Source organism: Dermacentor variabilis, chromosome 3, assembly GCF_050947875.1.
Source record: "Dermacentor variabilis isolate Ectoservices chromosome 3, ASM5094787v1, whole genome shotgun sequence".
Taxonomy (NCBI): Eukaryota; Metazoa; Arthropoda; class Arachnida; order Ixodida; family Ixodidae; genus Dermacentor; species Dermacentor variabilis.
In genome coordinates, this window is record NC_134570.1 from 208010943 (window position 1) to 208083031 (window position 72089).

Below are 72089 nucleotides of genomic sequence, written 5' to 3' on the forward strand. Positions count from 1 at the left end.
ATGAGTATTTAAAACAGGTATTACGAAAGCGAAAGGGAGTTAAAGTTAGCTGATGTCGTTGTTGGGCCACATACCCAGACGAAAACAAAAAGTAAACTCGCGACTTCAGTTCTCTAGCGTCCTTTAAATAATTTCTGCATGAATTTAGGTCGTGCAGAACAATTTAGCTGAGTGTTTGTCGGCACGCCAACTTTGATTAAAGTATGTGTTAGTGATGTACGTCGGTAATTGTTATATATGTATCGAGCAGCCCACCTTTGAACCCTCTATACTTTGTATATGTTAGTCTTAATGAATGGTCCCCAAATGACAGCCACATCATCTAAGGTAGGCAAAATAGTGCATTTGTAAGCAAGGAGACGGACAGACGGAAGGGGCTACCGCAATGCTTATCTTAAAAAAAAACAACTTATGCAAGCGTTACACGTTATGAAATCAATATGTCTATCCCAGCTGAGATTGTTAGGGACCCAGAGGCCTAGATATTTATTTACTGTTACTTCTGTAAGTGTCACACCATCGGTAATGTAATCAAACAATAAGACATTTTTTGTGAGTGATCCTCATAATTAGTTTCTTTTTTCAAAGTTAATGAACATTTGCCATGATTCACACCTAGGGAAACTTTTTACAACACGCTATTCTGTAGTAGTTAATCTGATACACTTCTTATTTCTATATAAGCGACCAATCATCAACGTAAAGTCTAATTTTCAGAGGAATGTTACACAGAATGTTATTAATATATTGTAATGCCGCATGGGAGGAGTGTGGAAGAGAAAGAAGAAGAGGTGCGACGTTTTTCAATGATCAGCTGTTTCGGACCGTCTCATGGATTCTCTACACTTTTCAGTGTAAATTAATCCATTCTACATCCGTAACAAGTGGTGCAAGAGCTGGGTACTGGACGCCCTGGAGAACCCAGTTCACCAGATCTTCGAAGATGCAGACGCCTGGCTAGATTACCACCAGAGCCAACAAGCATGGCCGACACCCAAGCAGGCCGGTCAGTGAACACCGTCGAAGAAGGCATCGTTCAAGCCAGCCAGAGACCAAGGCACCCTAGCTACTGAACGCCAGAACTACGCATATTATATGGTAAAACAGATGAAGACATGGATGACTGGCTGAGACACTAAGAAAGAGTAAGCCGGCGAACGGGGGGAGTACGTCTGCGCAGCTTTGGTTTCACTATCATGAACGCGTGCTGACCACTTGGGAAACATTTGTTCAGGAATCGAAAGCCTGTTTTGGGGACTCTAATTCCAAATAAAAGAAAGCGGAACACACGGTTGCGCGCGGAGCCCGATTCCCTGGTGAAATGTGCACAACGTATATTGAAGAAATATAGGAGCTATGCGGAATTGTAAACGCGAATATGTCGGATGTAGACAAAGTAGGACATCTGCTAAAAAGCATCGCTGAAGATGTCTTCAATATTTTAATAACGAAAGAAAACCTGAACACTCCTTACGAAGTGAGGTAGCAATGCCACGCGTTTGAAGCTCTGAAGACCCGAAGGATCTTACCGAAGTTCGGACGCTTGGACAACGTCAACACAGTTGCAAGTATGGACATCGCTGCCTGCGGTTACATCGCCTCGATCGCGCGTCGAGTGTTTCAAAAAGAGCTAGCACGACTTCAGGAAGTAGACGCTGGTCATCAATGCGTGTTTGCCGAGTGCATTCCCGAACTACCATACTGGTCACGAGAACATCGCATCGACCGCCGACCGCCTTCTGAAGAACCACACTTAAATAACACGAGCTTTCAGTCTCTCCCGGCAAATCTCAGTCGCCGCCAGTCCTCGCCAGTCCGTCGTGACACTACGGAGTACTACGCAACATGACGGCGTGTTCCTGTCCAATACTCGATGCCACTACAAGCTCCTGTGGAAGCTTACCCGGCGCCACGCGTACCTGCTCCATTTAGTTTCAACGGCGACCTGCACGTCTGCTACGCTTGCCGTTCCCGAGGACATATTAAGCGCTTTTGTCGCTGCCACCAACAGCGAGCGCCATGATTTTTGGCGTACACAGCTCCTGTGCACGAAGACGTGCCCGGGCCATTTGTACTCCATCCTCTGCGGCAACAGTCGTTGTACCAATCGCACGATGAGTGCCCTTGTCTCAGAGCGCAGCCTTACACAGCCGCCGACAAGACTGCGCCGCTCGCATTCCCCACGCCGTCGTCGGTCGCCTTCCTCGCCCCAGCTGGCCGGTGGAGGTGCGATCGCGGGACGATCAGACTCGCCAATTCCTCCATCTGTTGTTACGCTGAAGAACAATGTGTGTCTGTGTCGATAGACGCACACACACCTTGTTTTCATTGTGTGTGTGTGTGTGTGTGTGTGTGTGTGTGTGTGTGTGTGTGTGTGTGTGTGTGTGTGTGTGTGTGTGTGTGTGTGTGTGTGTGTGTGCGTGCGTGCGTGCGTGCGTGTGTGCGTGCGTGCGTGCGTGCGTGCGTGTGTGCGTGCGTGCGTGTGTGTGTGTGTGTGTGTGCGCGTGCGTGCGTGCGTGCGTGCGTGTGTGCGTGCGTGTGTGTGTGTGTGCGTGTGTGTGTGTGTGTGTGTGTGTGTGTGTGTGTGTGTGCGTGCGTGCGTGCGTGTCTGTGTGTGTGTGTGTGTGTGTGTGTGTGTGTGTGTGTGTGTGTGTGTGTGTGTGTGTGTGTGCGTGTGTGTGTGTGTGTGTGTGTGTGTGTGTGTGTGTGTGTGTGTGTGTGTGTGTGTGTGTGTGTGTGTGTGTTTAAGAAATGTTTTAAGAACACTGTTCTTATATGAACTTCGCAGTGGCATGCGGTTCGCTTGAAGTTGCTATAAACACGAAGCGCACAAACACTGTTTTCACAGCCGTGAAATATTGTCTGATCGACAACTCATTCTTTGCTCTTTCCTATTGTGGCTGAACAGGATGAAAAGGTAGTGAAATATTGAGCGTATAGTTTCGCGGTTCACAATGACATAGGTGTGTGTCACTATTTCTGGTATGAGCCTTCGTTTCAAAGATCGCTTAGGACAGAAAGGTATGTTCGCCTGGGACCGCAAGAAAACTTTTCGCTGAGTTGGAGGTGAAACATTGCGCCCCGTTGGCTGTTTGTTCGTTTTTGGTTGCCATCGGAGCACAGAGCTTTAGGGCCTAGTTCACTGTATTGGTCCACGGAAGTCATGATGTTTTTGGCATAGATTTCCTACCTAAATGCAGCGCTACACTTGACTGCGGGACTGGAGAGATTCTACTAAGGAGCACCTTGCTAATCGCGATACTTGATGATTTGCAGACCGATCAAGCCGACGTGTTTTCGTTGCCTTTCATTGTTTTCGTTGTTTTCACATGGCTCCTCATTGCGTTCCAACCAGCCAGCAGTTTTTCAAATCCTTCTTGGCCTTTGGTCAGTGCTAGAACATTCATGTCAATATCGTTTTGAGAACTGTGCAAAGCTTCCACAAATGTGCTCAACTTTCCCTGGCCGAATGTTTGGAAAGCATGTCATCTTCTGTAGCGCCCGGATTTGCCTCAACATCGCCACAGAGCCGCAGGTCCCTTGGCACTAAAATGACCTAACTGAAAACATTTGTCACAGATAGCGGGCAGGGCAGTACCACCAGGAAGTGATTATCGCTTCCGCAGCATTTAGTACGTATTTACTGACTAACCTGAAGAGCGAAACGTAAGAGATTGCTTTGCACGCTGCCATTGAGGCTGCTGCTATTCCCACTGGTCAAGCTCGGTACGGTCTGGCCTTCTAAAGCGGGGAAGTGGGTCACGTGTTCCGACGTGAATGCAGTTTGCATGGCGTCTCGATCGTAGTTGGCGGTGACTGATCTTCCACGAAGCAAATGTCACCGGCACGTGCCGGTGATACCGGATACGCCTCCAGGTTTTTATTGTTGCGTGGTGCAGCCGCATGATGATGGCTCGGCTCCCAGCAGAATTACCACAATCTACAGCACGAAACCAAAGGGATTTCTTAGCGCATTGTTGTGGAGGTTTCTGCCATGCCTACTGGTGCTAACTTAATCTTGCGCATATATCTTTCTTTCTTTACTGTAGAGCGATCCTTGGTGATATCTTTATTCTCCATAACCACATTTGCCTACAATAATCACTAGAGAGAACTCTGGCGCTGCAATCGTTCAGGGATCATGGGAATGATGGTTAGCACATTGATTTGTCTGATCTTCGTGCTTCGGGGTTTCTCTATTATGCGCCGTATCTGCCTTTATTCGCTAAAACTGCAAAGCGAGCTATACTTATTCTAAATGCAGAAGTAAACACAAGACTCTGCAAACCCTCATATTCGCTGCTAATTGCAGTGCTTCCACTTGTTTCTGTGTCCGTCACGCCATGGTTTAAATTTCAGGCTTCTTTTTTTAGAAGTTCTGTGTCCGAATGCTGCCGTCGGACAAAAAAAATGGATTACCTAATTATTTATAAAGCAGTGTTTACTTCAAGATCGTCTGTTTCCAAAGTCATTAAGCCGTTTAAAACCAGAAGGATGAAGCTTAGGCAAATCCATGCACTAGGCATTATTAACGTGCTCGCTGGACCGGCCTGCTTGCAGTTGCCGTAGACACTAGCGCCTCAATTATCTCCACTTAATTATGTGAAGTCCTATGTCCATAACACTGTTTCTTCTGGGATATGATTCGCATTTTTTTTCTTTGTTGCGTTTTTTTGAATTCTAATTAATATTGTTACTCCATTCCTTCTATAGTCTATCATGTTAAGTTCGCGGGTTCAGTCTCATCTTGCTGCGCTAATCACTGCTTAATTTGGTTAACATGTTAAAGTATTTTGACCTCTATGCATGCATTTACTGCACTACCCCCTTACACAATGCCTCACAAGGTCGAAGTAAGGCACTTGTAAATATATAACTAAATTGGTAAGGATAAAACAAACTACTTAATTTTGCAATGTTTATAATTGATGGATAAGATTCAATTGAGCTTGGCCACACATAAATGAAGCATGTTTCATTTTTCAGTGCATAATAGAAGTGAATTATTTCAAAAGTTCGACAGGCAGTGTTGGTAGTGTCTAAATGAGTGTTCCATGAAAGGTTGGTAAGCAAATGTACTCCAATATACTTGCAACGATTAACTGGCTATTTAGGCTAAGAATCTGCAGTATATACGAAAGAAAGTACACAACTTCGCATGTTGAGCCTCATAAGTTTGGTCTTGTTTGCGTTACTTTTCATTTTAAGTGCCGTCCCGGGTTACTGGGCGTCCTAGCTTGAGATGGAGCTGGTACAAAACGCTGCCAATCGTCGGATACGAGCGACGCTGAGGTACTGTCCTCGGAACTCTGGAAAGTCCGTATTCCGGCTCGCGCTGTCTAAGCACATACCACTGCCGTAGCTACTACTACCTTGGCTTTCCCTCGCCAAACTAGTAGTAAGTTCCTCTGCTATATCATAAACTGCTTTCTCAGATTTAAAGCCAAGCCGAGCCCTGTCATCATAAAGTTTGCCCGAAGGCGCGGCTTGGATAGTCGGTGCTGACTTACGCCATTTTGATGCAGGAAAATAGCTACCCCTGTCTTTCCACAAAGCAGAAGTTACCGTACCCTTGCGCGCTACTGAGCTCACGCCGCTCCCGTGAAATTGCATCTCTCTAGCTGGGTTTGCGTTCTGTTGAAACTACCGTTGTTAGTCGGTGATATTGAGTCAAATCTGGGGCCACCGATAACCCAGGCGTCAGGTTTGTTCGTGAAATTGCTAAAGTGGTAAATGACCTGCAACCTGGGCAGTGGTAATAGAAAATTTACTCTTAATTCAATTCAATCATGTGAACACGCTCAATAAAACTGAATCAAGATTGATCAAAGTAGCAGACAGAGTTGCTTCGCTGTCTGCTATGAATCTCGAATAGTAGTCTCAAGGCGTCCATAAACGACTGGATAACACAAGTATGGCAACGGTTGCCTGAATTGGTGGTGCTGAAACTAGCTGACGTGAAACAACTTAACAAGAAGATGTTAAAAACTGACCTGTGTAAAATTATCTAATATTATAGCTGAAGCGGGGTACACTCTTTCTTCAAGCAATAAGTTCAGAGGCACAGCGTGAAGCGTCAGTGTAAACTTCCCCGTCACATGCCTCGCCCATAGGCAGTTCATGCAATTTGGAAAGGCACAACACGAAATCCATGTACGTTTTCAAAAGTTGTTTCAAACAGAAATCTGTGCGCGGTCGTTCTTTTAAGCACGTTGTGCAACTATAACTGTACCAATCGCAAGTCATAGGCAGAAATTTTTGCCGAATGAAACTCTGATTTTTGTGTGTGTGTGTGTGTATATTTCCCACCCACGGTCTGCTCATGACTCGCGCCGTAGTGGGAGACTCCAGAATAATTTTGAACATCTAGGCCTCTTTAACATGCCCCCGAACCTAAGCGTACGGGCGTCTTTGCATCACGGGCGCCATAAAAGTACGGCTGCTGCTGCAGCGAACCAAACCCCCGAATTTGTGCTTAGCAGTGCAACGCCACTGCCACTAAGCCACTGCGACGGCAAGGCTTACAGAGAGATACTATAATTATTCTCGTATGTAGTGCATGGTGTGCGATGTTGTGCTCTGCGTTCTTCCCTTTCATCTTTCTCGATGTTTTCCCTTTTTCTTTCTCCTTTTTACGTGGATAAGCTGGGTGTGCCTTTCAGGAGACAATTTAGAGCTTGCATGCTCCTTTTTGATCTTTTGGTTTCTGTAGTTTTTATAGATGTTTCCAATATAGATGTCATATTTATCACACAGGCTATATTGAGCTCAGTGCAAACGGTCACGTAAACGAAGTGCATTTCATGCGCCTATGGAAACTCACAAACAGCCTGGCTGTCTTTATTACAGAAGCTGAATGTAGTATCCTCTATGCATTCCGCGTCGATAGGACATCGCGCAATGCACAGGCAATGAAATGCTTCGCCAGAGTGCTTCCGACAAAGCACTTCTACAGGCATAAAATCCGGGCATTGCCAGCCAGCGCCATTTCAAGATATCGCTCTCTAGCTGCAGTCGTAAAACTCATAAAAATTGTGTCAACCCATTCCGTTCCGCCTGACACACTTCCCGCCACTTCATGAAGCACCGCACTTTGACTGAAACTTCCTCTATTTTGAAGGCGTCAAGCACCGTCCTAGTAAAAATGTATAGAGAGACTGTGTTTCCACAGGTCGGCAAAGAGCCGAAACCAATACAAGTAGTATGAATGAGCTTATTTTTTGACGAAACATCAATGTAGAGTCTCTTTCTTTTTACACGTACACAAATCAGCGAAAACGTTACAAAGGTAAATACAAGGCCTTCCATTCTACATTTGAAATAGGGTGCGAAATGTTCAGTAGAAGAAAACGAAATGGAGAGGACAGACATTCTTCTATCCTCAGCAAATACCCACGTGCTTACGTTTATTTTCTCATCTGTCGCCGACCCTTGCCGACTATTAGTTCCGTCTGCGCTCGTATCGTAAATTCTCAAGCTGAGCATTTTCACTTTTACTGCCAGACGTACTTTAAAACAGGCAGGTAGTCTCGAGCCATTTGCAGGTCGTTTGTAACAACGCTGATCGATGCTGGTAGAAGTTAACGCAATGCGTGCCTTGCCAGTTGAACTGAATGCTGGGTCCAATTTCGCACTACGAATGGCGCATGCTTTTGTTGCGATGCCGAGCACAGTTTGGGGGGGCCCTCACGGGAGGTAACGAAACAGTTGTGCCGTCTTCTCCTTATAGCTTCAAGTGCGATTCACATATGAAATGAACAACGCTTGCAGCGTTGCTTTAAAACACTTGTATTATATTTCGTAGCTGTGCTGACTATTTAAATGAGGACGAGCTGATAATTCCATGAAAAACGCTAACCCATCGAGTGCGCTCGCTGCGAGTGATGATCAGTAGCTATATAGGAAATTCCTCTTCGTTATGGCAAACCATCGTGAGCTAGGCCAGCATAACGTAATAATTCATTTCGATGTAATCCATTCCTTCGTTATCAGCGATCGTTCACGGCCGGTCAATCGCCGTGATGACAAGAGCATAGCGGCACTCTGACAACGCATGAAGTCATAAAAGGAATAGCATTCAACTGTTCGCTGCCCCAGTTTAATCCCACATTCACATAATAATTAATACTTATGTACAGTTTGGCCAAGCACTAGCCAATGGTATTAGCAAACGTACTGTTGTCGAATGTATCTGGCAAAACAAAGTTCGCATTGAAAACAGCAAGATCTATTTATGTGAGCTGTATTTCTTTCCCTGGTCACAACTGAAAGAACAGAGCTTAAGTTGTACGCTAGAATATTATAGCTGGACATTATGATCTCAGTGGATCTTTTAATGCGCACACGTTCTTTGAAGGGTACCCCGAAAAAGGCGTGCCTGACCCGAGACCCCTTATACCTGGAAAATTATTGCGCACTTGGTCAAGTTAAGATATTTAATTGCTATAGTACTCTAAATTTGCATGCCTCGTTTATTATAATCGATAAAAATGCATTCTTTGGCGAGTACACCGGAGAAACCGTGCCTGTCCCGTAGTGCCTTGTAACTGAGTAACAAGTGCGTAGTTGGTCAAGTTAAGACATCTTATCCTCATATTAGCATAACTGTAGATGATTCGCAGCTTTCAAATCGATTAAGAAGAACTAGCCATATCGCAATCGCCTCGACATAGAGAGTTGAGGCGATAAAAATGCTAACGAAATTCTTAGAATTGTCTACTAATGCATAAGAATTCTTCCACTCGGCGGCTACTTCGCTTTTGCTTGCTTACATTGCTAGCTTATGCATGTCGACCCAACGATTATTTGCAGAGCCAATGAATACATACCCATTAGTGGACAATTCTCCGAATTTCTGTAGCAATTTTTGGTATCGCTACTATCCTCAGTTTTATTATTCCATCTGTTAATATTTTCAAAGGAGCACCTTCGGTGCCAAAGACGCTTTGTGGGGCACGGCGGATTCATTTTGACCAACTGCGGTTCTCGCAACGCATCTACGTGACCATTCCTGCTCTTCGCTACCATTGCATTGTGGCGGTCGGATTCGAAGTCCCTTGATATTGCGCATTATTAGCCTCTCAAAGCTTTTTTGCGTCTGCTCAAGAACTCCGCTGGTGAGCCGCCTGATAGCGCCCCACGCACAAGGGGTACTCCATGGCTTCCATCTTTCACGTTTTTCATGTCGGCTAATCGGTGCTAGATCATGACACATTTTCCAGTGCATTATAAGTTGCGCACTTTCCCAGCATCGAACAGTTCATGCTGCAGAATATTTTTGCTGCTGCTGCACAACGCGTCTTTACCATAAGCTTTATTGCAATAAGAAAAGCGCATTCGAATGCCACAGTGTTTTGTTTCAACATATGATTAACTCAAGGGGCGTTTCATCGTGTTATTTGTTTAATGCTGTGTTGAATGACACTATGTACAAGTGCTACGCTTGATGCACATTTCATAGAAGTCAATCCGTCAACGCAGTCCGGTTTTATAGAACAACCCATTTTTGGCGGCTACAACAAAAGTTCGTTACCTCTCGCAGAGAAACGGCGAAAGCAGGGGATGAAACAAAATTGCGAAGGCATGAGCTGCAGTGAAGACTTGAGAGAAAAAGTTGAACTTCCATGGCACGACCACTTATGCAAGCCGACAGGCGACGACGAACTTAGGCGGGCCCATATGCGTAGTCATCTAAGCGACCACGTAAATAGAAGACATGCAAGTTGTTAACCTAACTCTCGCACATATTTCTCTTTGTTTCATGCATGTCCTTATAAAATTTCTAGCAACATTGTTTAGACCATCTTTAGACTATTGTTACTAGAACCTACCAACAGTAATTTGAAGTCCTACCAAACGCCTTTATATATCCTGACAACGCTCTAGTAACACCCTGAAAACAATTGACCACCAACTCCGAATAGAAACGGAGGCTGTCTTTAACGTACCCACCAATTTCATATGAGCATTTGTCTTTATACACCCTAGCAACATTCTTTGAAAAGAAGAATGTTTATATATCTTCTCTCAACTTCCTAGCAACCACTTATTAGCATTCTTCCAGTTAAAGAATGTTCGTAAACGTTCTGCCAACTTCCTATTAATTCCCTATGAGCAGGCCTTCTTTATACACCATATTAACATTCTTCCAATTGAAGAATGTTTGTAAACGTTCTGCTAAGTTCCTACCAACCACTTTTAAACATTTGTCTTTTTACACCCTTGTAACACCCTGTCAACAATTGGCCACCGTACTTCAATCGAAGCGTGTTCACAGATGGTCTGTAAACATTCTAGTAACCGTCAATAAATAGAAGTCTTAGGCAATCTAGTAATATTGTGGCAATATATTACTTAGGTGTGCTTAAGCACTTGCTACTGCCGTTTTAATAGCCCCCAAGTAACCTCTGTTCTACATACGGGCTAGGAGCGTAGTGTAAACATTTGTCAGTAGGTGGGAACATGTTGGTAAAAGGCAATGTGCAACCTAGAAGGTGCATGTACATGAAAAACAGATGCAAATTTACTACAAAAGAAGCTTATTCACACAATAATATTAACAGAAAATTACGAGCAATGTAATAGAGAAATTATTAAAATGATAAATAAAAAGGGACTTAGTTGATTACGGCATGACAGCTGTCGCATATTGTCTAGCAAGCATCGATGATAATGCATTTTTTACATTCAGAGCTACTGTCTCTGAGAATGTTTGCGGAGTGAACCCTGCACAGAAACAAGATGGTCAGTGTTAATATATTTAGGTTAGCAGACCACATATATAGAACCACTTTTTAACAAGGTTCACATTCAAGTTCACATGAATGTAAAACTTGTAGCCTTCATCGCTGTATACTTGCAGAGGAAATTGCAAGGATGGGGCACATTTTGCAATGAATATCCTTGGCTGCGTTCTATTTACTACGTGTTATTAAAATTAGGAAAGTGTGCAAAGTCTTTCACCAAAAGAGGGAACGGCCTAAAACTATTGTTATACCCCCCAAAGTTGTGGCCTGAGTAATTTCAGTTTCCCAAAATATTCTCTTAACAAATTTTCTGCATAAATTGTTTACTCAGTGAAAAAGTCACTTACATGGTTTATTCATGGGGAAATTTGTAGCGTGCACAAGAACGCAGAGAAGGCGGATACAAGAACGCTTACTCACAACTGTTTATTTTTCGAAAGACACAGAACATAAAAGCGCCAGCTAGCTGCACCGAGCAAGTGCAAAACGAGTCATCAATTTTTATATAAACTGATTGCAAAGTATGAAGCAGTATTCAAGAATATACGTTCTTTGTCAGAAATACCAAACAATGGCTGATTGATCCATTTTTAAGCACGCCTTACTATATGGAACGCTTCTGTAATTTATTTTTATCCGACAACAAAATATCAGTGTGAAAAAATATCGGTTCACAATGACAAAGGTTGCTGTGGTTAGACAAGTGCGAATGATTTTCTTTCACGTTCGCACTTGTCTAACCAGTGCCACCTATGTCATTGTGAACCGCGATACTATACGCTCAATATTTCACTACCTCTTCATCCTGTACAGCCACAGTAGGAAAGAGCGAAGAATCAGTTCACGATCAGACAATATTTACCACACACTAAGTTATCGCTACGGCTGTGAAAAAGTAGTGTTTGTGCGCTTCGTGTTTATAGCAACTTCAAGCGAACCGCATGCCACTGCGAAGTTCGTGTAAGAAAATTGTTCTTAAAACATTTCACATCATTACAGTTTGCGCATTACATTACAGAGAAGTTGCAGAAACGTTCACATCACGGAACGAAGAAAAAGCCGTGGGCTTCGCAAGCACGTTGCTGGTTGACTTGCATCGATGAATCAGCTACAACACAGCATAAGCATAAGCAGCAGGAAAAATAGCTGGATTGTTGCTACAATACGCGACCAAACACCTACATTGCTCCAACCGTAACAAGCCTGCGTCGCAAAGGAAGTGATGGCGATGGCCTCCTTATTTGGCTCGACTCGGGCCAGTGCGAAATTTGTGCGCATGCGCGAGAGAGGCATGTGATACTCTTTCCTTGACCACCGTCAAACTAAAGCCCCTCTTTAAGCAGAAAACCAAAGCAGAACCATGCACCCCCCCCCCCCTTGCGAAGGTTGAATGACACCTGGACATTCATCACCTCTCGGTGTCAGGTGTGGCGGGCCTTTTTTGTACGGATCCCTCTCTGGGAACTGCACTTAGAGGGAGGAACGTACCTTACGGCCGAAGTTGAAAAAAGAACCTGGCAAGACATCCGGCTTAATTTTGTTGTGCAGTTAAAGGCTGTATAATTTTATCTTTCGAAACAATTACTGTTCTGAAAACCAAATTTCTTTCTCCAAATTTAATAAAAATAGAAAAATAAGATTATATCGGGTAAATTATGTGGTTATTCCATTTAGCGCAAGAACATCCATTCGCACTCGTAGCTTTCAAAGACAAACATTTGCTTAATGGCGCCCAGCGCAAGATAATGCTGAACTCTATTGTTAGTAGTATTTTTATAGTTAGATCTCCAAAGTGTGGCGGCTATGACGCTACCGGTTTTCAGACGCCCGAAGCACGGCAAAAGCATGGCCTTTAATATCCTGGCTCTTCGTACACGGAATTCCATAATTACGAATCTCGTAAAGGCGGAACCGCACGGCGCGATTTATGCGTGGATGGTGGGACGCGCGCGTCCTTTTTACGCGTTCCCAGCATGATCCGTCACGAAATCGCGTCACCGCGTGCTGCTGCTCGGAGTAGAAAAAGACCCCTTGCGCGGCGCGTCCGCCAACCAAAGTTCAAGTAAGTCACGTGACATTTGGTCACGTGGCATTTCGGCTTTTTTTTTTTATTTTACCACCTGGCCCTGCTCTCTGCGCATCTTGAGTTCAGGTAAACTCAGGCTTGGATTTTGTGGCGAATGGGCGTGCTTTTCGGGGCCTTGTGGCGGCGACGAAATCATAAGTTTTTGTACATGCTTAGAGCTTGCTTCTGTTTATTTCTTGCCTTTAAATAGTAATTAAGTCGTCTTTTTTTCCTTTTTTCTTTTTGTCTCCCGTATTTCGGGTGCGCGGGTGTGTTTCGTGCACATTTGGTTTTGCAGGATTGGTAGAGCGTCCTGTCGCGCCAGGCGCTTCAACACGTGCAGCCCGTTGGGACGTTGAGTGTTTGTAGTCTTTAAATGGCAGCTTGGAGGTGGCAAGATTAATAGCTATTAGGTGGTTTTACTGTGCGTGTTTTTGGTAGGAAAGTGAGAGCGTGGCCGCGTGGTTGAGCGCGTGCGAGAGCGTGTCATGCCTTCGGTCTCCGCGGCACTGATTGCTTTTGAAACAGTGCTGAGAGTTGCTTTGCGACATTTTGAGGATTTGGATCCTGTGCGTATCGGTTCTTGCTAAAAGGCACGTGCTCTGCTTTGATATAGTGGTATAGTATTGTAGTATTTACGTCAGTATTAGCATTATTATAGTATTATAGTATTTGCAAAGAGTCGTGCAATACAAGGCGAGAAAGCCGGTAAAGCAGGCTGTGCGCGGGGGGTCCCTCAAGGAAGATGAGAATACGGATGAGAATGGAGAGGGCATCGAACCAACCGGCACACAATGTGATGTTGATGCTTGACTGCAGAAAATGGAGGCGTTCCAGGAATAGCTTCTCAAACAGGTGCAAGAGCCCAAGAATGAGCTGGAGAGGGAGCGTGATGCACGGAAGGTAGTTGAAAACAGACTTGAAGCAGCCGAGGAAAAGCTGAACAGGGCCGCCATTGGGAACGAAAATGTGCGTGACAATGGAACGCAGACCAGAACGCGACAGGCGAGGAGTGTCACCAGGGTACGTAGAATTCGAGCAGCGCGATGAAGGGTTAGCTGGAAAGAGCGGCAGCTCCCTCGAGGCCGCCGCGCGGAAAAAGCAGGAGCCCAGGGGACAATGCCCCTTGTCGAGTTCGAATCACGAGGAAAAGAAAAAAGGGAAGCAGGGCGAGGTAGGAGAGAGTGAAAGGGTGATTATCGCCGGTGACTCAAACATGGTTAGTTGCTCAAAAGCAATTGTGGAGAGGGTGAAAGGCGATAAAAGAGTGGCGGTAGGGACATTTCCAGGGCCGACACTGGGTGCTGTCATGGAGCGAGCAAAAGAAAAGCTCGCGGAAAATGCCCACGTGCGCAACCTTGTCATAGTAGCAGGTAGGCTAAATGACGTCCTCAACAGGAAAGGGACAGGAATAACCCAGCGCTTGGCGAAGGGGGTGGACGACTTGCGCGAGCTATCCCCTCAGGTGCAGATCGTGGTGTGCACGGTGCCGGAGGTGCCTGTATGTGACAGTCACGTACAAAGAGCCGTAATGGCTGCTAATGAGGCAATATGGTAAATAAGTCGAGAGAAATGCTTCGAGGTGGTCGAAGTAAACAGGGAAGTGAGAAGGGGTGGTGGTTTTAAACGAGACGGGATCCACTTCAACTACAGGCTGCCACAAGAATTGGGCTGGCGAATTGGTGGTCGCGCTGCTGCTTTTTTAGGAGGCCCGCGGGCGCTCAGGAAGCCAGAGTAGGTAGTATTGAAGAAGGTCCCCTGGGGGGAACTTCAGAAGAGCATCGCCGTCGATAGCAAGACAAGGAGGAAAGCAAGAAAGAGAGCTCGACATGCAATAGGCTACATAAACATGCAAGGCGGCAGAAGAGAGGAAAAGTGGGCAGAGATTGAGGAGCAGTTAAATAGAGAACAAATAGGGGCGTATGGGGTTACAGAAACGCACCTTAGAGACTCAGAAGAGCCGCCAGTTATTGAGATTTATGTTTGGGAAGGGGTGCAACAGAACTAAGTCGGAAAGAAAGGAAGGGGGAGTAGGAATGCTCATCCATCAGGGAGCCAAATGGAAAAGATTAAATTCAAAATGTCAAGAGCATCTTTGGTTATCAGGTACAATGAGTGAGGAAAAATCTTGGCTGTGCGTTACGTATTTGTGGACCGGAAATAATTGCACAGAGGAGAATAAAAAGTTAGTAGAATGCATAAGCGCTGATATTAAGGGTTTCGGGAATGGTGCTGAAATTGTCCTATTAGGTGACGTGAATGCCCACATACAGGAATTAGATGGCTATACCGACAACAATGGGAAGTCAATGCTAGACTTTTGTGAGCAACATAACCTTGTTATCGTGACTACAGGGCCTAAGTGTGAAGCGCAAATCACGTAGAAAGTGGGAAACCGGCAATCGCCCATTGATTAGTGTCTGATGACAGAAGGAATTCATGATAAGTTGAGAGAAACAGTCATTGATGAGTAAGGGTATAGCAGCATAGGGAGTGATCATAAACGCATAATTTTAAAAATGGGATATGTAGTTGGGAAAGAGAGCAAGGAGCGCAAAATGGCCAGTCCAAATCTGAAAGCTGAACAAATAGCAAATATAGTCACTAGAGCCGAGGAAGAAATTGGCAAATGGCCAAGTAAAGAGTGGGAATATGGTGAGCTTTTAAGTGTAATAACGACAGAAATACGCAAGGAGAAACAACATGTTCGTAGGAAAGGAACAAAGAAACCGAAAAGCTGGTGGAACAGGGAGATACGAGAAGCGATCGCAGAACGACAGAAAGCATCTCGAGAGCACAGGCAGGCAAAGAAGGCGCAGTTGCGGCAGGATGACGTAACCAGTAAATGGGATATATACCGGTAGAAAAAGTCTATGGTTCAAATACTGGTGCAAGCAACATTAAAGGACGAAAGTGAACGTTGGTTGTAAGAAATACGTGAGAAAAAGAAGGCCGCACCTAGAATTTTTTGGAACCACATTATATTATTAGGCAGGAAGTCAACAACAACACAACAACATATCCTAGACGAAATGAAAACAGACTGGAAGGAGAAGCGGCAATAAATTACATCCAAAAAATAACAGCAGAATCTTTCCAAGGCAATGACGAGGTTGTATTTGAAGAAAAAAAGAGCATGAAAGAGACCCAAGTGGGAAAGGGGCTCGTGCTGACAAATTTCAACTGGAAGAAAGCCGAAGAGAAAATTCCTAAGCGCGCAGCCCCAGGGCTAGACGAGCTTCCCGTTAGGCTGAATAATGAACTAGGACCAAAAAGTAAGGAAGCTCTGGTGAAAGCAGTGGGAAAGACATTAAAAGATAGACGAATACCATACAGTTGGCGACAAAGTAGAATGAATTGAGCTTATAAAGGTAAGGGGGAGAAATACAGAATTCACTCGTATAGACAGTTGACCATTACATCGGTAATATACAGGTTAGCAATGCCGGCAATTAAATTAAAGCTTCAAACTTGGGCAGAGAACAATGGCATTTTGGGAGAACTTCAGGATGGCTTCTGAATAGGTAGGCGTTTAGATGATAGCTAATTTGTTTTTACTCAGTGTATTGAAATATCAAAAGTAGAAAGCAGACCGTTATATGTGGCCATTTTAGACATTGCAGGAGCCTATGACAACGTAGACCGCAATATTTTGTATGATATTCTGAAATGGAAAGGCTTAGGTGACGATTGTCTACAGCTTTTGAGAGAGATTTACCTAGAAAATACGGTTATTGTAGAATGGGAAGGGATGAGAAGCGAGGAGGATGTTCATATCAACAAGGGACTGAGACAGGGGTGCCCTTTATCCCCGCTGCTATTTATGATGTTCATGGTGAGGATGGAGAGGGCGCTAGAAGGAAGTAATATCGGGTACACACAGGCGGCTACAGTAGTTGAGCAGCAGCTCCCAGGTTTATTTTATGCGGATGACATTGTGTTGCTAGCTAACAAGCAAAGGGATTTGCAACGTCAGGCTAATATCTGTGGACAGGAAGGCAACAATTTAGGTTTTTAATTTAGTGTTACAAAATCAGGTGTTGTGGCATTCAATGAAAACAGTGAACAGACAGAGGAAATACAGGACCAGGAAATACCTCGTGTAACAGAATATAAATGCCTTGGTATATGGATAAACGAGGGCAATAAATATATGGAAACACAGGAAAAACAATAACAGTGAAGGAGAAGAGAAATGCAGCCATAATGATGCACAGAGCACTATGAGGATACAATAGGATACGAGGTCCTCCGAGGTATGTGGAAAGGTGTAATGGTTCCAGAACTTACTTTTGTAAATGCGGTTGTTTGCTTTAAATCAGGCGTACAATCAGGACTCGATGGGAACCAAAGGTCAGAGGGTCGCCTCGCATTGGGCGCTCACGGGAAGACTACAAACGAAACTGTGCAGGGGGATATGGGCTGGACTAGTTTTGAAGTGAGGGAAGCTCGCAGTAAAATTGAGTATGAAGAACGCCTGGGGAATATGGAAGAAAGTAAATGGGCTGGGAGAGTGTTCAGGTATCTGTACAGGAAGAACGTTGATCCACAGTGCAGGAAAAGAACTAGGAAGCTTACCAGCAATTATGCGGCCTGTATGGTGGGCAACACAGCAACAATGTCGGTCAAGCGGAAAGTGAGAGAAGCTGAAATAATCTCATGGGTGGCGGAAATGGAAAGGAAACCCGCCGTGAGTAAGTACTCAAGAGGAAAAAAACGAGATCAGGAAAGAAATAACTTATGATAACTCAAAGAAAAGCTCAATTCTTTTCGACCCGAGATCGGGATGCCTTAGAACACGCACCTATAAAGCGAGATATAAGAAGGAACAAGAAGCATGTGCTTGCTGCGGTGAAGCTAGGGAAACTATGGAGCATGTTTTATTAGAATGTGAAGACGTCTACCCAGCGGGCGATATAGGCACCACTGGCCTCTTTGAAGCCCTTGGGTTCAGCGGGAGCAGTGGAAAAGCAAACATGTCCGCAATCGGCATTAGTAAGAGGCGATTGGATGATTGGTAGACGAAAAGTAGGGAAATGACAAAGAACGGAAACGTCAGATTATTCATCAGACTTGGTCAGTGACCGTAATTATTTCAATAGTTTCAAAGAACGGAGACGTACAAAAGCACAGTTAGCAATAGGGGATAAGAAAATTTGGGTGTGGGAGTTTATAGTTTTTTATTTTTTTATTTTTTATTGTTTAACTTAGGTACGACATTAGGCAGTATAATAGCAAGAGCTTGGTGGCGCAACCCACCGCCCCGTTCCAAAGGGGACGCTCATAACAGCCATCCACATTCATCCATGCATGCTCGACGGAACCTATATGGCGCATCATTTTTTTTTCTCAGCAGAACTAGCGCGTGCGTCAAAGAAAAAACGTGCTACCGTGATTTCGTTCGCGCATCGTGTTGGTTCGCGCATCGTGTTCACCTAAAATGGACAAAGCAACCTTCAACAAGGCCCTAATAAGTGAGGTGAAGAAGCGTCGCGTCCTGTGGGAAGTACACGACCGCAACAACAAAAGCAACATCAAACGTGACCAGGCATGGCGAGCTATAGCAGATGCACTCTGCGTAGACGGTATGTACCAAATCTGTGCGCACGTGGTGTGGTTGCCCTGCTTGTTCTATGTACATTCGCGTCGACAAGCGTGTGAACTTGGCATGTCTACCCGCCGTTTTCGTACTGATCTCGATGGCAGAGAGCGTGCCGCTGCGTTTTCTTTGTATATTTGCGAGAAAAAAAGTTGGATCATTGCAAGCTGTGTTGTGCCTTGACATCTGCTTGGCAGGAATATGCCTGTAAGAAAATACTAGCAGTAGGAAGCTAGCGTGGACTGATGCAGGCATCTCGAGTTTTTTTTTTCTTTTAGAAAATAAATATTATGCAGCATATGTCATTAGTTGTATCACCTTCCTGCGAGCGCACATGTGTAATTGCTCACACTAACTCTTCGCTGCTGCTTTGCAGTGACGCAAGTATTGAAGTATCCACAAGTCATCCGACACGTAACATCCCACAAGTAACGCCGGAAGAAGTAAAGAAAGCCTTGGGAGCTGTGCAAAGGGGGAAGGCAGCTGGGGAGGATCAGGTAAGAGCAGATTTGTTGAAGGATGGTGGGCAGATTGTTCTAGAAAAAACTGGCCACCCTGTATACGCAATGCCTCATGACCTCGAGTGTACCGAGTGTTGGAAGAACGCCAACGTAATCCTAATTCTTATGAAAGGGGACGCCAAAGACTTGAAAAATTATAGACCGATCAGCTTGCGGTCCGTTGCCTACAAAGTATTTACTAAGGTAATCGCAAATAGAATCAGGAACACTGATTCATTCGTTCGTGAGACATTCGTTCCACAACGACTTTCTATTTTTGGGAAAGCCGAAGCCTACAATAAGTTCTTGGCAACGAAAATTTACTATGTATTTGCAAGTGATTCATTGTGCTAGGCTATACATCTAACGCTTTCACTGTATCTTTGCAACCTTCGTATGGTCTTCAACTTTTGAGCCCATGAGGCGAAACAATATTTTCAAGCCCGTTAGTGAAGATGGGCTGGGCTCAGTACATCTTTATGTGTGGCAAATAGTGTCTCGTTTCTTCTTCTTTCGCGACCCTTCGCATCCTATAATTCCGTCATACATGCAAGTCACACTTGTTAATGCGTTACCTGATTTAGTTGTTTCTTCAAATTTTTCTTCGCGTTTATGTTTGTGGCGGTTCATGCAAGAAGTTTACTTGGCGGTTCGTTTCCTGACGGTTCGGTTTTCCACTGAATACTTGTACTCTGTGTCTCGCAAAACGTTGTACAAAGATTTACTGTCCATGCTATTTCCGCCTCCGATTTACCGATCACTATACATTAAATGGCTAGGCCACGATGTAGTAAAGCGAGTTCGCAAATTTTATTTATCCCCCTTGCTGCAAAACATTCTTTTATACACTTCATAGTGAAACCATACCGGTAAAAACATGGCTACAAAATAAGGGTATCTTTGTCTCTTCCGTTAACTGTCGCCTTTGTGATGTCCCAGAGACAACTGAACAGTGTTTTATTAGCTGCACCGACGCCATCCTATTGTGTTATGTCCTTCAACGGACTTTAAAGAAAGACTTTGAGATTAATGATCAAACTGTGCGATGCCTGCTGTCAACCTCTGGTAATAGTGCACCTTTCGATATGTTTTTTCTCATGGGAATGCACAGTTTGTGGAAAACGCCAATGATGGACCGAAACGCCGAAACGGTGGTACCTAAAGGGTACATTTTATCCAAATGACCCTACACCAAAAGCATGTTTATGATGGACTCGATATACAACCGGACTGGTACCCTATCTTGGTGAGGTGCTTATCCTTGCCACCCTTCTAAAGTGAAACCAACGTTTCTACTCACAGTATGAACGCTACCTTTTCTGTGTGTGACTTTCATTGTGCCCTCCGTTCTCTGACTATGCTGAACTGGTGAATGTCGGTTTGAATGCTACTGTAATAAATACCATGAAAGAAAGAAAGGAAAAGGCAGCCGTGGCTTCAGGGGAGCGTGCTCGTCTTGCACCTCGGAGGTCCGGGTTCAATTCCCACCCAGACAGAAATGTACAAAAATGTCTTCTTCTTCAAAGCCACTTATTTACTTTGTTTATGGGAAACCATAAGAAACTTTCATGAGAAACGTGACGTCAATCTTGCGTTTTCTTTTTTTTACTATTTTCGGTGTCGGCCTTGATAGTCAGCGACTCTCAGACGGCAATAAGAAACTTTGCCAACGGCCGAATCTCCCCGGAGGCACTACGAATTCTTCTTGCAGGAGGCCAAAATTACAAAAGAAAGGTATACATCACCTGGACACCCGCTCATACCCTCGCGGAGCACGGCAACAACGAGGCGGCACACGACGCGGCTCGAGGGCTTACGGACCGAGCCGCAGTCGCAAGTGACGCCCCGACACCCTCCAGACGTGACGGTGCAGTAAATGAGTGGGAGTCGGAGGACAGAATGACCACATATAATGACATCACGAAACATTATAGGTTAGGGAGGCGCATGTTCCCGCGACCTCACGCAAAATTGACAAAAAAGCAGTCTGTCGCATGGCGGCAGTTACAAACTAGGACGTATCCCAATCCTGCGCTCTCGCACATCATATATCCGGACGTATATCCTACGGACAAATGCAAAACATGTGAATCCAGAGCCACTCTGGAGCATATATTATGGGAATGCCGAGGGATAAATAACAATAAAGAAAACGAGGCCTCTAGCAGCAGCCTTTGCAGGCCCTGGGAAGCCGCGCTGCTCAACCCCGCCCTCGAAGATCAACTATGGGCCGTCCAGCGAGCCGAGGATGCCGCCAGGCCCCAAGAACTCCTGGCCGTCACCTAGGCGGGGCCTTTAGCCCTCCGCACCAACTCGCAGGGCACACCATAAAGTTCTTTCCTCCTCCTCCTCACGGCGCAGTTTCGACAAGGGCACCGCCAACACAGACACCTAAGGCTTTCGCCTTAATATGGAAAGTGAATCGTGATCGTTGTGGGAAATGTCTAAAAAAAAATTCGTCACGCCATGCGCAGCGAACAACGAGCTCAGCGACAGAGTCAGCCGGAGTCGGCCGACGAAGATGTGCCCAAGCGATTGCGACTACTGCAGCAGAGAAGACAGTTGATAACGTTGAAACTTGGCAACAAAACTACAGATGACCAACAGAAGCGATTGCAGAACGATAGATTGCACAAACGCGCCAAGCGCGTTGCCGAAACGGTTGAACAGCGAGAAGTCCGGCTATAGCCGCGGACGGTTGCATGCCAGCGACCCAAGGCCGAGGAGCGTCTGCCTTTCGCAGATGAACTGCGATGGCTTTCGCACGAAATTCCGTAGTTGGCGCAGCCAAACCGGCTGTAATTTTTTTACTGTACCTAGTCCTCTTAGTTTGCGTAGCTTATAGCTGTCTATAAGCAACAAAGAAAGGAAAAAAAGAAACATGTAGTGGCGGTGTTTCTTGCCAAGCTTTATTGTATGATTGCGCGTGTTTGTCTAACTCTCAAATGTGTTTTCAGTCACCCCAACATTCTGTAGTGCTTTGTTTTTCTGAAAGTGCGGCTCCCATGTAATGAAGCAAGAAAAAGAAAGACTGATTGGCGCAGCATGCTAAAGGGTAGGCAATCTGCGCTTGAGGAATCCACTTAAATATTCCAGCCAGCACTGGAAAAAAATTTGAAAGGAGCTTTTCTTTCATCATACAGTGCCGTGAACCAGGTTAGGCCCACATTTTTAGAGTACACTGCCTTTGAGATCAGCGGACATATCTATAGCACGATCATTAGAATCGACCTATAATTTTTTTATAATTGTACAACCAGCAAGAAAACTGGTCCGACATTTCGAAAAATACCATTCTCAAAAAATATATTGGAAGCAGGAAATGTAAAATGAAAAATTAGATTATTGGTTTTAATGTGCCAAAACCATTTTCTCATTATAAGGCGCGCACTAGTGGAGGACTCCGGAAATTTCGGCTACCTTGGTTTCTTTAATGTGCACCTAAATCTAAGTGCACGGGTATTTTCCTATTTCGCCCCCATCGAAATGCGGCCGCCGCGGCCGTGATTTAATTCCGCGATCTCGTGCTCAGCAGCCCAACACCATAGCCACTGAGCAACCGCGGAGGGTAGCTGGAAATGTAGCCCGTCATTTTGACTGAACTGACTCCCTGCGCATTGTCATGGAGAATGCGCTGAAGCGAACTGTTTTACTGACCTGTTGTTGTTTTTGTTGCCTGAAAACACGACTCGTACCTAACGGTGAGATTGGTCACACTTACTTTATTGAAAAGTGCATCTAAGAAAATACCAAAAGCGGGTCAAGGTGAAGTTTCAAAACGAAGGATTAGGCAACTAAATGCTAACAGAAATTTTGAGAGGGCCCACACACAAAGTTAACCAAAAATGAAAATGAAGTGTGCCATGGTTAATACCCCAGATAGCAGCTAAACTTTTCCGACGCTTCAATGAACTTGTGTATAGCAGTAATCATCGACCCATAGCGTGTGCCTAATTGAAATGCACCAAAGGACAAAATGTTCGGTGTAGCAGGCGCGTCTCGCACCTCTATGGCTTAAAAAAAAATGTTCTTAAATCCGACTAAATGCAAAATTATGTCTGTCTCGCGTCGCTCAAACTCACCAACTCCTTTCCGCTATATTATCAATGAAACCAACGTTGAGCCTGTGACTTCCCACAAATATCTTGGAATCCAGCTAAACAATAACCTTTCGTGGCATGCGCACATCGAACACATCATGAAAAATGCAAACAGATCGATTGGCTTCATTTGCAGGAATTCTTCTAAAGCCCCACCCCACTTGACGTTACTGATCTACTAAACTTATTAGACGGAAGCTAGAGTGTGTGTCATCTGTCTGGGATCCTGGTCAAAAAACATTAGTAGACACCATTGAGTCAGTTCAGAACAGGTCAGCACGTTTGATCCTTTCAAATTATTCCCGCGCAGCTAGCGTTTCTTTAATGAAGTCAAACCATGGCCTTATTAATTTGCAGCTTCGAAGAAAGCTTTCCTGTCTCTGCCTTTTTCAAAACATCCTTTACCAAATAGCTCACATAAACAAGAATTCACTTCAGAACCTTCGTACACGTCGTCGCGTCTTGATCATCGGTTTAAAGTGTTCGTTCCTTTCTTTCGCACAAATGTTTTCTCCGATTCATTTCTGCAAAGAACCAGTGCCGAGTGGAACCGCCTTCCTCCCTCCATCGCGTGCATCGGGAAGGCATCATATTTCAAGATTGCAATAGCTGATTATAGTTTGAGTTCATCAATCTAAATACTAATAATTGTTTGAACACGTTGTGTGTTTAGTGATTATTGCACCCAGCTCCTCTGTAACGCCCTTCTTGGTCCTGAGGGTTTTCTAAATAAATAAATAAATAAATAAATAAATAAATCTCGCGTCTCTGTTTGGGTCTACAGCTCAAGCTCCAGACCGCTAGGCTCACGCTACCTCGGCGCTCCTGAGTCCCGCTTGTAAAAGCCCTGAGCTGAAGCTTCCTCGTTACCACAAAACATGCATTTTAGGTGACTGCGGTCCACATATTGTGGAGGTGTACGCTATTTATAACGTGCACACTTTTTCTCAAGAGAACACCCTTTATGAAAAGCTGTTACGAAGAACGGTGACAGTAATAGCAAGTTTTGCGCAAACAATACTCGCGTCACGCAATATTAGTGTCATTATTACATAACGGAACGACTCACCTTACCATCAGAAGTTTATTGAAAGGTTTGGGGGCATTTATCCGTCTTGTATGTGCCTTTACAAAGTTCAAGCCAAATTGCAAACTTGATATCGCATGTAAATTGCAGCGTCTGCTGTAACTAAGTAAGGGGCGTAGCCAAGCAAGCGGGAATATTTTGTGATATATTGCAGATTAGTAGGCCCTTACAACTTTTGATAACACCAGATTGAGTTTCATAAATTGTACCTACAGTGGCATAGTAAGCTGTCTTAAACGCGCCTATTCCTGCTCGGGTGTAGAATTCAATTGCCCAGCTAGACCTCTTTGAAAACCGCGCACAAGGCTAAAATTTGCTCCGATTGCATCATGCACGGCGCTACAGCAACGCTATGTGCTCACGCAACACTTGCCTGGTCGTGTAATGGTTTCTTTCCTCTAATGAACAATGCCAATTTAACGCTCACAAGTAGTGTGGTCACAAAGTTATAGGCATAACATTATGCATGTTTATGTTACATCGGTTCCAGCAAGCGACTCCCTTTAACTGTTCATAAACACATTTTACGACCAAGAAAATCTAGATAAGTTCATCCTTAAACGTGATTAACTGACTCATGCGAAGCACATTTCATTTGTTAGGAACTTCAGTTACAAGTGAAGGTACGTTAAATGGTTCTCTTTTCGCGAAGTGTAATTTATTTATGAGTAGCGTAATTTTTTTTTCATTTTCTACAAATTATGCGTTTTCACGGGGTATCCTCTTGCCAGTGCTCTTCAGCCTTCGACGTCGCCATATAATGTCTTCTACCTTTCGAGGTTCACACACTGCATTACACTGATCGGATTATTTTACGGACGAGCAAGTTCAGCCTTGCGCGACCTCCACACTTCCAGTCCAATTCTGATACAACGCAGAACGGCAAAGGCAGTTCTACCATAGGGAATGCACTTGCCCTTGTTTGAAATCGAATTGTATTGCCTGGCAGCACCCGGAATGTCAACACGGAGGCAGGCGCTTGTAGAATAAAGAACATGCATGCATTCTTGATAAGCCACTGCAAGGGGCTTGATTCACGATATAGTGGCTGCAAATATCGCTGAAAAAAGAAAGAAAGATACAACAAAAATTCTGAGAATTGTGCACTAATGCGTAAGCATTGTTTGGCTCGGCGGCTACTTCGCGTTTGCTTGTTTATTTAGCTAGCATATGCATGTCTACCCATAGCTACCAATCATCTATTATTACACTATTGTTGCAATATTATGAACAAGTAAAACTCTTGCGTGTGCTAGGTGGTTCATGCTTGAATGAGTAAAGGGAAGGCGCAAAATACCAGGACTGAAGAAGGACAGAGGTCCTGTTGTTTGTGTCTTTCTTCAGTCCTGGTATTCTGCGCCTTCTTACTCATTCATGCGTTATTATACTTGACAAGTATCAATTTATTTTGCAAATATATCGCATCAACTGAGTCAAAACATCACACCAATATTTTTTTGCCTCTCCACAGTTTTTTCAAATGCGTAAGCGTTTCTGTCCTTACCCAATGAGAAAACTGTGCGTCCATCCCTTAAGACGTTAGCTTTCAAGATAGCACCAGCGGCAACGAGTGAATTAACCTTCGCGCTGCCTCTCGCTTCAACGCGCTGAGCTTCTCGGCAAGAAACACGGAGCACACGAAGCTATCAGCACTCGCCCCACTGAGCACCCATCGCAGATCGCTTTCAAGGTTCGGGCCCATGCGTCTCTCTTTAACGCGAGCCCAGCTGCGAGAACGCAGAGCACACGAGGCTGTCAGCAGTCGGCGTTGTTTGTCGCCATCACAGATCGCGTTCAATATACCGCCCACGTGGCCGCGCCTCATGCAGTCGCATCCGGTGTGCGGTTCATCGTGGGTCGTAATGGTTCGACACCCATAGATAAGGCTCCAAAGAGTGATAACGGCTTATAACTATCGGAACGCCATCAGCTCAGCCAGCGCCGCCACGTGTAGTAGTTGGCTTGCGTCATCAATTCACCTTGCGCCGCCGTCGGCGGAAGTTCGTGTCGCCTCAGATCTGTCGTGTGTACTGATCGTATCAAGTTTCATAACATTAATAATGACACCAGACTGCGTAGAAATGGGAAAGCGGTAGAATTTTTACGCATACTTAGACAACTCCCCGAGGAGTTTATAAGTAATATTTGTTTCTTTTACAGCGAAGCTTCATATGGCTAAGATCCTGGGTTTCTTTCGCCAGCGTTGACCGAAAACAATAATCATCAATGATTGATATCCCCGTAAGCAAGCAAGAACTCCATTGACTACTAGCCGCGTAAGGCAGAGGCTACAAGCACTCATCAAAGTGAAGCGAACAGTGCACACATTCTTTAGAGTCACGCATACGACATACTGAAGAGCATAAGTTTCAGTAAAAGCTCAAAACAAACATCTCAACCACACAATTGATAAACTCTTGCGCAAGCTGCGCCAGCGACGCCAGGTTGCGACGTGGGTGTGACGTCCACAGCCTTTAGTACTGTATAAGATAACCAGCCTAGCAACTGATATCAAAGTTATTGAATCACCGCTAAGGGCGGCGGCGTGCTGCCAAAATTAGCCTTATCCCCATTCATACCATTATTCTAGAATATCACTACAACCATTACTCTAAATCCATTACACATTGCATAACTGCTTCAGCAGTTGTAGTAGTGTGGTGCAGGTTCTTTTTCTTTAATTGTTACACACGGTTCCCCGAGTAGGAGCCAACAAGAAGTCAATTTAGGACGAAGCCGTTTCTTCCAAAGCGCACACGACACTTTTAATAAAACAAACGAAAATAGAAACACATAAAGCAGCCAATCAATGAAAAAATAATAACCGGAAACAAAATACAGCGCGAAGTATAGCAGTAGCCAAAACACTCAAATTAAGGGCAGATTATGAGTTCGAGCGCGCACGTAACCGTTGCACGTGGCAGGGCGGAGACGAGGCGACGAAAGAAGTCGCGTTGGTCTCACCACAGCTTCGATGTAGTTGACCGATGAGCAAGCGACCAACGCGTGGCAGTTTCAGCTTGGCGAGGGGACACAGGTGGCTTGGTGGCACAGGCTGATGGAAGCGGCGTCTCGGGCCCGCAGCCCAATCGCTCGCACACTGACTGCGGGGACAAACGTTCGCCGGCCTCGGGTGGAATAGCGACGCTTGGGAACAGGATGGCAGGAGGCCGCGGTCGGCTGAAGCCCTCGTGACTAGGGGCCGAAATCCGACGGCCCGTCTTCAACACCCGGTTCGGTGACTGATCTTGACCTTTGCGTCGCTTCCTCGAACGCTCTCTCTCTTCCGTCAGCGCGCCTCGTTTTTCTGCCCCTCTGGGCGATTTGTATTTTCCTGTTGGCGCTTGGGAACTTCGTGCACTTTTCCAATTGGGTGGTTTTCTTTTTCGTGATAGCGATGATAGTGATCTAAAGAAAGGAAAGACGCTTGATTTCTTTTTGCGCCGCGCGTTCGCGTGCTTGACGCTCCTCGACGTCGTCGTCTTCCATTCAGCACTGAATTCCCCTCCTCGCAAGCAATCTGTTGTTCTTTTGTTGCTTTTCTTCTGCCACGGAACTGTTTGCCGCACTTCACACATCACAAAATCCACATCGGATAAACACATTACTCATCGGACAAAGAGACGCCGATGCCTGTAGAAAGCCAGACGGGCTGGGCAATGGTCCACATAGCCAATGGCCTCGAGGAATGCGAGGCATGTAAGGAGACAGTCGCCCATTCTTCCGGTGTACCACTTGTGTTGGTGACAAGTAACCTCGTCAATTGGGAGGACCACTAACATAACTTGCCTCAAGAGAGGGTGAGTTCGCCTGCCTGCGTCCATGAAGGCTAGATAGGCCAAGATGGAAGGATGAGTGCAGACGTACTCGGTAAACAGACTACGACAAAATCAAAGCAAGAGGCCGGTGACTTGCAATGCCAGTCGCATTGTAAGTCAGAGCTAAGCGAGGACGGGCGCATGCTAAGTCTGTGTAAGTGCATGATGGGAGAGAGTGATATGTCGCAGCGTGATTACATAGAGGAACACACCGGGAGCGGTGGACGGGCAGTCGGGTGCCGAACCCGAGCCACCAGAGCTTAAACCGACGGGGGCCTCCTGCCATCCTATTCCCAGGCATCGCTACTCTTACCGAGCACGGCTGATGAACTTCTGCGTCCCAAGGTCAAGCGCGAGCAGTCGGGCTATGGGCCCGAGTTTGCAACCAGCTGCCTGGCCGAGACGCCACGTGCATCGACCAGTGCCACCAAGCCGCCTGCGTCCACTCCCCAAGCCCGAGATGCGCTCTGGTCGTTGGCTCATCGGTCAACTGCACCAACACTGCGGTGAGACCAACGCCACTTCCGTCGCCGCCTCGTCTCCGCCCCTCCGTGCCCAGCTGTTGCGTGCACGCTCATGTGCCCTTAATTTCAATGAATGAATGTTTGATGTTTTATGGCGCAAGGGCCAAGTATGGCCAAAGAGCGCCATGTTGGTGTTGATGAGTTTGCAGTGAAATCATGAGTTCGATGAAGTTGGTGTGACGTGGCTGTAGAGGGGCCTTAAAAATGGTCGCGCTAAACTGCGCAAAATCTATATAATAAGATTATGGCGATGACTTATGACGTGTACCATGAACAGTAAGATGCATTTAAATAGAATGATACGATGCGTAAAAATATATAAGGTTATAAGATATGCTAGAGCACTGCTGCCTCCTTAGAGCCCTTGAAGAACAAGGGCCTGGAGGCATGTGCTATGCAAAACTGTTACCGCAGTGGCATCCTGTGGAGCGAGGATGCTCTACGAATTTAATGGGCATATAACGTGTAGTACGACATCATTTAAATAGTTGAGGATTGCCTTGGTGTCAAAAAGCGGTTCCTTGCCGAGAAACATAGCCGGGTGTAGAGGGATGTTGTAATGGTAAGCAAGCGGAAAATGTTTCTTTCTCTCCGTTTCGGCTTCCCGACACTCCAGGAGAACGTGGAGGACGGTAAGCCTCTCACCGCATCTACCACAGATTGGAGGTTCACTTCCAGTAAGCAGATAATTATGGGTGCCAAATGTGTGTCCTATTCTGAGGCGACAGAATAGGACATCTGTTCGCCGAGATTTTGTTGGGGAGGGCCAAAAACCTAACTGTGGCTTTATAACGTGCAATTTATTATCTATCTCTGCGTCCCACATGCGTTGCCAGTGGTTTCGCAGTTTCTTTCGTATGTAAGGTTTCAGATCTGTGAAGGGCACCAAAGGAGTATTATTAACGGCAGGGAGTGCAATTGACGTAGCCATCTGGTCTGCCAAAGCGTTACCTTCGATTCCCCTGTGGTCGGGTACCCAGCATATGATGATTTGTTGGTTAGATAGATAAGCTTTGCACATGTCGGAATAGACCTCAGTAAGTGCAGGATTTTTATGTTTGTAGGGTGACATTAAGGCCTTCACCACACTTAGCGAGTCTGTATATATAACGGCTTTTTGGAGTTTTGCTTTCTTTATATGCTTTACAGCCGACCATACAGCGTAGGCCTCTGCCGTAAAGATACTTGTTTCTGGATGTAGTACATCGGATTCCGAAACAGAAGGACCAAAGGCTGCATATGATACTCCGCCATGTGACTTGGAAGCGTCTGTGTAGAACTCTGTGCATGAGTGTTTGTACTGAAGTTCTAGGAAATGCATTCGAATTTCTACCTCTGGAGCATGCTTTGAAACTTTTACAAAGGATACGTCGCATTCTATGACCTGCCAGTCCCAAGGAGGTAATAGCTTGGTTGGGCGCATTAAGCGGTGCTCCAGGAGTGGGACATGCATTTCATCGCTAAGCTCCTTCACACGCACCGAGAAAGGCTGTCTTATGGACGGACGGTTGCGGAAAAGTGTAGCATACGTCATATCGGTAATGGTATTAAAACATGGGTGTTCAGGAATGGAATGCACTTTAAGGAAATAAGTAAAGCTGACGTATGATCTCTGTAAGTGGAGCGGCCACTCATTCGATTCGGCATATAGGCTTTCGATCGGGCTTGTTCTGGAAGCACCAGTGGCTAGGCGGATACCTAGATGATGGACAGGATCCAGCATCCTTAGCGAGCTCGGGGCGGCAGAGTTATACACTACGGCCCCATAATCCAATCGTGACCGTATTAGGCTCTTGTAGAGATTCATTAGACACTTTCTGTCACTACCCCACGTAGTCTTGGATAGAAGTTTCATTAAGTTCATTGTTTTTAGACATTTTTCTTTGAGATATTTGATGTGTGGAATGAAAGTGAGTCTATCGTCAAGTATCATACCTAGGAATTTGTGCTCTTTGTTGATAGGAATTTGTTGTCCACACAGTTCTAAGCAAGGATCCGGGACCAGGCCTCTCTTTCGTTTAAAGAGAACACAAGAACTTTTGCGAGGATTGATTTTAAATCCGTTTTTCTCAGCCCATTTTGATACTTTGTTCAAACCATGCTGTACCTGCCTCTCGCACACTGCGAGGTTACAGGATTTAAAAGCTATTTGAATGTCGTCCACATAGATAGAGTAAAAAATGGCCGGAGGTAATGAAGCACGAAGCGTGCTCATCTTCACTATAAAGTGCGTGCAGCTAAGCACGCCTCCCAGGGGTACACAAGTTTCTTGTGTAAAAGGACGTGACAGTACATTGCCGACTTTTACACGGAATGTGCGATTGGAAAAATAGCTTTCTATGAGGCTTAGCATATTACCGTGAATGCTCATTTCTGCCAAGTCTCTTAAGATCCCGTATCGCCACGTTGTGTCGTATGCCTTCTCCATATCGAGGAATATGGATAGGAAAAACTGTTTGTGTACAAATGCGTCACGGATGTTTGCTTCAATACGTACAAGGTGATCAGTTGTGGAGCGCCCTTCCCTGAAGCCACACTGATAGGGATCAAGTATTTTGTTCTGTTCAAGGAAATGGATGAGGCGTCGATTTATCATTTTTTTCAAATACCTTACACATGCAACTTGTGAGGGCTATCGGGCGGTAGCTTGCCACTGAGGAAGGATCTTTGTCTTGTTTTAAAGCAGGGACCACAATGGCTTCTTTCCATGCGGTCGGAAGGTACCCTGCGTCCCAGATAGTGTTGAAAAGTGTAAGTAGTGTAACTTGCGTGTCATTGTGTAAGTTTTTCAGCATTTCATACATGATTCTGTCAGATCCCGGTGCGGAGCTCTTGCATGCGCTCAAGGCAGCTCTAAACTCTGCAATACTAAAAGGACGGTTGTAGGGTTGATTTTGACGACATTTTCTGTTGAAAGGCTTACGTTCTTCTATTTGTTTGTATTTGAGGAAGGATTGTGAATAATTTGCTGAACTTGACACGTTCTCAAAATACTCCCCAAGTGAGTTTGCCTGGTCTTGCAGTGTATCGCCCTGTGTGTTTACCAGAGGGAGTGAATATGTTTGGCGCCCTCTAATCCTATTCACCCTGTTCCAGGCTTTGGCCTCATCTCTGAACGAGTTAATACTGGATAAAAACTTGCGCCAACTTTCTCTTTTGGCCTGTCGGCGGGTTCGCCTGCCTTGGGACTTTATTTTTTTAAAGTTCATAAGATTCTCTGCTGTGGGAGAAGCGCGTAGCAAACCCCACGCCTTGTTCTGATTCTTACGGGCGATCCTACATTCGCTGTTCCACCACGGTACATGTCGTTTGCATGCCAGACCAACTACTTCGGATATGCATTTTGCTGCGGCATCTATTATGAATGATGTAAGATAATCCACGGCAGCATCAATTTCTAAAGATGGAATGTTGGCCCATGAGATGCTGGTGAGAGTTCGAAATTTCTCCCAGTCGGCTGTGTCTATCTTCCACCTAGGAGTTTGTGGAGGATATTCGTTCTCTTTACATGTTCTTATCAGTATGGGGAAGTGGTCACTATCGTAAGGATTGTTTGTAACTTCCCATTCGAGTTCGGGCAGTATGGACGGAGAAACTATGCTGAGATCAATTGAAGAGAAGGTTTTGTTTGCAAGACAGTAATATGTGGCTTCCTTCTTATTTAGAAGGCACGCACCAGAAGAGAAAAGGAACTGTTCAACAAGACGACCTCGCGCATCTATACGAGAGTCGCCCCACTGGCAACTGTGCGCATTTAAGTCGTCAAGAACAACGTAAGGTTCAGGCAATTCGTCTATAAAGGACTGAAATTCATGTTTGTTTAAGTTATAATGTGGGGGTATGTAAAGTGAACAAATGGTAATGAGTTTGTTTAAGAGAACCGCCCGAACCGCCACTGCTTCAAGAGGCGTTTGTAGCTGTAAATGTTGACACGCAACGCTTTTATGGATGACAATGGCAACACCGCCCGATGATGCGACACCATCATCGCGATCTTTACGAAAGGTTATATACTGTCGGAGAAAGTTTGTGAGTTTTGATTTTAGGTGTGTTACCTGTAAACACAGTACTTTTGGATTGTGTTGGTGGATGAGTTCTTGTACATCAGCAAGGTTTCTCAGAAGACCTCTGACATTCAGATTCAGATTTATTCGTTCCAAAAAAAGAAGTAATTACATGAGAAATATACAGACGAGGGTCCCAAAGTGAAAGAACTGTAGTGGGACCCTCGGTTAATAATAACAACATTGATGGTGATATCAATAGTCAGCAAATTAGCGTATTATAAACAACATATACAGATCAAATACATCATTAGACATGTCATTTACAATCAAACACGAAAAAGCACGTTATAACAGAAAATCGGGAAAAAGCATGGATGAAATACAAGAAATGACATGGGAGATAAATGTCAGAGGTACACCGCTAGATCGTAGTTAAGTTATCGCAGTAAATGATGCTTAAGGTGATTTTTAAAAATTGCAAGAGAAGTACAGGATTTTATGGTTGATGGTAATTCATTCCAAAGAGAAATTGCAGCGAAGGAGGATGTTTTTTTGCCGTAATTGGTATGAACCATGGGTAACAAGAAATTGTTGTTAGCTGCAAATCTGGTCATATTTTTATTCTGCAAAAGGTCAGTTGCAATGAACGGATACATAAGGTTATTATGAAGCAACTTGTGGAGTAAGACGAGTATGTTAAACTGGAACAAATTATTAATAGGCAAAATATTATACGCGCGAAGTAACAAAGAGGCACTGGATTGCATGGAGCTAGAAGTGATAATGCGTATTGACTGATTTTGGATATGTTGAATTGATGATAAGTGACAAGCGTACGTGTTGCCCCATGAAACAATGCCGTAATTAATGTGACTATGAATGAACGCATAATACAACGCTAGCAGAGCCTCACGAGAAAAAAAAGGGCGAGCTTTAATTAATGCACGTATACCAAACGCAGTCTTGTGCTTGAGATGTTGGAAGTGAGAGCGAAATGTAAGGTTAGAGTCAAGATGTATGCCAAGAAAAGTGACATCGGTGCTAACGGGAATTGAATGACTTCCAAGCTTTACTTCAGGAATAGAAGTTAAGGCCCTTTGAGCACTTTTGAATAACATAAATTTAGTTTTTAAAGGATTAAGAACTAAGTAATTGTTGCTACACCATTTTATAATGTTACTTAATGCAATATTTAACTTAGAAGTAAGAGTAGTAACAGATTTGTCAGATGAAGCTATGGTTGTGTCATCTGCGTATAAAATGCAATGAACGCAGTTGGAGGAGTTAAGAGAATCCGGAAGGTCATTAATATATATAAGGAAAAGCAAAGGGCCCAGAACTGATCCCTGTGGTACACCTTGGTTAATACATTTTGTTACCGAGAAAGTATTTGCTGCATGTACTGTGTATGGCCGGTCACGTAAATAATTTTTTAAGAATGTTAGCGCAGGACCGGTTATACCATAAGAGTCAAGTTTATTAAACAGGGCTTGATGGTTAACCGTGTCATAAGCTTTACTGAAGTCTAAAAATACAGATCCGACTAAGTTTCCCGAGTCAATACATTTTTTTATGTAGTCAGTTAGAGATAGAACAGCTAGATTCGTGGAACTTCCTGGGCGGAAACCAAATTGATTGTTCTTTAGCAATTTAAACTTTGTTAAGTAGTTATTAAGACGTTTAACAAATAATTTCTCAATGAGTTTACTAAGGCAGGAAAGAATTGCAATTGGTCGGTAATTATTAACTGTATGTTTGTCGCCTTTTTTAAAAACAGGAATAATCTTGGCATTTTTTAAAAATGAAGGGAATGCACCTTCTTTGAACATAAGGTTGATAATATTACAGAGCGTGTCACAAACTAAATGCGCAACCAGTTTTAAATGCCTGACACAAATATTGTCTAAGCCAGGCCCTGTATTTTTAAGGTTAGCAATCGTGGAGCACACTTCATTTGGTGTAGCTGGTAACAAAAAGAATGATTGTGTCGTACTGCTCAAAGTATTATGAAACTGCGCATGTATGTTGTTATTAGTGTAAACAGAAGAAAAGTAGTCCGAAAACGCGTTCGCAATTTCGTTGGGCTCAGAAAGAGTGAGACCATTGTAATTTATTTTGGTTATAGAGGCATCAACAGACGATTTGTTTAGAAAAGAGTTCAATAACTGCCATTGCTTTTTGGGGTTGTCCTTATTCTGATCAAATTTATTTTCATAGTACTTTTTTTTTGCCTGTTTAAGTAAAACATTCAGTAATTTACAGTACCTACTATAGCGTCTAGCTAGTCTAGTATTAAAGGGCTGACGTTTAGTTTTCTTGTACATGTTTTCCTTCTTTCTTAAACTTTCCAGAAGACCGTCCGTCATCCATGGGTTGCACGGATATTTATACTTTTTCCCACATTTAACAGTGCGTGTGTTAGTTGAAACGGCCAATAAAAATGAACTGCAGAATTTGTTTAGTGCTTCTTCGGGATCAGACATAGAATTAATTGGCGACCAATCAGTTTTACTGATGGCTTCAATAAAGGTATCTGCACTAAATACGGAAGAAACGTAGCTATTATCGTTCTCATGTATTTCATTGTTAAATGTAAGAAAAACAGGAAAATGATCGGTTATGTCAGTATTAATAACCCCGGAGAAAGGCGGTGGTGATATGTTAGATAACACGTGATCAATAAGCGTACTGCTCCCACGAGAGGCTACCCTAGTTGGGCAGTCAATGAGTAATTCAAAACCGAATCCAGCAAAACAATCTGTGTAAGTTGTGTACGAGGTAGCTTCAGTGTCAAGCAAGTTAATATTAGTATCACCTACAATCACCACATCCTTATTTTCAAAAGCTAACTTCGACAATACTGCATCAAGAGAAAGCAAGAAATCGTTAAGCGAAGATGACGGTGAGCGATAAATGCAACCAAGGATCAAGTTCTTATTGTTATTAAAGAATGACCGATCGACTTCTATCCACACAGACTCACAATGATTCACGTTAACAGCCAGATCAAATCTGCGAGCGTAGGTGACAGCTTGTGAAACAAAAATGGCGGCGCCACCATGACTGTTAGATTGACGATGACAATACTCCGGTTGATAAGATTGAAAACCGCTCATGTTGTTGTCGGAATCAGAAAGCCAAGTCTCCGATATGCAGATAAAAGTGAAGACATGGTGAAGTGAGGCAATGAAGTTATTAATTCCATCTATGTTCTTTCGAAGGCTACGAGCATTGAAGTGAATGAGTGATCGTTTTTTTGCGGTAAGACAAGATTTTACGTCAACAGGGTAGAGCAAGGCCATGGAAAAAAAGGGGAAAAAATATTTGCAGTGAATTACGTGAAGATTCGAAGGTCGGACTCAGTGAAAATGCGATAGACCCTGCTATCATCAGTTTTGCGTGCTTTTATCTGGCAGTTTTCTGTCCATAAGTATTTCCACTTATTTTCTTTTTTGAGTGCCAGCGCCTTCGAGAACATCTTCTTGTTATCAATGGTCAAGTGGTCATTTACATAGACAGGCGTGCTAGTGCCACCTGTGAAACCAATGTGGTCAGTGCGAAGCCTAGCTCTTCTTGCCTTCCTGATGAACTCGTTTTTCTTATCGCGTGAGCAGAAGCGAGCAATGATGCTCTTCTCATTTGATTTAGAGGCCACACGGTGAGCCGTGTCGATATCAGCGGGTAAGAGAGGGTACTCGATAGCATCGCCAATTCGCTTCAGGATGACTCCGCAGTCTTCACCCTGCGATGTAGGGATTCCCTTAATTTCCACATTATTCATTCTCGAATATTGCTCTAAATCAGCCACTTTTCTTTCGAGTGCTTCGTTACGCGACAAGAGCGCCTTGTTTGAGGCTACGAGTTCCTCCTGTTTTAGTTTTATCGTGTCTAGTTCCTTGTTCATGAACTGAACACTTTCACAGAGGGAAGCGTGCTCACCTAGTCCTACATTCTGTAGCTTGATGTTAATTCGTGACACTAAGTCATCGATCAGTGTGTCCAACTTCTCGTTCAGCACTGCTTCAAGAGATGCAATTTTTTTCGCCAGTTCCGCTGTGGTAGGCATAGTGAAGTATATGCACTACGAACAGTGAAACAAGAAGTTTGGGCAGCAGTTGCGGCAGAATTAATCTTTAGATAGTGTACAGAAGTAATAAACCAACCTGTTGGCAAGAAGAATTTTCTTAGAAGGAGGACATGCCGCCGCAACTGCTGCCGCCAAATTGAATCAGTGCCGTTGTGTGCGTCCTTATATGGTCCTCGTTGAAGTCACGTGCAGTCCGCGCAGACGCAGCAGGCAGTACAGGGCTCAGACGCTTGAAGCACTCGCAGCGAGTGCAAGCGCACGTGGAAATGAAACCACGGTGGCCACAGACGACGCAGGAACCAAGGACGAGCAGGAACACAGGCCACTGATCAACCTGTTGGCAAGAAGAATTTTCTTAGAAGGAGGACATGCCGCCGCAACTGCTGCCGCCAAATTAGTCCATTGTATGATTTGTGTATCCATATTTAATGTGAATTCAGTGAACAGGCCTGGAGTGTGGCCTGATCCCGGTGACCAGAACCGGTAACGCACTCTCTCACCAGAGCAGGATTGGCCACCCTGGTGCAGTACTTGGCCACAACCTCCTATATGAATACAACAATCAAACCCCGGCCCTCAGTCCCCAGCAGCCGCGAAGCAACTGACCACGGCGGCGGTCACATCTGTGACGCTGCAGAGGGTGCTAAGAATACCTGGCTCCGGACAGGCCGCCATTGGAATCTGAACCTGGCAACGTTTAACGTTAGAACGCTATCTAGCGAGGCGAGTCTAGCAGTGTTATTGGAGGAATTAGAGGGTAGTAAATGGGATATAATAGGACTCAGTGAGGTTAGGAGGACAAAAGAAGCATATACAGTGCTAAAAACCGGGCATGTACTGTGTTACCGGGGCTTAGCAGAGAGACGAGAACTAGGAGTCGGATTCCTGATTAATAAGGAAATAGCTGGTAACATACAGGAATTCTATAGCATTAACGACAGGGTGGCAGGTGTTGTTGTGAAGCTTAATAAGAGGTACAAATTGAAGGTGGTACAAGTCTATGCCCCTACATGCAGTCATGATGACCAGGAAGTCGAAAGGTTTTATGAAGACGTGGAATCGGCGATGGGTAAAGTCGAAACAAAATACACTATACTGATGGGCGACTTCAATGCCAGGGTAGGCAAGAAGCAGGCTGGAGACAAATCAGTGGGGGAATATGGCATAGGCTCTAGGAATAGCAGAGGAGAATTATTAGTAGAGTTTGCAGAACAGAATAATATGCGGATAATGAACACCTTTTTCCGCAAGCGGGTTAGTCGAAAGTGGACGTGGAGGAGCCCGAATGGTGAGACAAGAAATGAAATCGACTTCATACTCTGCGCGAACCCTGGCATCATACAAGACGTAGACGTGCTCGGCAAGGTACGCTGCAGTGACCATAGAATGGTAAGAACTCGAATTAGCCTAGACTTGAGGAGGGACCGGAAGAAACTGGTACACAAGAAGCCAATCAATGAGTTAGCAGTAAGAGGGAAACAAGAGGAATTCCGGATCAACCTACAGAACAGGTACTCGGCTTTAACTCAGGAAGAGGACCTGAGTGTTGCAGCAATGAACGACAATCTCATGGGCATCATTAAGGAGTGCGCAATAGAAGTCGGTAGTAACGCCGTTATACAGGAAACCAGTAAGCTATCGCAGGGGACGAAACATCTGATCAAGAAACGCCAATGTATGAAAGCCTCTAACCCTACAGCTAGAATAGAACTGGCAGAACTTTCTAAGTTAATCAACAAGCGTAAGACAGCGGACATCAGAAACTATAATATGGATAGAATTGAACAGGCTCTCAGGAACGGAGGAAGCCTAAAAACAGTGAAGAAGAAACTAGGAATAGGCAAGAATCAGACGTGTGCGTTAAGAGACAAAGCCGGCAATATCGTTACTAATATGGATGAGATAGTTCAAGTGGCTGAGGAGTTCTATAGAGATTTATACAGTACCAGTGTTACCCACGACGATAGTGGAAGAGAGAATAGCCTAGAGGAATTCGAAATCGCACAGGTAACGCCAGAAGAAGTAAAGAAAGCCTTAGGAGCTATGCAAAGGGGGAAGGCAGCTGGGGGGGATCAGGTAACAGCATATTTGTTGAAAGATGGTGGTCAGATAGCTCTAAAGAAACTGGCCACCCTGTATACGCAATGTCTCATAACCTCGAGCGTACCGGAATCTTGGAAGAACGCTAACATAATCCTAATCCATAAGAAAGGGGACGCCAAAGACTTGAAAAATTATAGACCGATCAGCTTACTGTAGGTTGCCTACAAAGTATTTACTAAGGTAATCGCAAATAGAATCTGGAACACCTTAGACTTCTGTCAACCAAAGGACCAGGCAGGATTCCGTAAAGGCTACTCAACAATAGACCATATTCACACTGTCAATCAAGTGATAGAGAAATGTGCAGAATATAACCAACCGTTATATATAGCTTTCATTGATTACGAGAAAGCGTTTGATTCAGTCGAAACCTCAGCAGTCATGGAGGCATTACGGAATCAGGGTGTAGATGAGCCATATGTAAAAATACTGGAAGATATCTATAGCGGCTCCACAGCCACCGTAGTCCTCCACAAAGAAAGTAACAAAATCCCTATAAAGAAAGGCGTCAGACAGGGAGATACGATATCTCCAATGCTATTCACAGCATGTTTACAGGAGGTATTCAGAGGCCTGGAGTGGGAAGAATTGGGGATAAAAGTTGATGGAGAATACCTTAGCAACTTGCGATTCGCTGATGATATTGCCTTGCTTAGTAACTCAGGAGACCAATTGCAATGCATGCTCACTGACCTGGAGAGGCAAAGCAGAAGGGTGGGTCTGAAAATTAATTTACAGAAAACTAAAGTATTGTTTAACAGTCTCTGAAGAGAACAGCAGTTTACGATAGGTAGCGAAGCACTGGAAGTGGTAAGGGAATACATCTACTTAGGGAAGGTAGTGACCACGGATCCGGATCATGAAACTGAAATAACCAGAAGAATAAGAATGGGCTGGGGTGCGTTTGGCAGGCATTCTCAAATCATGAACAGCAGGTTGCCAGTATCCCTCAAAAGGAAAGTGTATAACAGCTGTGTGTTACCAGTACTCACATATGGGGCAGAAACCTGGAGGCTTACGAAAAGGGTTCTGCTGAAATTGAGGACGACGCAACGAGCTATGGAAAGAAGAATGATGGGTGTAACGTTAAGGGATAAGAAAAGATCAGATTGGGTGAGGCAACAAACGCGGGTAAACGACATCTTAGTTGAAATCAAGAAAAAGAAATGGGCATGGGCAGGACATGTAATGAGGAGGGAAGATAACCGATGGTCATTAAGGGTTACGGACTGGATTCCAAGGGAAGGGAAGCGTAGCAGGGGGCGGCAGAAAGTTAGGTGGGCGGATGAAATTAAGACGTTTGCAGGGACAACATGGCCACAATTAGTACATGACCGGGGTAGTTGGAGAAGTATGGGAGAGGCCTTTGCCCTGCAGTGGGCGTAACTAGGCTGATGATGATGATGATGATACGGAAACAGAAATGATGAATTAGATTACAGAGCTCTTGCGAGGCCCTGTAACTGGGGTTTTGCTCTTTTTGTAGCGTTCGAGGGAACCTCGCCGCTCCATAGGCGCCTGGTGCGCCTTAAGGATAGGTGTAGTGTCCATTGCCTCCTGTGAGGCGCCGGACACGCGCTCTTGAGAGCGAGAAGTTTTCCGAGAGAGTCTCACCTCGGAAGGCGAGACCCCTGCGCCCACGAGCCCGGAGGTCGATGGGGCTCCCTGTGGAATTAGGCTGCGCCGGCTGTTGCCAGCGCTGGGAGGGGCCGGGGAGGTCGAGGCAGCCTCGGCTGCGCCTACCTTCGTTGCCGCTAGCGGTCCTGCGGGATCGCTGCGTGCAGCGCAGGTTGCCGCAGATAACTCTTGTGGGGCCGGCAACCCAAGGGTAGCCGGGCCTGGTTGCTGGTTGGATGGAGTAGGCTTACCTACTTCCACCCTGCGGGCAGGAGCCAAAGGTGCCTGCTCGCTGCACGCGGGCAGGGCACTCGGCGATTTCCGCTGCGAAGCTGCCCCCCGACGCGCCGCATCAGCATAAGGTGTGTTGTAGAATGGAGAGCACCTTTTACGTGCTTCCGTAAATGAAATGTTTTCTTTCACTTTGAGGGTAACTATTTCTTTTTCTTTCTTCCAGTTCGGACAGGAGCGTGAGTAGGCTGGATGGTCACCACTGCAGTTCACACAGCGAGGTGTGCCACTGCAGTTGTCTGAGGGGTGGCCCTGGACTCCACACTTTGCACAAGTTATTTGACCACGGCAGCTCTGCGAGCCATGGCCGAACCTCTGACATTTGAAACATCGTCTAGGGTTGGGGATAAATGGTCGAACATTTAACGTGATGTATCCTGTTTCGATGGTTTCTGGCAGTACGCTGGATGAGAATGTGAGGATAAGATGCTTAGTGGGGATTTCCTTGTTGTCTCGTCTAATTATAATACGTTTTACGTCAGTAACATTTTGTTCTTTCCAGCCTTCCAGGAGTTCAGTTTCTGTCAAGTCTAGGAGGTCTGCCTCTGACACGACTCCCCGTGAGCTATTCATTGTTCAGTGTTGTGTAACAGAAATGAGAGGAAGTTATTGGGCATTTATCTGGCGATCACTCAGGAAATGGTTGTTGTGGAACGACGAGTCGGTTCTGATGTACTTCGCTATAAAAACGCGCGAGATAGTGTCGAGCAGCCTATATTGGCTTTTGTGTGTGTATATATATATCAATTCTAAATATTGTAAGGCAGTTTGTCGTGTGCGTATCATGGACACGCATGCTTATATCGCCTTCCGTTTCCCTACCACGGTTGCGCTTTAAAACCAACAGCGCGCGCATGCGATCCCATAGATGAGATGAATACATATATATAGAAAAGTATCAGCCATAGCTCTCGTAGTATAGCCTTCTGAGCCGTTTCCCTTTTCTTTTTCTTCTCTTTTTTTTTTCTTTGAAAGAAGTCCTATTAGGGTTATTATAATTACACGAAGGTATTTCGCCCTCGCCAGCAGCAGTACTTGAGATAGCTATTCCGGCGGCTAGCTTCCCACGCTATGCGTGCCGCCCCCGCACCTGTTTAAGCTTTTTCCTAGACGCTAGAGCTATACAATATCCGCGCAACCTTGAGCGATCGGAAAGCGCGTTTTCCACCCTGGGCCGGCGGAGAGGGGAGATTTCGTTCCGGCCGCGAAGCTCTCTACATCTCAGTAAGGTGCCTCGCGGTGGTCTCGTGCTGAAGATGCCCTCTCGGTGAGCGCATATTTCCCCCCTCATCTTTTAAGAGATTCAATACATACAAGCATTTGTCTCGCAAACCAGATTTATTTCAAGGGAATTTCCCACGTCTCAATAATTTCTCTCGTCGTATACGAGTGCTGATTGCCGTGTTATAGTTTGTTAACGAAGCTTCCCCTCAAGTGTAAATATTTTAAGGCAGTTTTCCTAGTCTATAAAGCCGCTCGAGTTCACGCTGCTCCTCTGGCGGCCATTTTTCAAAGAAATTATGCCTTCCAACCACTCAGAATGCCGGTGACAACTTCACGTTTGATCAATTCTGGATATTGTAAATAGTAAACAGCTACTTTTGCTTACATGATCGGCCATGACATTGAAATTGCTGATACAACGGAAAGCATTGCACCGGATGCACGTATATAGAACTGTGTATGTTGAGTGAGATAAGAGCTGCACTATAGGCATCGCAGGCAGTTTTAATTGGAGGCAAACTTGGCAAGTGCGCCTCGAATGATAAATTGTTTTGTCTAAACCGAAACAGCGCGAATTGGTAGGCTGCATGAAAGAGAGACATTCTTATTGAATGACAGGAAGTTATTGGGCATATATCTGGCGATCACTCAGGAAATGGTTGTTGTGGAACGACGAGTCGGTTCTGATGTACTTCGCTATAAAAACGCACGAGATAGTGTCGAGCAGCCTATATTGGCTTTTGTGTGTGTCTTGAAGTCGATTTGAAGTCTGTCGACTTCAAATCGACTGCCGCGGACAACATCAGTCCCTTTCCACATAAGTATGAGGCTCGGAGCAAGCTTTGGCGCTTGAAAGTAACCGTTGGCTTGACGAACCAACCGACTGAGCTACCTTTCCGGGCTACATTGAAGGATCACGAGTTCAAATCACATGTTATGTTCCTTTCTTTTTCCTTTTTTTTTCTTTTAATGTATTTTCCTTCCTTTTATCACTGTACGGAAACCCTCCTAAAGAAACAAAGATTATATATCCTCAATTATGTGTGGCCACACATGTGCAGGTCATAAATACCAGGTTCTCTAGCCGAGTGCCATCCATGCGGTATTACCGAGCTCAGATTGGTCCACCTTGACTGATCAAATAGGGCACCACTGTAGGTTAAATGAGGCGTACAACTCCTGCGGGACCCGCCGTGGTTGCTCAGTGGTCATGGTGTTAGACTGCTGAGCACGAGGTCGCGGGATCGGGCCACGGCGGCCGCATTTCGATGGGGGCGAAATGCGAAAACACCCGTGTACTTAGAATTAGGTGCACGTTAAAGAACCCCAGGTGGTCGAAATTTTCGGAGTCCTCCACTACGGCGTGCATAATCAGAAAGTGGTTTTGTCACGCAAAACACCATAATTCAATTTTTAATTTAACTCCTGCGGGGACGGTAGAGTATCCGTCTCCAGTGCAAGAGGACCGTGATTCAAATCCCGGTGCCGCGCAATTCTCCACCGGGAAATACAAAAGAAAAACCGTGTGTTGAGAAAATTGCACAAACAGGCCTGGAGTGCGGCCTGATCCCGGTGACCAGAACCGGTAACGCACTCTCTCACCAGAGCAGGATTGGCCACCCTGGTGCAGTACTTGGCCACAACCTCCTATATGAATACAACAATCAAACCCCGGCCCTCAGTCCCCAGCAGCCGCGAAGCAACTGACCACGGCGGCGGTCAGATCTGTAACGCTGCAGAGGGTGCTAAGAATACCTGGCTCCGGACAGGCCGCCATTGGAATCTGAACCTGGCAACGTTTAACGTTAGAACGCTATCTAGTGAGGCGAGTCTAGCAGTCTTATTGGAGGAATTAGAGGGTAATAAATGGGATATAATAGGGCTCAGTGAGGTTAGGAGGACAAAAGAAGCATATACAGTGCTAAAAAGCGGGCATGTACTGTGTTACCGGGGCTTAGCGGAGAGACGAGAACTAGGAGTCGGATTCCTGATTAATAAGGAAATAGCTGGTAACATACAGGATTTCTATAGCATTAACGAGAGGGTGGCAGGTCTTGTTGTGAAACTTAATAAGAGGTACAAATTGAAGGTGGTACAAGTCTATGCCCCTACATGCAGTCATGATGACCAGGAAGTCGAAAGCTTTTATGAAGACGTGGAATCGGTGATGGGTAAAGTCAAAACAAAATACACTATACTGATGGGCGACTTCAATGCCAGGGTAGGCAAGAAGCAGGCTGGAGACAAGTCAGTTGGGGAATATGGCTTAGGCTCTAGGAATAGCAGAGGAGAATTATTAGTAGAGTTTGCAGAACAGAATAATATGCGGATAATGAACACCTTTTTCCGCAAGCGGGTTAGTCGAAAGTGGACGTGGAGGAGCCCGAATGGTGAGATTAGAAATGAAATCGACTTCATACTCTGCGCGAACCCTGGCATCATACAAGATGTAGACGTACTCGGCAAGGTACGCTGCAGTGACCATAGGATGGTAAGAACTCGAATTAGCCTAGACTTGAGGAGGGAACGGAAGAAACTGGTACACAAGAAGCCAATCAATGAGTTAGCGGTAAGAGGGAAACTAGAGGAATTCCGGATCAAGCTACAGAACAGGTATTCGGCTTTAGCTCAGGAAGAGGACCTTAGTGTTGAAGCAATGAACGACTATCTCATGGGAATCATTAAGGAGTGCGCAATAGAAGTCGGTGGTAACTCCGTTGGACAGGAAACCAGTAAGCTATCGCAGGAGACGAAAGATCTGATCAAGAAACGCCAATGTATGAAAGCCTCTAACCCTACAGCTAGAATAGAACTGGCAGAACTTTCTAAGTTAATCAACAAGCGTAAGACAGCGGACATCAGGAACTATAATATGGATAAAATTGAACAGGCTCTCAGGAACGGAGGAAGCCTAAAAACAGTGATGAAGAAACTAGGAATAGGCAAGAATCAGATGTGTGCGTTAAGAGACAAAGCCGGCAATATCGTTACTAATATGGATGAGATAGTTCAAGTGGCTGAGGAGTTCTATAGAGATTTATACAGTACCAGTGGCACCCACGACGATAGTGGAAGAGAGAATAGCCTAGAGGAATTCGAAATCCCACAGGTAACGCCAGAAGAAGTAGAGAAAGCCTTAGGAGCTATGCAAAGGGGGAAGGCAGCTGGGGAGGATCAGGTAACAGCAGATTTGTTGAAGGATGGTGGTCAGATTGTTCTAGAGAAACTGCCCACCCTGTATACGCAATGCCTCATAACCTCGAGCGTACCGGAATCTTGGAAGAACGCTAACATAATCCTAATCCATAAGAAAGGGGACGCCAAAGACTTGAAAAATTATAGACCGATCAGCTTACTGTCCGTTGCCTACAAAGTATTTACTAAGGTAATCGCAAATAGAATCAGGAACACCTTATACTTCTGTCAACCAAAGGACCAGGCAGGATTCCGTAAAGGCTACTCAACAATAGACCATATTCACACTATCAATCAAGTGATAGAGAAATATGCAGAATATAACCAACCGTTATATATAGCTTTCATTGATTACGACAAAGCGTTTGATTCAGTCGAAACCTCAGCAGTCATGGAGGCATTACGGAATCAGGGTGTAGATGAGCCATATGTAAAGATACTGGAAGATATCTATAGCGGCTCCACAGCCACCGTAGTCCTCCACAAAGAAAGCAACAAAATCCCTATAAAGAAAGGCGTCAGACAGGGAGATACGATATCTCCAATGCTATTCACAGCATGTTTACAGGAGGTATTCAGAGGCCTGGAGTGGGAAGAATTGGGGATAAAAGTTGATGGAGAATACCTTAGCAACTTTTGATTCGCTGATGATATTGCCTTGCTTAGTAACTCAGGAGACCAATTGCAATGCATGCTCACTGACCTGGAGAGGCAAAGCAGAAGGGTGGGTCTGAAAATTAATCTGCAGAAAACTAAAGTAATGTTTAACAGGCTCGGAAGAGAACAGCAGTTTACGATAGGTAGCGAAGCACTGGAAGGGGTAAGTGACTACATCTACTTTGGGCAGGTAGTGACCACGGATCCGGATCATGAGACTGAAATAACCAGAAGAATAAGAATGGGCTGGGGTGCGTTTGGCAGGCATTCTCAAATCATGAACAGCAGGATGCCACTATCCCTCAAAAGGAAAGTGTATAACAGCTGTGTGTTACCAGTACTTACATATGGGGCAGAAACCTGGAGACTTACGAAAAGGGTTCTGCTGAAATTGAGGACGACGCATCGAGCTATGGAAAGAAGAATGATGGGTGTGACATTAAGGGATAAGAAAAGAGCAGATTGGGTGAGGCAACAAACGCGGGGTAAACGACATCTTAGTTGAAATCAAGAAGAAGAAATGGGCATGGGCCGGACATGTAATGAGGAGGGAAGATAACCGATGGTCACTAAGGGTTACGGACTGGATTCCAAGGGAAGGGATGCGTAGCAGGGGGCGGCAGAAAGTTAGGTGGGCGGATGACATTAAGACGTTTGCAGGGACAACATGGCCACGATTAGTACATGACCGGGGTAGTTGGAGAAGTATGGGAGAGGCCTTTGCCCTGCAGTGGGTGTAACTAGGCTGATGATGATGATGATCCTTAACTAGCATTTTATGTATTTAAGGTTATGGCACATGTGTATACCTGTATCATGTCTCATCTTGATAACAATAACCTTCTTCATCCTAGTCAGCATGGGTTTCGGCAGGGCTTTTCATGTACGACGCAATTGGCTGCAGTCACTCATGAGCTAGTCTCAGCAGTCGACAAGAAACAAATTGTTGATTGTATATTTCTGGATTTCAAAAAAGCTTTTGACGTCGTTACGCATAGTCTACTGATCGCTAAACTTCGATTTTACAAATTGGATGAGAAGGTTATCGCATGGATTACCGAGTACCTTCGCTCAAGACAGATGTCTGTGGCTCTCAACGGATGTTCCTCTGAATACGTACCTGTGACTTCTGGGGTACACCAGAAGTCACATTCATGGCACCACTTCGGGCATTACATCATCATTTACAGCATGGTTTCCAAAAAGGATTTTCTTGCGAAACCCAACTACTAGAATTCACGTCAGACTTACACTTTCATATGAACAGTAATAAACAAATTGACTGCATCTTTTTGGATTTCTCGAAAGCATTCGATCGTGTAGCCCATAGTCACCTGATATCAAAGCTCTCAGCGATTAAACTCAACTAAATAACCCTATCATGGATTCGTAATTTTCTTACTAATCGCGAACAGTTCACTGTTGTTGCTAACTTTTCCTGTGGCCTCTCTGACGTCACCTCTGGTGTACCTCAAGGCAGTGTACTTGGGCCTCTTCTCTTTTTAATTTACATTAACGACTTGCCGAACAATATATCATCTTCTGTACGATTATTATTTCACAGATTTGTTCACACAGTTGGCCTAACCTTATCAAACCTGAAAGAAGCATCCTCGACGTCACAACGACTGAACAATCAGTTCAGCTACACCCGAATTTATGGCAACACACGCGATTTTAATTTTTCAACCTTGCCCTGTGCGGTCCGTTTATGGAACGCACTACCAGATACCATTTCATGCCAATCTAAACACACTGCATTTCGCAATCTGCTAAGCAATCAATATGCCGTTTCAACCGTCTAAACACGTCATGTCTTTTGTAATTTACTTGCATTTTTTTCTACAAGTTAAAGAATTTCAGCGCTCCCAATTTTTTTACAATACTTACTACTGTATAACATGTAAAAACATTTACAATGTTATTATGCTATTATGTTGTTGTTTACCATTTATTGTTATTGCTCTACATATTGTATTTGCTAATGTATTAATTTTCCATGTTCTGTGTGCACTCCTTTCATTATGCTGATGTTTATTTCTTTCCAGATTCCATACTAATATGTTACCGTATTTCTCCCTTACACTATGCCTTCTCGAAGGCCTGTAAGGTACACGTAAATAAATAAATAAATATTTAGAATGTTTGCAGATGACTGTATAGTATATAAGGTCATCAACAGCGAATCTGACCAACAAGCACTACAACATGATTTGGATTTGATTGCCACATGGTGTGAAAAATGGAAAATGTCACTGAATGAGAAAAAGAGTGTCCACGTCACCTTTACCGGGAGGCGCTCATATGACAGCAATCGTAACACTATAAATAATGCTACTCTTGAACAAGTGTCAGAATATAAATACTTAGGTGTATTTTATTTCTGCTGGTCTAAGGTGGAACAGACACGTTACTCATGTTAGGAACAAGGCTGTCGGATCATTAGGTTTCTTGAAACATAACTTTAGTAGCTTGCCACAGAAACTTAGGGAGCAACTGTATTTCACACATGTGCGCAGTACACTAGAGTATGCGTGTGTTTGCTGGGATCCATATACTACAGAACTTGTAGATAAACGAGAAAAAGTGCAGAACAGGGCAGTTCGGTTTGTCCTTGGCAATTATGACAAGATGCTTAGCCTGACAAAAAGCGAAAAAGCATTAAATTGGCATCTTCTTGAACACCGTCGCCGAAACCTCAGATTAAAATTTCTTCATAACATATACCACTCTAATACGGGGATAGCCAGGTAATTATATTTTCAGCCGCCCACATGTTTCTAAAAGGCGAGATCACAAATTAAAAATATGTGAGATTCCTTTTGACCCTCTATTGCATGAATTATGAAAAGTCATTTTTTCAGCTTTCATTATTGATTGAATGAACAAACACGACTGTAATAATAAAGATAAAGCTTTGTGCCAAATATGGCACACCATGAAGATGGCTGAGCGCTCTTGCTGCCATGGGCGGAAAACAAAGCTTCACGGACGGTGGTCTTTTTAGTGCGATGTGGGGAATGAAATGAAACAGTTGTTTGCTGCGTTCAGGCACAGATGAATGTTGCACTTCCTCTATCTTACCAACGACTTGTTTGTGCAAGGTGGCCGCTTACATCTTTGTTTCTTCTCGTCAAATTCTGGCCAGTGGCCGACTTGGTCAGATCGGTCGTCTTTGGGTGGCATTGCGGCCGCTGGTACCTGTGCTTTTTTGACTTCAACCTGGAATTCGATGTCCTGACTAGAAGTCCTTCCTGGTCGCTAGTTGGGTAGGCACTTGTTATGCGAGGTAAGGCATTCTGCAATTTCTGCTTTTAAATGAGCCAGCGGTAGTACTTGTCTCCTCCTAAGCTGCTCCTGCACCCTCCTGTACAATACCCATGCTGTTACTACCGATAAGTCTAGCATAGGCTTAAAAATTCGAAAGTGCCATTTCTTCGACCTCTGATATGTATGCAGTAAAGTCCAAACAATGAGTGCAGCAGGTCAACACCACCCATGTGCCTGTTATGGACCTTTACTACGCTGGGGCAATCAATTTCGCGAAACAACTTGGCGGAGGTAAACCAGCGCTTAGTCTTTTGGACTGGATCTCTCCCAACAAAGCTCGACAGAAATGTCACGGCGCGGTTATCGTATCAACGCACACACGATAACTCCACGTCATCTATCGCGCTTGTGAGTGCCTCTGAAGCACCACGTCCTTTACATTTCAGTTCCTTTTCGCTTTTCAGGCAGCTGTTTGGTAGACAATTCGCCCTTACCGTACCGATCGTCAAAATTCCATCTTGTGATAGAGTGAGCTGCAACTTCGCGCTATTGAACTGATGGCAGCACGTTACCATATTTTGTATTTCAAGTTCATACTGTGCTAAATATGGCACACACCGATTTCGGCTTCTCTGCTGTAGTTGCAGGCAAAATTGAGAAAACTAGTAACTGCCTTGAATTGACGAGACCAAAAAATATATCAAAATAATTTTTCTATGTTTCTGCGGTCGAAATTTTCAGAGAAAAAAAAACAATTGCTCGTGTTTGCCCCCTCTGAGTTTCACATCGCATCCCAAAATCTACTTCACCTCTGTTTTGCGTATCACTCAAGAGATGGGAGCACTTGCCCGTAATAAGTGCACATAACTATGAGATTTACTCTGATGGTATCACATTCTCAACTGGGAATCTCACACACGCGAAAGAGAATGGTAACTGGTATGTGCCAAATATGGGACGCCATGCAATAGAGGGTTAAAAGCGACGCTTTCCGCTACTCTTTCTATGTTCGTACTATAAGGGATTGAAATACTCTACCACCTGACACTGTCTGTATTTGATCAAATGATGATTTCTTCCATGCTTTATGAATGTAATTTTGAGTGTTCATCTATATGAGTTGTACCCTCCCTGCTGTAATGCCTGAATGGCGAAGCAGGTACCCAATGAATAAAATAAAGAAATGTTTCATTGTCATGATTTTGTTTATATTGTGTTATAGCGTAGCTGCACCTTGTTAAGCAGCAATTATGAGCATTATGTGAAATTATGCGTGCAAGAAATGCAATGTTGAAGCAACTCTTGAGTTTAAACAAAGCAGTAGTAAGCATGAGTGTCTGCTATTTAAAGAAATCCTGCTCCAAAAAGTGCTTGGCATCTCTCGTTTGTTGCTATACGTTTCAATATGTGCTATGCAGATTGCTCTGAACGACATTTCAGTTGCTGTGTAACTTGTGCTGTGCTTGTGTGTCACACATGAACAGACACCTTCAGCTTTGGAACAATGCATACTGCACAGTAAAATAGGCATCGCAAAGCAATATTCAACAATGCAAGATTGGTTGCCATTCACCTTGGAAATAACCTTTATTTAAAGAAATTTCCCTGGCAAGACAATATTCAAAAGCACAGTGAACAAAGCAAAGGAGTAACATAATGGCACATGGTTATTTGTCACTGCATGTGTATCTGTCATGCTCAACATAGACAAATCATGTGCTTTTCACTACCGCAGTATGCAGCATACTACTATTAGCCACATGTGAGCACACGCAATGTGTTATGTTGAAGTGCACGGCCTATTTACTTCATGAAAAGAAAAATAAAACATGTTACACCAGCACATGTCTCCGCCTCATTTGCCAGCGAATGCGCCGGCGCACACTTTGCAGGTAGGCAATGCGCAAATTTCTGGGCAGCCGAAACACACCAACTATGGATTCGCGCACCGCACGGCCTCTTTGAAACAAAGCTCGAGAAGGCTGTACAGGGTGCGCCTGCGGTGGCACCTGTACTTGAAGCGGCACTTGTGCCTGGGCTGGCCCCTGTGCGCTGTCGTCATGTGCACCGTCGTCATCTGGGTCGTCTGGCAGAGGCACGCGTGCTGCAAGGCAGAGGTTATGCAGCGCTGCACAAGCTGCAACAATAGTGGCTGCTTTCTGAGGCGAGTAGTGGAGCAGCCGATACCTCTGCAGGCATCGGAAGCGGCTCTTGACGACTCCTATGCACCGCTCAACGGCATTTCGCATTGATGCGTGTGCCTCATTATAGCGCCCCTCTGCCGTGAGGCGATTTGGGTGACCAGGCACAGGAGTCATGATCCATGGCTCTAGCGGGTACCCAGAGTCCCCTGTAAAGTGTTGCATGTCAGTGAACGAAATGGATACATTAAGGCACAATGCAAGAACACAGTCTACGCCAGGGCCCTTTTACAACAGGAGCGGGTCTTGGATTTATTGTTGCAATATCTATCAAACATTGACCTTCCCGGAAAGTTGTAAAGAAAGTTCAACTCATTTTAAAGAAAAGCCCAATTTCACCTGTTGTCTTGGCTGCAAATCTCATTCTCAAGTTAAGTTGGACATGTAATATTTATTTCATACTCGTGGTTTTCTGCTCCGTTCATCCCATTTGCCCCTCCCTTAACGTAAATCTTCCACTAAAACTTATTAGCTCTTCTCTCTTCAGAAGTGTTATTTTATAAAACACTTCTAAGGTCTACTCTCGAATATGCTGCCAGTATCTGGGATCCTTCCTCTACCTTCCGTACCTCTTCTCATGAAGGTACCCAAAATCGAGCTACCCGTTTGATCCTTTCTAATCACTCCAGCACCACATGTCGCTGCAACAAAAAAAATCGCACACATTGTGACACAAAGCAAAATAGCGCAACTTGCACCATTCTACAATATATACTACACCGATCACTAACGTCGATGCCGAAAGTTTCACGCACACGCTTATTACTTTGTTCCAAGGACAGGGACCAGGGACCAGGTCCCCGAGTCCATTGTCACCAACCCTTTTCCACCATACTTGAAAACTGCCATTGCGACGTGTTCTGTAGAATTCCACCCCTGCCTGTAGCGCTCCACGTGGCATTCAGTGTATTGAAATTAATAAATAAACAGCATAACAAGTCAGCTGTTGTACACATGCTGGTACAAATATCTGCCTTTTAAGAGAGACTTTTTTCTCTCGCTAGTCGCTGCAGGTTCATTAGGTACTGCTGCATTCACAACACATTTCTAGCAAATCACGCTTTCTTAAAGCTTGCTAGGATGCAAAACTAATTGACTGTGTATGTTTTACATGTGGAAGAAGCACTGCTACTTTAGGTGCACTTAGCAAGCAAGACTTCTCCATGAAGTAACAGGCCACGAGTGAGGCGGCGGCGAAATGCAGAATGCCTCCAGACGAAAGAATCGTGGCACGATGCCGGAAACCGTGGGTCAATTTCCAGGATATTCAGCTTTGCGTCGCACACCTCATAAGGGAAAGCAAAGAGAAGGTGTCAGTGCCACTGCAACAAATATCTGGCACAACCTTTTGCTTACAACACTACTTGCCAACCAGTTACTGTTCAGTCAGTGAACACAATTACAGAAAAGGAGATATCAACATACGTAGTAGGCAGTTGAACTAATGATCAGCATGATAACAATGTCATCTTAACCTACAAATGCAATGTTGGCATGTGTTCACATGCTCATGTAAGGAGTGCGGTAACAACACAATGTGCAAAATAATTCCTTTGGTTTCTTCCGTCCATATTGTATAAGATTCTGCTAAAGAGTGCCACCTGTGTTTTTTTTTTGTTTTTTTTTCAGACAAAGTGCCTATTACAAGCGAAAGAACGCGGAAACAGCATGTGCCGTATTAACAGCTAGAGCAAATGGGTGTCCACACATTCTCATTCTCCCTCACACCATTTTCATTGATGGGATACTCCTTTTCACGTTTACAGTCTGTTGGCCAGAATGCTTTAGTTTTACGTCGAATAAGAATCACAAGGGCTCGTCTTCTGTTAGGATCGCTCGCAGACGAAGACTCCCTTCACTGCTACGGCGTCTATTCCGGTTTAGGTCGCGCGTAATGTGTTTACATTGTAGCATCGAAAAGGCTATTCAACTGTGATTGGAGAGCACTGAAAAAGTGCGGCCGTGTTCAATGCAAAGATCAAAGTCGTCATTACACATACAACACAAACGCTACTTTCTCTAATAGGAACGCAAGTATTACCGGCAATTTATGAAAAATAACGAAACGAAGTTTTTACAACGTGCACTCGCGCAAACACATATCGAAAATATTTGTGAATGAACAATACTCACGACCATGCAGTTGAGGGCGTAATACCCTTTACGGCTTCAGTACGATTCCGTTTCGCCGGGGCCGAGCTTCTTAGGGCGAAAGATGGCTATCAGACTCCCGTCCACACATCCTAGCACTCCTGTTGACGGCGGCTTTCTGTTGCGCCGTGGATGGGAATCTAACCCATCCTTTTTCCTTGCCCACAACCGTAATGGCCTTGGCGACGGCTGTAATGATCCGGCTGACCGAAGGCTACGACAGTGCAATCGCTTCTTCATTCCCGACGCACTGTTGAAAGCTCCCGGTGGCAAAAAACCGCAGCGCGCACAGCACTTTCATCGTAGTGTCGACACCACGCAATCTTTGAGCTCCTAGATGTCTTTCCAGCTCATCGCAAAGACGTCGCACTATGTCTTTGGAGAGCCTAAAATGCCTTCGAAACTCTTCTTCGGCCATGCCGAACGCGTCGCGTCGTTGCCTCTCGTCGCGTCGTTGTCTTTCGGCACTCGCCAGCAGCACAACCAAAGGAGCCGCCATTGCCGTCTCTGTCTCGTCTCGTCTAGGTGCCGGCTCGTCAGCTGGCGCGAGATTAGCCGGCAGCCACGGTTGCCCTAGCAACCCTCGACATCGTGCTCGCCCCCGCGCGCGACTCTCAAACGAACCACTTCTCCGCGGTCCCACTCCTAGCAGGGAACCGGTTCCTTTCCAGATGATTGGCAACCTGTGTGACGTCATCAAAATTTGTCGTCCCGCCCACCAGGGATGACGACATTGAAGCGCCGACCAATGGCAACAGCCAAAAGGAACCGCTACAGAATACGGCCCCAGGATTCTCACTGTGTACTACGTGGTATTTTGGATAGGTCTCTTTCGTGCGGTTGAAACAAGTGCTTAAGTCTTCGGTGCGTCCCCTCTTCTGAGGGTGACGATCAAGTAGGCGGGGAAATGCGGGTGTTCCCATAGTAATTTGGTATGTTTTCAGCAGCAATGGCGGCCACCCACCATGGAGCCCAACTTGGGGACGCTGCAGGACTTAACGGGTAAGGCTGCAGGCGCCAACCGTACACTGCCACTATAACCTAATATATTATACCCAAAGGAGGGCACATACACAAGGTTAACCCTTGCCGCCGTGGAGAAAGGAAGTAAATGGAAGAGAGAAGAAGACAGGAAAGATGAAAAAGGCGAGAGAGAAAGACGAAGATTGGAGAGGAGGACAGGAAAAGGCGACTGCCGATGTCCCCCGGGTGGGTCAGTCCGGGGGTGCCGTCTACGTGAAGCACAGGCCAAAGAGGTGTCTTGCCTCCGCCGGGAAGCCTTAAAGGTACAAACACCCGGCATCGACTCAAGCCCCAGGATCCCCCTTTCCCTGGACACGGCTAAGCCGCGCACGGCTACACGCGGGAGGGTCCAACCCTCTTGTGCTCGGGTACGTGGTGTCGCAACACACCAAACGCCTGCTGACGCAGTCGCCCCTGCGGGGTGCCCTTAATTTCAGTGTTGTGTCTACTGTTATAGTTCGTACTGTATTTCGTTTCCGGTTGAGTTTTTCATTGATTAGCTACTTTATGTGTTTCTATTTTCGTTTATTGTATCAAAAGCGTCGTGCGTGTTTTGGAAGACACGGCCTTGTCCTAAATTGAGTTCTCGGAGGCTGCGCCTCGGGGAACCGTCTGCAACAATTAAAGAAAAAAAACACCTGCATCACAAATATAAATTTTCAACAGCTTCGCTGGAAATCCACTATCGCAGGCTCGGGATGGCGAGCTTTCGCCCGTTTATTGTTCCGACACACATGTGGCTACAGTGACATCATTAACCTTTTAAAGCTACAAAACGTCTACTATTGCACTATTATCACATCTTGAATCAGATACTCTATCATTTTTATGCTCCTCAATCCCAAAGCAGGCTTCTTTGCATGTGCACCAGTAATCTGGGAAGTGAGCTTTCAAGGAGGCATGGAGAGAACGATTTTTTTCCGCTTCCTTCCTTGTCGATTCTAAAGCAACAAATAATCAACATTTACACTATTTTAACGATTAAATGTCTTACTTTCACTAACTGTGCACTTACTTTGCAAGTAAATGGCGTGACACATTCTTGCGCTACGGACATATTTTGCTGAGGTAGTCGCCAAGCATTGCTTACGAATTAAAATTATATTACATTACAGGCTATTGGTTTGCGTCCTTCTTGTGAAGAAGTGTTTTCGATGACTATCGTTTATTCACTCAGAGCTGCTCGTTTCGCTGACGACACAATTGTGTGGTGTGCCGCAAGGCACTTTGAGTATACCGTGTCTCCCAGCCAACATTAGGCAAGCTGTTCAACAAAAAAATAATATTCAGAATACGCGATTCAAAATACAATTATAAGACTTACTGGTGTTCGGCCCTGGGTGTCGTGAAAACCGAAGCCGTAAGTCTTAATATTGTATCTTTTACGGTGTGTTTATTCTTTTTTGTGTTGTTGCTGTTGAACAGCTTGGCTGACGTTAGATGGCTCACCTTACAACAAATGGATATCGCCCCTTAAAAGGGAGAAGTAAATGTTAGGGACGTACTTTATATGTGAAAACTTCGGTGGCGTTGATAGGATAGGAATAAATTTTATTTGTCCAACGGTTATTGCTGTTGGTGCTCGGGGCTAGGCTGCCAAGGGTCCATCGCCCGAGGAGAATCTTCCGAGTTCCTCGGCAATGGCCCTGGCCTGCTGGACGGCCCACTCTTGGTTTTCGAATGCCTCGCTGAGAAGGGTGGCTTGTCATCTCTTAGCGATGCGCTCCTCTTCAGTGGGTCCTGCTGTTGTGTTCCCCCGTCCTCTTGGTCCTTCTTCCTCATAGCGTTGCCACTCCCAAAGCAAACGTGCCATATCGACCCGTTCGTGCTCGCACGATGGGCAGCCGGGCGACGGGTGCAGCGAGGTGGCGTTGATTTCAAAATTTTAAGTAATATTGGTGGCGTTAACTTCAATATCTTTTTTCTGCACTTTCTCCATATTAATCAGGAAGCTTATTAAACAACTTCGCCCATTTGGGTCTGCAGCGGTTTGTTGTAAGCTATACCATGTATTGTTATACATGTTCATTACATATAAAAACTACATGTCACAAACATTTTCCCACTGATACTTGCACGTGACACTTCCTAATAACACAACTCCAGTACTACTATGCCCGTGCATGTGGTCAATAATAATTGGGAAATTGTGTCTCCATGGATACCACCTTTCTCCGTCGGTGCTGTTTACTCTTCCTGTGAAAGATATGCTAGCTGTGGAATCTCTAGATATTACTTAAGGTTTTCACTGATATTTCTCTTAATTTTTCACAATGCAATGTAATCAATCGATACCGCGCTTATATGAGATCCTTGAGAGTTAGTTTTTACTTTGGAACCTCCTCATGTAACACTTAAGTAACACAGCACTTAGAAACCTATATTTTTTTATGCCGTGAAAGTAAACTTCAAACGTCAATGGCCCCTAGTATCTGTATAGTATCGAGCACCTTTTCGTAACCTATGAAAGCCAGATAGGGGAGTTGACCAATATATCCTGCATGATTCTCGACTGCGTTACTGTTTAGCTGAATGTGATTCCCTCTTGAATGTCTGCTCCTAAATGTGGCATGTTCAACAGGCTGACCTAATTGAAGTTGTTGTGTGATTTTCTTCTAAAATAACTTTGTGCTAATAGGCCTACGATTGTTCAGGTATTTAACATTTCCTTCTGTAGCAATTTTTTCGTCTTTGAATTCTTTCAAGCCTTTCGGTCAGTCAAGCTGCTGGCGTATTGTACATGAAGTGCGACGGGCTTCTTGAACACAATATCCTCACAGTACCTAATAAACCGACTTTTAGCTGGTCGTCTACTGTTTCTTTCTTCCTGTCCTCCTTGACTATTTACATGTATGCATTCTGTGTCTTGTCTCCAACTACGGCGAATGGCAACGACGTGGATAGGCGACAATCGATTACAGGATTGCTATGATACTTTCCTTACATCCTGGAAACAGCATACGACATTGGCACAATTATTGCCTTTAGCATATAAATGCTATTGTTTCTTCACATTGGTTTTATTTTTCCTTTTTTTCGTAAATACTTATTGAATCTTAGCATTTGTATAGTTTTCGTGTGCATGTGTGCGTGTGTGTGGGCGGGGCGGTAAGTCTTAGGAGAATTAAAATTTTAAAAAAATATTCTGGCCACACTACTCATGGTGCTAGCTAGAAGTTCTCGGCATTTTCTGGCTGTTTACAAGAAGCCAGAACACCCACGAGCCGTCGCAGTGTTGACTATTACACAGTTCTGCGTCATTTAGAGGCGCCGCCATGTAGCACCTTCTGCACGCTTTAGACACTGCTGACAGCCCGTTTGGAAGGTCGGCGTCCAGATGAGTGTCATTTATTCAGGTGTCTCCTACTTAACGCCGTCATCATTCCTCGCTCTATTTACATCGTTCCTATAGTGGCCGAACTGCTGGGGCTGATATCATAACACGCGCACTTCAGACCCGCACGCTCAACTTTTCCACCGCGTGTCGTCTCCCCTCCCTTGCTCTTCCGCGCTAACGCCACTGGCGCCTATGCGTCGAAAAACGCCGCTTCCGAGGCTATTGTGTGGGCGAAAAAAATGACCCTCCTTTCAGCTGTCCTGCCTTGTTTATGATGTTGATGACCGTGACGCGTTTGGTGCTCTGCCCTGAGCCTCTTTTTTTTTCTTTTTGCTGCTATATAAGCGGCTCTCCATAAAGGATGCGACAATGCAATGGCGCCAAGTTAAATAGATGTACCAACTCCAAAACGTTGGAGACTGTTTGAGTAGGCTGGTCGCCTTGCACAGTTTTGCAAGAATTAAAAAAAAAATGAATGTTTCTTCCAGTTTTTAAGAGTCATTTAAGGAACAGCTGCGAAGGATGTGTGTTTCAGGGCGAACAATCTGTGATTCGGGGACTGTGTGGGAAGATACGTTGGCGTCAGATGTTAAAAAAAATGTTTTTATATTTGTATAAGCTCTTGTGCATTTTAATCCCGTTAATAACGTGACGCGTTGTCTACCTTGCGACTTCGTTTCTCCCACATCGCACGTATTTGGCTATGTTCGCTCGATGCGAGCTACACAGCACCGATAATGTGATGCGGTGTGGTTCGCAGCGCCGTGTACGCCACTTCTCCGCCACGTCACGAACAGTGCCGCGCGCAGACGAGTCCTTCCTCCTCCGGTTGCGTGCACGGCTTCCAGTAGACCACCGCAGCCAAACAGAGCAAGAAGTATCCGTTCGACGCAGAAGCGCACCGTTTACAGCGAAGGCGGGAGGCGAGCGGTGGTTGGCGCAGATGTATAGAGAACAGGTTAAGTGTTCACAAACTATCACGAACAGCGTATGGCGAAATTGTGAGTGAGAGCACAGACCGAAATTCAACTCAGACTACAGCGACGTGCACACCAAGTGATCTCGACTGCGGCTGTGGACAAGAACTTTGCAAAATGTTCAAGCAGGAATTGGCTCGGTGTGTATCGTACGCGACCGTCGATGATTTAAGTACGATTGGGAGAAAGACGTGACGCTGCTTTTCACATGAGGTACGTTTCTTGGAGAAACCGTGTCTTGAAATACGAAGAAATTTGTAACGTCGAGTCCACGTTTTCGGCCTCTACAGGTCGCTCGTAGCTCATTCTGGGATAACCAGTAATCGCTTATTCTTTTTAACGTATCATATGCAGAGCCTCCTTTACTTTTTCCCTGTTTTCGTGAAAACTTGCTTCACAATACCTCACACGACGTTTGACATGTTCGCCATCAACGTCAATCCGCGCGATTTCGTGTTTTAAAAAGCAGCATATCAGACAACATCTTGAGTGCACTGAATAACGTATTTTCATAGAAGAGGCCGTGTTCAACGGGTAAATTGGAGTTATCGACATAAACGACTTCTAAAAGCCAGATTCAGAACGGAGATGATTCAATCGAGAGAATCTGTTGGCTCGTTGAGTATCTACTGTAGGTTATAACGGAACATGGTTACAAAGATGTGCCAAGGATGCGCATTTCGAAAAGAACTTACGTTAGGTTTGTGCCAGTCAAACCTCGCTAATCGCTGGCGTATCTAATCTCTCACTTTTTAAATAAATCTTAACATAATTTGCCAAATCAACCACCGTACATTATTCCCGAGGCCCGCATGTCGCATCGCACTCCGCACACGAACAAAATTAGTCGTGTGCGGAGTGCTGCGACTTTTTCAGGCTCATTCTTTTTTCCCACAGTGATAGATTGGAACAACCTCTCCATCCATATTCCCATCATAACCTGTGCACCGACATTCATGCAAAAAATATTTTTTTTTTGTTCTGGAAGATCATCTTCCAGAATGAAAAATTCTACTACATATGTTTTAGCATTCAATATTTGTGCTATTCTGTGTATTTCCTTGATGAAATTATTTACCCATATCGTTCATGTGTGTTGTATTTCAAACTTCGCTTCGGCTCTGTAATTCCTAACTCCCGTGTGTATTGAACATATGGACACCCGCCCCTCATGTAATGCTACAATGCGGCTTAAAAGGTAATATTACGAAAAAAACCGTATTAGTCAAGCTAAATGCACCGGATAATGCAATTTTTTCCGCGAGGATCCATCGCGGCAAAATACGTGGTAGGCTGCAGGGTGTGTTCAGATAAGGAGAAGATCAAATCCCGTTCACTGCGGCCGCATTTCGCTGCGGGCGTAATACAAAGACTCCCGTGTCCCATGCATTGGGGGTACGTTAACGATGGTGGACTAAATTAATCGGGAGTTCTCCGCTACGACCTTACTCATAATCAAAGTGCGGATTTGGTACGTGAAATCCCAGAATTCATCCCGATTCTGAGGTGGCCAACTGTTCCTATAAAAAGAAATCAACCTTTGCTTTCGAGGCGTAGCGCAGATTTGCTGAGAAGAAAGGTATAATTGAGTACATGTGGAGAACAACATTTTATCGACTTCCAGATTTCACAAATATGATGTATCCCTAAAAAGTTAAAAAATTGTACGTGGCCAAAAGCTTTTTTGGTTATTTCAAAATATTAAACATATTGGTCCAAGGAAATTAAAGATTATGTCAACATAGTAATTATTTCTTAAATTCCAAGCTTTAATTTCTGAGTGTCTCTCACTGATGCCGTCTGGCTATGTGGCGCCAGTTTAGCTAAAGCGATGAAGCTGTAAAATTATCTGATGAATCTTCGAAGGGTTTCTCGCAATTTAATGCAAAAAGAATGTGCAGCTCCACTACAAATTTATTCTGTAATAAAATTCCTATAACGCCAAGATTGCCAAAGTATAGAAAATTGGCCGATATTAGAGGTGTTTAAGAAAGCAATATTCGGTGATATTTATTAAAACTAAATAGGAATGTTATATGCAGGAAGGATAAATGTAGTACTACAGAAAGTATGTAATTTTTTTTTCTTTTTAAGACGGAAAAATGAGACCTATTTTTGGAGACCTGTATGACCACCCTTTTGATTCGTGTAGTTTTAATATTAAAATAGAAATCGCATTCATAATTCTTTCTGAGCTCGCTGTTCGCCCGGTATTACAGTGACTCAGAGTGCATCTTAAAAAATTAAATTAAATTATGGGCTTTTACGTGCCAAAACCACTTTATGATTATGAGGCACGCCGTAGTGAAGGGCTCCGGAAATTTCGACCACCTAAGGTTCTTTAACGTGCATCTAAATCTAAGTACGCTGATGTTTTCGCATTTCGCCCCCCATAGGAATGCGGCCGCCGTGGCCGGGATTCGATTCCGCGACCTCGAGCTCAGCAGCTCAACACCATAGCCACTGAGCAACCACGACGGCTAGAGTGCATCTTATTTTGCCTCTTCCCAGCTACGAAATTAATGTAACTTGCTTTTGATGGCTCCTGTATCCGTACTTTTTCATCGGTGTAGGTGGAGGTAGCGAGCAAGCGAGAGCACGCAAAATCAGTTGTTTAAGGCTGGTCTGAGGAGACTACTACAGGTACTACTAACTAAACCTACTCATGAAATGATAACAGATGACCAATGCCCCAGCTTAGTGGGAAAGCGCAATGACGCCACTGCAGAATAGCAGTCCAGGAACCGACTATTTTTTAGTTTGACTAAACATTCTATATTTGCCGCAAATACCCTTCCACACAACGTAAGTGACACTGCTTTACGACATGTCTGTTTCACACAGAAAAAAATATTAGAGGGTTCCTGAAACGGTTCGGATAAAGTTTGTAGACGCGCAGGGTAAGGCTAAAGTAAATCATTCGCGCCACAATTTGTGTGAAACGTCTCATATTAAGAGACCTACGGACGACTACAAGTTACCCTCCTCCATAGTCATGCATTTCCTCCTCAACTCGTTCGGCGAGTGATTGGGGCTCAGCTTCGCCTTCACTGGCTCTGCGTTTTGATGGCACGTCGTGTCGTCGACTTGCGGTTCTCTAGGAGCGAGCGCGCGAAGCCTCCCCAATCTCTCCACCAGCTGCTTGGCTGTCAACCCCAAGCGAGAGCTATCGAAGTGCGAGCATTCTGTCGCAGCGCCGAACGTGTCTGGTATTCCGGTAACCACAGGCGAGCCGGGCGTTTCGACGGAACGGTGGAGGCATAAACACACGCTGATGAAGGAACTTTAGCGTAGACGTACATGAGCTGCCTGATCGGTCTCCACGGTCCAGCCACGCATTGGCGCAGACCTTAACCAGCCAAACAAAGAGCTAATATTGCTCTAATCAAATGTAAAGCATTTTAGCTTTTACAAAAACAACATGTTAACGATTACACTGTGCGAAAAATTTACAGCTGCAGCAAAGGAGAATACATTTTGTTAATGCTACTGTGTGTGGTTGAGCTCTGGCCCGCCAGGTGGCTGCACCGTGCAGACCATTCACATTTGCTCGTCTGCTCATCCCGTGAAACGACACGGTGAAATGGCCAGGCCCTGTCCCCTTGCGCTTGGGTTAACCCTAATACCGGACTCGCGAAACGCTATTGCGTTAGTAATCTTCCGGTGTAAAGTGACGGCCGTAAACGCGCAAATCGTGCGCCGATAGGATAGCGGCAGTCCGATGCTCTTCAGCCAGTCCGCTCGTCTGCTGCCTTGCAGAGGGACACGATGTCGTGGCATGGCATATTGCCAGTCGCTACGTTTGCAGTCCACAACGCAACAAAGTCGAATCATAGTCGTCGCGAAAAGACTGAGACCGACTCTTACCGCGGAGCTCTGGTCAAAATGGAGCACGTGTTAACACCAGCAGAAGACGCTTGCTGTGTGCCTGAAGTGCTTAAGTGTAGTGAGAAATTGTTCTTGCGCATTCTCTTTCTGTTACTTTCTTATTATAGAAATAAATGAACTAACATTCTAACTTTTACGAACATCATTTGTTCATCATAAAGGGGGAAAAATTATCGATGCCGCGCCCTGGGCAGCCAATCGGATAACTCGCCCACATGACGTCAATTGGGTGATTTAGGCCCTGTGGGTGGGCGTGGCTGAAAGTTCCGCCGAGCAGTGTGCTGCGATCGGCAGCGATGTACATATTTAAAACCTTATAATTAATTACATGCTTTACGCGGAACGCGTAGATGCGTCAATTAATGATCAGAAGGACCTACTCTAACGAATCAGTACGTTTGTAGAAAATCTTCAAAATTGTTTCAGGATCCCTTTAACTGAGAGAAAGTGCAGGAATCCCATTACCAACTCGCAAAAGGATGCAACTTAAAAAGTGGGAGGCACAAAAAGTACAAATTTCTACATATTAAACGACTTACTCTACATCTATGCAACTTCTCTTACGAATTTCATGAAATTACGAATTCAATTAGTCTTACCATCTCATGGGTTAAAACATCGAATATTCTTTTCCAAGTGACACTCAACTAAAGCACGTAGGCAGTGGAGCAGCTGACGTGCACAGGCTACACTCGAAGAATGACAACAGCGAACGCAGTCGGCAATCGTCGAAAATCTTTTCAGCAGCTCAAGCACGTCGGCTTTTATAGATGAGTCATCGAAGGTTCCAGAGTCATCGCTGGTGCCTGCGTGTCGTCCAGAAAGTACTGCAGAATTCGCGTCACGCATACGTGAAATTACATCTCACAAGGTTCGGTAACAACAGACAGCGGATCGAACCATCGATAACATTCGAGAAACTTCCGATGCATGCAGGCGCAGCCTGTGCAGAGCGATAGCGTTTGTTGGACGGTGAAACGCGGTCAGTCAATAAAGCTAAACAAGTACACGTGTCAGTATCATCAGCAATTCAGAAGATACAGTAAAAGCAGCAGAATATGTCTATACTGACTTGTACACTAACTACAATAGCCACGCTACCTTCATTCAAAGTAGTAAAGAGCAGGATGCAGAGGCTCCTTCTATAGCTAACGATGAAGTTAGAAGGACCTTGCAAACCATGACCCGGGAAAGTGGCCGGAGAAGATGGAATAACCGTCGATTTAATCAAAGATGGAGGAGATATCATGCTTGAAAAGCTTGTGGCCCTTTATACGCAGTGCTTCACGACTTCAAGGGTTCCAGAGTACTTGAAGAATGCCAACATTATACTCATCCACAAAAAGGGAGAGGTTAAAGAATTCAAACATTATTGGCCCATTAGCTTGGTTTCGGTGTTGTATAAGATGCTCACCAACTTCTAATAGAATAAAGGCAGCACTTCATTTCAATCAACCAAGAAAACAGGCTCACTTCAGGAAGGGATATTCTACAACGGATCACATCCATTTCATCAATCAGGTAATCGAGAAATCTGTCGAGTACAATCAACCCTTCTATATGGCTTTCACAGGTTACGAAAAGGCATTTAATTCAGTAGAGATACCAGCAGTCATAGGATAATTATGTAATCAAGGAACACAGAAGACACACGATAATATCTTGGGAATTATGTACAGAGATTCCACACCTACCTTGGTTCTCCGCACCCAAAAGTAGAAATTTACCTATCAAGTGAGGGATCAGACAAGGAGACACAATCTCTCCAATGCTATTCACTGCAGGTTTGGAAGATGTGTTCATGTTATCAAACTGGGCAGGCTTAGGAGTAAGGATCAACGGGAAATATCTCAGCAACGTTATGTTTGCAGACGACATTGTCCTGTTCAGCAGTACTGGTAACGGATTACAACAAACGATTGAGGAACTTAACAGATGCCGCATAATAGTGGGGTTAAACATGATTATACAGAAGACAAATATAATGTTCAATAGCCTGGTAAGGGAATACGAGGATCGCCAAACCAGCCCCTAGAGTCTGTGAAAGAGTATGCTTATGTAGGTCAATTACTGGCATGAGTCCCTGATCATGAGAAGGAAATTTGCAGAAGAAAAATTGGTTAGAAATAATACGGCAGGCATTGTTAGATCCTGAGTGGGAGTTTACCACTATCATTGAAAAGAAAGGCCTACAACCACTGCGTTCTACATGTGCGAACATATCGGTCAAAAACTTGGAACTTGAAAAAGAAGCTCGAGCGCAAGTTAAGGATGACTCAAAGAGGAATTGAACGAGAAATATTAGGCGTAACGTTAAGAGAAAGAACGGGAGCGGTGTGGATCTGAGAGCGAACGCGGAAAGCCGATACTATAATTGACATTACGAGAAAAAACATCATGAGCCATTCATTTCTGTTAAGGTGAATGACCACCGAAGCTGTTTAGCGCACGACGCAGAGGTGACCAAGAATATTGAACAAAGGTACGAACATATTTAGTGTCCTAATCTGTAGTCATCGTGGCGATATAGGTACACACCTACCTAGTGTTACATTCACCTCATGAATGTAACACCAGCGTATGCAGGAAGTCACGAAGATTCTACTGGCACCATATTCAAGGTGGGAAACGACTTCCTTCCCAATCACAGAGCCTCTTGACCAGCTCCACGCTAACCCTCACCGGAGCTCGCTTCGCCGGAGCAGTGATGGGAGTTCAAGTGAACGGGGAGGACATCTCCCCTGAAGAGTTTCTCCAAGGCAACGGTTGGTGCACCATTCGATACAAGGCCCAATTCAACCGCGAGGCCGCGCAAAGCAACACCCAGAACGGAGCCCACTCCCGCACCGGCGAGGGAGCGAACGGCGACCGACAGCGCTCGCGCCAAAGACAGCGTAATGTCAAGCAGCAAGTCATCGGGAACAGCAAAATGCCACTACTCCCATGAAGTGATTTAAAGATCGCGATACGACCAAGAGGAGGCCTCGACGATGCCACCACCAGAACCATGCGCCTCGCATCGGCCATTTACCGGGCGGCCAACGTACCGGGGCAAGAAGCAGGGGAGGACACGGTGTGCACCAACAACCACCAAAACATCATAGTCGTGGGTACACCTCACCCTACTCACGCCGCTAAGTACAGACAATTAGAAGCCATCACCATCGGTGATCGCCGCCACGAGGTCAGTGCCTATGAGACGGCCCCCGACTACACGGTGAAGGGAATCATCAGGGGAATCCCGTTGGAGGAAGACGCCAATCCATTCACACCAACATCGTTCACACCCGCAACCCCCACGGCCTGGCAGCCAAACGGCTCAGTAATACCAAGATGGTCATAGTGGCCTTTCAAGGACCGCGAGTGCCCTCCTACGTCAGGTACGGCGGCGCCCTCCTTCGCTGCGCCCTGTATCGCAAGCAAATCGACATGTGTCACGGCTGCGGGAGACTCGGTCACTGCATGGACGTGTGCCCCAATCCTCAGGACAAAGTGTGCCGTGGTTGTGACGCCCTCAACCCAGGCCCCGACCACCAGTGCTCCCCACGTTGCAAGCTGTGCGGGGGAACACACATGATGGCAGATCGCAACTGCCGCGCAAGGTACAAGACCCCCTACGTCGTGACAAAGAGGCAATGGGAACGACACAGGGACGCCGAGGAAGCGGAGGCGGCCGCCAAAGCCACCAGCCCCGCCGGCAAGCCGCGCTCGAGATCCAGGACCCGCAGCCGAGGCTGTTCCCGGTCCCGGAGCCGCACCCCAAACCCACGGCAGCAGCAGCAACGCCGGTCTCGCAGCCGCACCCCCAGAAGCACCTCAACAAGAGACACCGAAACTACCGAGAACGTGAGCTGAGCAGATGCGGTCATGAGAAAACGAGCACCAACCGCGAAGGCTGGCGACAAAGCACCCGCTAAAACAGAGACGGAGGTAACTAAATGAGCACTGGCAATACAAGCGCTGCAGAAGCAAATAGAACACATGCATACACAGATTCGCGCAAAAGACGACCTCTTACAACAACTCCAGCATGCCGTGAAGAGCGGTACCGATACAGAGGCCATGCATGAAACTCAAAAACAACCCATAGAGGACGACGAAATCGTATACCCCGACACTAAACGCAGACCCAGTCCCTCACATACTACTCAGGCCACGCAGGGAACAGAAGAGGAACCCATAGAGGACGGCGAGGTCGAGTTCCCCGATACCAAACGAAGACCAACTCCCACCCTTACAGAGGCAACACGACTCAAGCGCACGCGCGCAGAGATACGCGACGCGCGAATAGATGCACTCGACGCTCGCCTAAGCACTCTCGAGGAAACTATCGTCGCGTCCGTCACGCGTACCATCCAGTGGAGCCTGGAGAGTGTTCACCTCAGACTGTCGAGATTAGAAGCTGCAAACAGCACGATCGTACCGTCGCATAGGGAAGCGGCGCAACACATGTAACAAGATATAAACATGGCCCGACACTCATCGAAACAAAAACACACGATATGGCAGTGGAACTGCAGAGGTTACCAAAACAAACGAGCGCACTTATAACAATACCTGAAAACGATCCCCGAACGCCCAGACGTCATCATACTGCAGGAAACGAATAGTCGCGCCAAACTCGCGGGGTACCACTCTATAACAGGCAAGGCGGAGAAACCAAACGGCACCACACTGGTCAAGCGAGCGCACACAGCTATCGAACACGACACCAAAATCAGAGACATTGAAAACGTTCTCGTAGAATTAATTCTACCACGCAAGACCCGCAACAGCATCTTCGTACTCAACGTCTACAGCAGTCCCAGATGCCGCCAGCACCGCTTCCACGTCCTCTTCAAACGGGCAATCGACATCGCCAAAGGGCAACAGCTGTTCATTGGGGGGGACTTTAACGCGGCGCACACGGCGTGGGGTTACAAGCATGATCACCCCAAAGGCACCCATCTATGGGCAACGGCGCAATACGCCGGACTCGAGCTGGTCACCGACCCCGCGGCACCAACAAGGCAGGGCAACAGCGTAAGCACTGACACGACGCCGGACCTCACTTTCACGTGCAACACACGCAAAGTCACTTGGACAAACACCATGCAATACTTGGGGAGCGATCAATACATTATTTCCATAGAAGCAGAAGGCGGTCCGCAGGAACACAATGCCGGTCGCCAAATGAAGATCACCAACTAGAATCGGCTACGCAAACATCGTGATGAGCAACAGATGGAAGACATCAAAGATATAGAACAATGGACCGACCAACTGCGGTGGGATATCGAGCGCATGACGCAAACGATCCCGTAGACAGCTGGGCTCGAGGCAATAGACTCCCGGTTGCTGCACATGTGGGAAGCCAAAACTCACCTGCAGCACCGATGGAAACAACAGAGACACAATAGGAGACTGCGTAAACGGATAGCACAGCTCAACAAAGAAATAGAAAAGCATGAGCTTAACCTGCAACATCAACAATGGGAAGAGAAATGCGCGGAGATGGATGGTCAACTCACCACGCGTTGCACGTGGCAGATACTGCGGTACCTGATCGATCCTGCCAACACCAAAACCACACACATGCAAGGCATATACAAAATCATACACGCTTACGGGGGAACGGAAGAACAATACCTACGGGATGCGGAACGCCTTTACATATCCCAAACGCCACCGCAAATATATCCAGACTACTCAGGAGAAAGCAACGCCACCCTAGACGAGGAATTCTCCGTTGCCGAAATCCAGGCGGCCCTCGTAAAGCTGAACACCAAGTCGGCCCCTGGCCCCGATCGAATACCCAATAGGGCACTACGAAATCTCGATTACGGATCGATCGAGAAACTAACAAAATACATTAACGAGTGTTGGGCGCAAGGCAAGCTACCCGGGCAATGGAAAGAAGCAAATATCACACTGATACCGAAACCCGGCAAGAAATTACAGCTGGAGAACCTGCGCCCCATCTCCCTCACGCCCTGCGTGGGCAAGTTAATGGAGCACGCGTTTCTCAATAGACTCACGGATTACCTCGAGGACAACGACTTATTTCCACACACCATGATTGGGTTCAGAAGACATCTCTCCACGCAAGACGCCCTCCTGCAACTAAAACACCAAATCATAGACAATCCGGAGCATTCGACGACAGCCATCCTCGGGCTGGACCTGAAGAGGGCCTTCGATAACGTTCGCCACGATGCCATATTGCGACAAATAGACAAGCTAAATCTCGGCCTGCGCACGTACAACTACGTCCGAGACTTCCTCACGGGAAGAACCGCTCGCATGCGAGTGGGGCAACAACAGTCAGAGCAAATCAACATCGGCAGCTCGGGCACCCCGCAGGGCTCGGTGATCTCGCCAATGCTCTTCAACCTCGTCCTGCTGGGGTTGCCCGACTGATTGTTTCAAATCGAAGGACTGCATCACACGCTATACGCGGATATTACGATCTGGACGACGACGGGCAGCGACGGAGCGATCGAGCAACGTTTACAACAGGCCATCCAATGCGTAGAAAACTACCTCGTGGGCACGGGACTCGCCTGCTCGGGCGAAAAATCCGAACTGCTGCTATATAGACCAGTCAGAAAAGGGCGCCCACCTAAATGCTACACCCCCCTGGAAAAGCAAAAGATCCAATTAACGGCATCAAACGGCCTACCCATCCCGATAGTAGAGAAAATCCGGGTACTAGGAATGATGATAGAGCATAAGGGTGGCAATGGCGAAGCACTTCGTAAGATAACGGCAAAGGCCACCAGCACGATGCAGCTCATTCGACGCATCACCAACAAACACGCGGGCCTGCGCGGAGGCAGCGTCATCCGACTCATACAAGCCTTCGTCATTTCTCAGATAAGGTACACGGCAGCGTTTCACAACTGGACAGTTGCGGAAAAAAACAAGCTCAACGCGCTCATACGCAAGGCGTACAAATGTGCGTTGGGACTTGCGCCTGGAGTTAGCACCACCAAGCTCTTAGAACTAGGCCTACACAATACGCTCGAAGAACTCGTGGAGGCGCAACAAGTGTCCCAACTTGAACGCCTATCCAAGACCCGCCCGGGCGGACACGTACTTGAAAATCTCGGCATCACATACCACTCGCAACACGGCGTCAAAGTAGACATTCCAAGACCCATACGCGAGCAACTATACGTACCCCCATTGCCTCGCAACATCCACCCCCAACACCACACGGGGAGGCGTAAAGCCAGGGCAAAACACATGCACAAAAGTTACTCTAACGACAAGGAGGCGGTCTTCACCGACGCAGCCCGCTATCGAGACAGGAAGAGTTTCGTGGCGGCAGTTACTAGCCACCGAGGCAACCACCTCACGAGCGTCACCGTGAACACGGCACATGCCGAAGCGGCAGAGGAAGCGGCCATAGCACTGGCCCTCACACAAACCAAAGCTACATACGCGATCTGCGACTCGCAAACGGCAATTCGCAATTTTGCAAATGGGCGCATCTCGCAAGAGGCGTATCAGACACTCCAGCGACATCCCATACACCAGGGAGAGAGAGAGAGAGAGAGGGCTCTTCATTGGAAAAACAGAGAATTTTGCCGGCGCGTATAGAACTGCTGGCATGCTACTCTGTATAGGGATGGGGAATGGGATTAAAAGATTCCAGAAAGGAGTACGAGAAAAAAAGGATAAAAGTAAATATGAAATGTCCGAGTGGACCTGATACTAATATTTACAGGTGACATGGCGGGTAAACTTAAGCTTTTGTATAGGAAGGATGCAATTTTTAAAGCTTTCCTATTTGACCAATTTCTGTCAGGTAATTGAACAATAAATCCAAAACCCGTCGCTGGTTTGAAGGGCAGGGCATTGGACCTAAGATGCTCGGTAACGTTAACGGTTCGTGGCAAATCATGTCCATTTGGTGCTCAAAAAATTGTCTCTCGTCGCGGTACGCGGGGCATTCTAGTAATATGTGCTCAATTGTCTCTAAGTTGCGACAGTTATCACAGTATGGGTTAGTGGTAAGTCCTATGCTGTACAGATAATTGTTCGTGTATGCCACATTCAGTCGAAGACGATGGTACAATGTCTCTAAGTGTCGAGGAAGTGGTCGTGGAATTTTCGGTCTCATTTCTGGGTCAATGTAACGTAGGAAGTTATCTTGGTGAAGCGGCAGATTCAAGATGCGGTCTTTTTCTTGATAGGCATATTTTTTTGCCATGTTTGAAGCATCGGCTTTTGTAAAATATGTTCTTTTGAACTTGCGGTAATGGAGTCCATTTCTGGCGGCTTCGTCCGCTCTTTCATTTCCCGAAATGCCGGCATGGCCAGGTATCCACTGGAACTTTATGCAATGCCCAGCAATCTTAGCCCTGTGGTGAAGATAAGCAATGTCAAATGCTGCTGGTTGATTATTGCAACGCTTGTGCCTGTTCCAGATACTTTGTAGGGCTCCTTTTGAGTCTGTGAAAATCACCCATGTCCTTGGCGGCTGCTGTCGAAGTACATACACAAGGGCCTCCTTAATGCCATATAGCTCCGCTGAAGTAGATGATGTCGCTCGCTCAAGACGAAACGAGAATCGTTGCCCTGTAGAGGGTACAAAAAGTCCGCATGATGAACGATGTGGAGTTGTAGAGCCATCTGTGAAAATGTGCGTTGCGGCTGCGTATTCTTTGTGCATATATTCTAAAGCTATCTGATAAGTCGCTGCCTGAGGCATTTTCTTTTTCGCACTGATTCCAGGTATATATGGCACGATTTCCAGTGGGGACAGTGTCCATGGTGAAATGTTGCGCGGCATAATTTGTGACGCCTGAGCAGGAATCGAAATAGATATGCTTCCGACGGCCTGCCCAAAGCTAGATGTAGCACGGGTTCTGGAAATATCCTTTAAAAAGTGAGTCTTCGTATGAATGACGTGGCGGAGGTGTATCCGAAGTGTCTCCTGCGAACATAGCACTTCCAGAGGCAGGCATCCAGCTTCTGCTACAGTCCCTGACCGGGACGACCCCTTCGGAAGGCCAAGACATACGCGAAGGCAGTTGTTTCGTGCTGCCTCGAGTTTTCTCTTGCTTGTGGGAGATATTTTGTGCAGGATCGGGAGGTAATATCGTAGTGTTCCGTCGACGTAGGCCTTATGGAGGAGCACCATTGATCTACAGTTGCTGCCCCACTGTGTTCCGGCTAAAAATCGGAATACGTGCGACGCCGAGGAAATCTTCTCACTCAGTTTTTTCACTTGGGGCGACCATGTGAGGTTCCTATCGATCGTCACTCCAAGAAACCTTTGCGTCTTGACGTATGGAAGGGCACGACCACCCAACACTAGTGGGTATTTGTCCATACACCTCCGCGTGAAAGCCATGGCAACGCTTTTGTCGGGGGACAATTTCAGACCCCTTGGATTTAGGTAGGCCGATATATTTGCTAGCGCTCTCTGGAGGCGTTGTTGGGTGGTACTGCGGGAACGCGCCGCACTCCAAATGCAGATGTCGTCCGCATACAGTGTGATTTTGACGCCAGGGGGCAGGTTTCTTTTCAGATGGATGAGGACTAAATTAAATAATACCGGGCTTAACACAGCTCCTTGTGGCACTCCCTTCTCGACGGCATAAAGCGCCGTGGGGCCATCCGGGGTACACATG